The 72,089-nt window shown below is 48.2% G+C and overlaps 1 protein-coding gene across 1 annotated transcript; it reads left to right on the top strand.

Annotated features, from left to right (window-relative positions):
• The first annotated feature begins 14,915 nt into the window (after nucleotides 1-14,915).
• LOC141065367 (vomeronasal type-2 receptor 26-like) lies at nucleotides 14,916-67,341 on the top strand. The gene is made up of 5 exons (XM_073557810.1): nucleotides 14,916-15,244; nucleotides 29,828-30,119; nucleotides 49,489-49,698; nucleotides 65,738-65,861; nucleotides 65,968-67,341. The coding sequence occupies exons 1-5, from the start codon at nucleotides 14,922-14,924 to the stop codon at nucleotides 66,882-66,884; spliced, it is 1,866 nt and encodes a 621-aa protein (XP_073413911.1). The 5' UTR covers nucleotides 14,916-14,921; the 3' UTR covers nucleotides 66,885-67,341.
• The last annotated feature ends 4,748 nt before the right edge of the window (nucleotides 67,342-72,089 follow it).

Genomic DNA, 72,089 nt, shown 5'->3' with positions numbered 1-72,089 from the left:
TCAGCTCTGTCCTATTTATTGCTTTTAGTTGCAGTACTCCTCCCAAAGCTCTGTCCCCTTTTGTACACACGGTGACAGAATTCCTGGCAGAACGGCTATCCATTGGGCAACCAGACCCCCTGGTCATAGCCGCCCCTATCATACCTCCCAAGTTTTGAAGAAGGGAAAGAGGGACAAAGACTGCGGCGCAACTAGTCACACCCATGTCCATGCCCAACCGCACCCATTTAGCACTGCTGATCACACTGACTGGTACTGAGGGCACAGTGGCTGGCACTAAGGAAGAGAGAAAACAGAGGGAGAGAGAAAAAAGAAAACAGAGAGAAAGAAAGGAGAGCGAGAGAGAAAGAAAGAACAGGGAGCGAAGAAGAAAGAACAGAGAGAAAGAAAGAGGGGAAGGAAAGAAAGAAAGAACAGAGAGAGAGAGAAAGAAAGAAGTAAAGAAAAAAAAGAAAGAACAGAGAGAAAGAAAGAGAGGAAAGAAAAAGAAAGAAAGAGGGGAAAGAAAGAACAGAGAGAGAGAGAAAGAAAAAAGAAAGAGAGAGAGGGAAAGAAAATTAGGGAAAGACAGAACAGAGAATGAGAAAGAAAGAACAGAGAAAGAAAGAAAAAGATAGAAAGAAATAAAGAAAGACTCTATAAAGATACTATAGCAGCCCGGCTCCCATTGTAGCGCCCACCTGAGCCTCCCGGTGCAAGACATATCATGATCCGCTCACATGGCCGGCATCCCCGATTCCAAGGCGATCCTGCTGTCTGCGCTGTCAGAGGAGGACACGGTGATGGATCTGAAGCATTCCTAGTTCCGTCACAATCTCCTCATGAAATTACCTCATTTCCGATCAGCTTCCAGCACATCACTTCTGATGGAACGTCATGTGCGAGCTTTAAAATGCTCCTCGGGGCTCCACCGTGTATGTGCTGTCCCATTTAAGGTTATTATTGTATGCTTATGTAGTTGTGTTATGTTACCTTTCTTTGTATTCAGTTTTGCATTTGGTCTGCTGCCACCTGCTGTCCTTTTTCTGTATAGCAGACTGCAGACAATTAATGATAGTACATGCCTCCCACTTCCAGGTCAAGTGACTCCTTCTCCTCCTGCCGGTGGCCATTACTAGTTTCATCTTCACCAGGGAGAGACACGCTTACCAGGCTGTGGAAGGCATGAGTTTTTTTACCATAATTTCACTTGCGAATCCGTTGCTCACCTTGCTGCATCTTGCTGTACCACCTGGTTGTTATACCTGCATTTCTGGAGAAGTACTGCATTACCAATCATACGCTGTATGTCCAGATTTCCAATAAACAAGTCTGGACTTCACAATATCTGGTATCATCTCTCCGGATGTATGAACAGCAAAACAGCAACAATGGTCCTGTCTGCTCTGCATCGAGGAAACGGAAGGTAGGAATCTCTCCCAACCCCAATCAACTACACCTCCATTTGCCTCATGTGGGGACAGAACAGTGTACTCCTGTGTCCGTGGGAACAGCACACTTTGTATGCTTCGTACACACTTGGCTCCGCTCCGTACATTCCGTACACACATGGCTTCACTCCGTACACACGACTCCGCTCTGTATACCCCACACACACGTGGCTCCACTCCGTACACCAAGTACACGCACGGCTCCAGTCCGTACACCTCGTACACGCGCGGCTCCGCTCCGTAAACACGTGGCTCTGCTCCGCACACCTCGTACACACGGCTCCACTCCGTACATCTCTTCCCTCACGGCTGCACTCCGTACACCTCTTACACATCCGGCTCTGCTCCGTACACCTCGCACACACACGGCCCCGCTCCGTACACCTTGTACACACACGGCTCCGCTCCGCACACCCCGTACACACGCGGCTCCGCTCCGTACACCTCGTACACACACGGCTCCGCTCCGTATACCTCGTACACATGGCTCCGCTCCGTACACCTCATACACACGCGGCTCCGCTCCGTACACCTCGTACACGCGGCTCCGCTCTGTACACCTTGTACACGCGGCTCCGCTCTGTACACCTCGTACACGAGGCTCCGCTCTGTACACCTCGTACACGCGGCTCCGCTCTGTACACCTCGTACACACACAGCTCTGCTCCGTACACCTCATACACGCGGCTCCCCTCCGTACACCTCGTACACGCGGCTCCACTCCGTACACCTCGTATACGTGGCTCCGGTCCGTACACCTCGTATACGCGGCTCCGGTCCGTACACCTCGTACACACACGGCTCCGCTCCGTACACCTCGTACACACACGGCTCCGCTCCGTACACCTCGTACACGCGGATCTGCTCCGTACACCTCGTACACGCGGCTCTACTCCGTACACCTCGTACACGCGGCTCTGCTCCGTACACCTCGTACACACGGCTCCGCTCCGTACACCTCGTACACATCCGGCTCCGCTCCGTACACCTCATACACACATGGCTCCGCTCCGTACACACATGGCTCCGCTCCGTACACACACGGCTCCGCTCCGTACACCTCGTACACACGGCTCCGCTCCGTACATCTCGTACACACACGGCTCCGCTCCGTACATCTCGTACACACACGGCTCCGCTCCGTACATCTCGTACACACACGGCTCCGCTCCGTACACCTCATACACGCGGCTCCGTTCCGTACACCTCGTACACGCGGCTCCGCTCCGTACACCTCGTACACACGGCTCTGCTCCGTACACCTCATACACACACGGCTCCGCTCCGTACACCTCGTACACACACGGCTCCGCTCCGTACACCTCGTACATACACGGCTCCGCTCCGTACACCTCGTACACACAAGGCTCCGCTCTGTACACCTTGTACACGCGGCTCTGCTCCGTACACCTCGTACACTCGCCCCTGCTACATACACATCAAACACTCGGCTCTGCTCCGTACACCTCGTACACTCGGCTCTGCTCCGTACACCTCGTACACACACGGCTCCGCTCTGTACATCTCGTACACACAGGGCTCCGCTCCGTACACCTCATACACACACGGCTGCGCTCCGTACACCTTGTACACGCGGCTCTGCTCCGTACACCTCGTACACGCGGCTCTGCTCCGTACACCTCGTACATGCGGCTCTGCTCCGTACACCTCGTACGCATCCGGCTCTGCTCCGTACACCTCGTACACGCGGCTCTGCTCCGTACACCTCGTACACCTCCGGCTCTGCTCCGTACACCTCGTACACCTCCGGCTCTGCTCCGTACACCTCATACACACGGCTCTGCTCCGTACATCTCGTACACACACCGCTCCGCTCCGTACACTTCGTACACACACGACTCCTGTTATGAATGAGTCACCGGAGGAGGAAAAAACAAAAATACAAGCTAAGTCCAGAAAACCGGAGAGGTTGGTAGCTAGCGGATTGCAGACCCCTGATCCTATTCACAACAACTAACAGTAGCCGTGGGGGGTTCCTACGGTGCCCTAGACCCCTCGATCACAGCCGGAGAACTAAATAGGCCTAAAGAAAGAAAGGGGAAATCAAAACAGCCCCAGAGCAGACCCCAAAGAAATAGACAGCCCCCAACATGTATTGACAGTGAAAACAGATGAAAACACAGACAGAAAGACAGGCTGAGCAAACGATGGGGCCCTCACTAACTAGATAGGACAGGAAAGAAAAGCAACTGTCTGCAATCATGCAAAAACCCTGCCAAAAATAATGTCAAACACGTTTGATAGAAAAGGCCCTGAAGTCATTAGACTTCAAAATCACTATATCAGCACTCAAGTATATTCTGAAAACAGAGCAAAGAGATCAACTGATCAGAGACAAAAATGGAGTTCAGCCAGTCCCAACCAGGGCTGGCTGAACACAAACACTAAGTAAACCAGACAAAATCTCATGGAACAATAGCAGCGCAAAAACTTAGCTTTAGTAGACAGGACTAAACTGGAGGCCAGAGCTCAGAGCAGAGAGGATCACCAGCAGCACAGCAGGGCATCGGCGGCCTTATATCCACTCAGAGATTCCGGATGTCCAATCACACTCCACCTGTTCAGATGACAGGTTTTTCCCATCCAAATCAATCTCACTACCTCCTTTCACCAGCAGAGGGAGTTCATCGGACATCAAAGGTGAAGGAGAAAATAAGCTCATAAGAGACTCCACTCCGTACACCTCGTACACAGCTCTGCTACATCTACCTTGTAAACCCCTACAGACCCCACCCATACTTCCCTCATACAGCACCATGACAACCAGCACAGCAGAGTCCAGCAGACACCAAGAGGCAGGGCTGTGGACACAGGACCTGTGATGAGGTCACGGGAGGGGCGGAGTCAGGGGTCTGGACAAAGGCCCCTGATCATGTGACCCCCTGACTCCTCCCCTCCTGTGACCTCATGACAGGTCCTGTGTACAGAGAAGAGAGCAGCCAAGACGCTGTGAGTGGCTGGGGGGGGAGGTCTCATGCTAGGGCGAGGATGATGTGCGTGGGGGGCGTGGTGGCTTATCTCCCTGCAGTGCGGGACAGAAAAATCCCGGGAGAGTTGGAAACTATAACCGCCGTGCACTCAGAGGGCCAGCGGCAGGAACAACAGCCAGGCCAGTGGCCGCATCAGCTGGTAAGCGACCAGATGAGCAGGCGCTGCCGCCTGCGGCCCACATGACAGCGGCCCTGCGGGAAAATGCCCGGTTGGGCATATTACCAATCCGGGCCTGATGGGGGTGCAGGATGGGAGCACATGACAGGATTGGGGCGCAGGATGGGAGCACATGACAGGATTGGGGCACAGGATGGGAGCACATGACAGGATTGGGGCAAAGGATGGGAGCACATGACAGGATTGGGGCACAGGATGGGAGCACATGACAGGATTGGGGCGCAGGATTGGGGCGCAGGATGGGAGCACATGACAGGATTGGGGCACAGGATGGGAGCACATGACAGGATTGGGGCGCAGGATGGGAGCACATGACAGGATTGGGGCGCAGGATGGGAGCATATGACAGAATTGGGGTGTAGGATGGGAGCACATGACAGGATTGGGGCGCAGGATGGGAGCACATGACAGGATTGGGGCGCAGGATGGAAGCACATGACAGGATTGGGGCGCAGGATCGGAGCACATGACAGGATTGGGGCACAGGATGGGAGCACATGACAGAATTGGGGCGCAGGATGGGAGCACATGACAGGATTGGGGCGCAGGATGGGAGCACATGACAGGATTGGGGTGCAGGATTGGAGCGCAGGATGGGAGCACAGGACAGGATTGGGGCACAGGATGGGTGCACATGACAGGATTGGGGCGCAGGATGGGAGCACATGACAGGATTGGGGCGCAGGATGGGAGCACATGACAGGATTGGGGCGCAGGATGGGAGCACATGACAGGATTGGGGCGCAGGATGGGAGCACATGACAGGATTGGGGCGCAGGATGGGAGCACATGACAGGATTGGGGCGCAGGATGGAAGCACATGACAGGATTGGGGTGCAGGATGGAAGCACATGACAGGATTGGGGAGTAGGATGGGAGCACATGACAGGATTGGGGCGCAGGATGGGAGCACATGACAGGATTGGGGCGCAGGATGGAAGCACATGACAGGATTGGGGCGCAGGATCGGAGCACATGACAGGATTGGGGCACAGGATGGGAGCACATGACAGAATTGGGGCGCAGGATGGGAGCACATGACAGGATTGGAGCACAGGATGGGAGCACATGACAGGATTGGGGCGCAGGATGGGAGCACATGACAGGATTGGGGCGCAGGATGGGAGCACATGACAGGATTGGGGCGCAGGATGGAAGCACATGACAGGATTGGGGTGCAGGATGGAAGCACATGACAGGATTGGGGCGCAGGATGGGAGCACATGACAGGATTGGGGCGCAGGATGGGAGCACATGACAGGATTGGGGCACAGGATGGGAGCACATGACAGGATTGGGGCGAAGGATGGGAGCACATGACAGGATTGGGGCACAGGATGGGAGCACATGACAGGATTGGGGCGCAGGATGGGAGCACATGACAGAATTGGGGCGCAGGATGGGAGCACATGACAGGATTGGGGTGCAGGATGGGAGCACATGACAGGATTGGGGTGCAGGATGGGAGCACATGACAGGATTGGGGCACAGGATGGGAGCAGATGACAGGATTGGGGCGAAGGATGGGAGCACATGACAGGATTGGGGCGCAGGATGGGAGCACATGACAGGATTGGGGTGCAGGATTGGAACGCAGGATGGGAGCACAGGACAGGATTGGGGCACAGGATGGGAGCACATGACAGGATTGGGGCGCAGGATGGGAGCACATGACAGGATTGGGGCGCAGGATGGTAGCACATGACAGGATTGGGGCGCAGGATGGGAGCACATGACAGGATTGGGGCGCAGGATGGGAGCACATGACAGGATTGGGGCGCAGGGTGGGAGCACATGACAGGATTGGGGCGCAGGATGGGAGCACATGACAGGATTGGGGCGCAGGATGGGAGCACATGACAGGATTGGGGCGCAGGATGGGAGCACATGACAGGATTGGGGCGCAGGATGGGAGCACATGACAGGATTGGGGCACAGGATGGAAGCACATGACAGGATTGGGGCGCAGGATGGGAGCACATGACAGGATTGGGGCGCAGGATGGGAGCACATGACAGGATTGGGGCGCAGGATGGGAGCACATGACAGGATTGGGGAGAAGGATGGGAGCACATGACAGGATTGGAGCGCAGGATGGGAGCACATGACAGGATTGGGGTGCAGGATTGGGGCACAGGATGGGAGCACAGGACAGGATTGGGGCACAGGATGGGAGCACATGACAGGATTGGGGTGCAGGATGGAAGCACATGACAGGATTGGGGCGCAGGATGGGAGCACATAACAGGATTGGGGCGCACGATGGGAGCACATGACAGGATTGGGGCGCAGGATGGGAGCACATGACAGGATTGGGGCGCAGGATGGGAGCACATGACAGGATTGGGGAGCAGGATGGAACCACATGACAGGATTGGGGCGCAGGATGGGAGCACATGACAGGATTGGGGCGCAGGATGGGAGCACATGACAGGATTGGGGAGCAGGATGGGTGCACATGACAGGATTGGGGCGCAGGATGGGAGCGCATGACAGGATTGGGGCGCAGGATGGGAGCACATGACAGGATTGGGGCGCAGGATGGGAGCACATGACAGGATTGGGGCGCAGGATGGGAGCACATGACAGGATTGGGGCACAGGATGGGAGCACATGACAGGATTGGGGCGAAGGATGGGAGCACATGACAGGATTGGAGCGCAGGATGGGAGCACATGACAGGATTGGGGTGCAGGATTGGGGCACAGGATGGGAGCACAGGACAGGATTGGGGCACAGGATGGGAGCACATGACAGGATTGGGGCGCAGGATGGGAGCACATAACAGGATTGGGGGGCACGATGGGAGCACATGACAGGATTGGGGCGCAGGATGGGAGCACATGACAGGATTGAGGAGCAGGATGGAACCACATGACAGGATTGGGGCGCAGGATGGGAGCACATGACAGGATTGGGGCGCAGGATGGGAGCACATGACAGGATTGGAGCGCAGGATGGGAGCACATGACAGGATTGGGGCGCAGGATGGGAGCACAGGACAGGATTGGGGCACAGGATGGGTGCACATGACAGGATTGGGGCCCAGGATGGGAGCACATGACAGGATTGGGGTGCAGGATGGGAGCACATGACAGGATTGGGGCGCACGATGGGAGCACATGACAGGATTGGGGCACAGGATGGAAGCACATGACAGGATTGGGGAGCAGGATGGGAGCACATGACAGGATTGGGGCGCAGGATGGGAGCACATGACAGGATTGGGGCGCAGGATGGGAGCACATGACAGGATTGGGGCGCAGGTTGGGAGCACATGACAGGATTGGGGCGCAGGATGGGAGCACATGACAGGATTGGGGTGCAGGATAGGAGCACATGACAGGATTGGGGCCCAGGATGGGAGCACATGACAGGATTGGGGCGCAGGATGGGAGCACATGACAGGATTGGGGCGCAGGTTGGGAGCACATGACAGGATTGGGGCACAGGATGGAAGCACATGACAGGATTGGGGCGCAGGATGGGAGCACATGTCAGGATTGGGGCGCAGGATGGGAGCACATGACAGGATTGGGGCGCAGGATGGAACCACATGACAGGATTGGGGCGCAGGATGGGTGCACATGACAGGATTGGGGCGCAGGATGGGAGCACATGACAGGATTGGGGCGCAGGATGGGAGCACATGACAGGATTGGGGCGCAGGATGGGAGCACATGACAGGATTGGGGCGCAGGATGGGAGCACATGACAGGATTGGGGCGCAGGATGGGAGCACATGACAGGATTGGGGCGCAGGATGGGAGCACATGACAGGATTGGGGCGCAGGATGGGAGCACATGACAGGATTGGGGCGCAGGATGGGAGCACATGACAGGATTGGGGCGCAGGATGGGAGCACATGACAGGATTGGGGCGCAGGATGGGAGCACATGGCAGGATTGGGGCGCAGGATGGGAGCACATGACAGGATTGGGGCGCAGGATGGGAGTACATGACAGGATTGGGGCGCAGGATGGAAGCACATGACAGGATTGGGGCGCAGGATGGGAGCACATGACAGGATTGGGGCGCAGGATGGGAGCACATGACAGGATTGGGGCACAGGATGGGAGCACATGACAGGATTGGGGCGAAGGATGGGAGCACATGACAGGATTGGAGCACAGGATGGGAGCACATGACAGGATTGGGGTGCAGGATTGGGGCACAGGATGGGAGCACAGGACAGGATTGGGGCACAGGATGGGAGCACATAACAGGATTGGGGCGCACGATGGGAGCACATGACAGGATTGGGGCGCAGGATGGGAGCACATGACAGGATTGGGGTGCAGGATGGGAGCACATGACAGGATTGGGGCGCAGGATGGAACCACATGACAGGATTGGGGCGCAGGATGGGAGCACATGACAGGATTGGGGCACAGGATGGGAACACATGACAGGATTGGGGCGCAGGATGGGAGCACATGACAGGATTGGGGCGCAGGATGGGAGCACAGGACAGGATTGGGGCACAGGATGGGTGCACATGACAGGATTGGGGCCCAGGATGGGAGCACATGACAGGATTGGGGTGCAGGATGGGAGCACATGACAGGATTGGGGCGCACGATGGGAGCACATGACAGGATTGGGGCACAGGATGGAAGCACATGACAGGATTGGGGCGCAGGATGGGAGGACATGACAGGATTGGGGCGCAGGATGGGAGCACATGACAGGATTGGGGCGCAGGATGGGAGCACATGACAGGATTGGGGCGCAGGATGGGAGCACACGACAGGATTGGGGCGCAGGATGGGAGCACATGACAGGATTGGGGTGCAGGATGGGAGCACATGACAGGATTGGGGCCCAGGATGGGAGCACATGACAGGATTGGGGCGCAGGATGGGAGCACATGACAGGATTGGGGCGCAGGATGGGAGCACATGACAGGATTGGGGCACAGGATGGAAGCACATGACAGGATTGGGGCGCAGGATGGGAGCACATGTCAGGATTGGGGCGCAGGATGGGAGCACATGACAGGATTGGGGCACAGGATGTGAGCACATGACAGGATTGGGGCGAAGGATGGGAGCACATGACAGGATTGGAGCGCAGGATGGGAGCACATGACAGGATTGGGGTGCAGGATTGGGGCACAGGATGGGAGCACAGGACAGGATTGGGGCACAGGATGGGAGCACATGACAGGAATGGGGCGCAGGATGGGAGCACATGACCGGATTGGGGCGCAGGATGGGAGCACATGACAGGATTGGGGCGCAGGATGGGAGCACATGACAGGATTGGTGCGCAGGATGGGAGCACATGACAGGATTGGGGCGCAGGATGGGAGCACATGACAGGATTGGGGCGCAGGATGGAACCACATGACAGGATTGGGGCGCAGGATGGGAGCACATGACAGGATTGGGGCGCAGGATGGGAGCACATGACCGGATTGGGGCGCAGGATGGGAGCACATGACAGGATTGGGGCGCAGGATGGGAGCACATGACAGGATTGGGGCGCAGGATGGGAGCACATGACAGGATTGGGGCGCAGGATGGGAGCACATGACAGGATTGGGGCGCAGGATGGGAGCACATGACAGGATTGGGGCGCAGGATGGGAGCGCATGACAGGATTGGGGCGCAGGATGGGAGCACATGACAGGATTGGGGCGCAGGATGGAACCACATGACAGGATTGGGGCGCAGGATGGCAGCACATGACAGGATTAGGGCGCAGGATGGGAGCACATGACCGGATTGGGGCGCAGGATGGGAGCACATGACAGGATTGGGGCGCAGGATGGGAGCACATGACAGGATTGGGGCGCAGGATGGGAGCACATGACAGGATTGGGGCGCAGGATGGGAGCACATGACAGGATTGGGGCGCAGGATGGGAGCACATGACAGGATTGGGGCGCAGGATGGGAGCACATGACAGGATTGGGGCGCAGGATGGGAGCACATGACAGGATTGGGGCGCAGGATGGGAGCACATGACAGGATTGGGATGCAGGATGGGAGCACGTGACAGGATTGGGGAGCAGGATGGGAGCACATGACATGATTGGGGCGCGGGATGGGAGCACATGACAGGATTGGGGCGCAGGATGGGAGCACATGACAGGATTGGGGCGCAGGATGGGAGCACATGACAGGATTGGGGCGCAGGATGGGAGCACATTACAGGATTGGGGCGCACGATGGGAGCACATGACAGGATTGGGGCACAGGATGGAAGCACATGACAGGATTGGGGCGCAGGATGGGAGCACATGACAGGATTGGGGCGCAGGATGGGAGCACATGACAGGATTGGGGCGCAGGATGGGAGCACATGACAGGATTGGGGCGCAGGATGGAACCACATGACAGGATTGGGGTGCAGGATGGCAGCACATGACAGGTTTGGGGCGCAGGATGGGAGCACATGACAGGATTGGGGCGCAGGATGGGAGCACATGACAGGATTGGGGCGCAGGATGGGAGCACATGACAGGATTGGGGTGCAGGATGGGAGCACGTGACAGGATTGGGGCGCAGGATGGGAGCACGTGACAGGATTGGGGCGCAGGATGGGAGCACATGACAGGATTGGGGCGCAGGATGGGAGCACATGGCAGGATTGGGGCGCAGGATGGGAGCACATGGCAGGATTGGGGCGCAGGATGGGAGCACATGACAGGATTGGGGCACAGGATGGGAGCACATGACAGGATTGGGGCGCAGGATGGGAGCACATGACAGGATTGGGGCGCAGGATGGGAGCACATGACAGGATTGGGGCGCAGGATGGGAGCACATGACAGGATTGGGGCGCAGGATGGGAGCACATGACAGGATTGGGGCACAGGATGGGAGCACATGACAGGATTGGGGCGAAGGATGGGAGCACATGACAGGATTGGAGCACAGGATGGGAGCACATGACAGGATTGGGGTGCAGGATTGGGGCACAGGATGGGAGCACAGGACAGGATTGGGGCACAGGATGGGAGCACATGACAGGATTGGGGCGCAGGATGGGAGCACATAACAGGATTGGGGCGCACGATGGGAGCACATGACAGGATTGGGGCGCACGATGGGAGCACATGACAGGATTGGGGCGCAGGATGGGAGCACATGACAGGATTGGGGCGCAGGATGGGAGCACATGACAGGATTGGGGCGCAGGATGGAACCACATGACAGGATTGGGGCGCAGGATGGGAGCACATGACAGGATTGGGGCACAGGATGGGAGCACATGACAGGATTGGGGCGCAGGATGGGAGCACATGACAGGATTGGAGCGCAGGATGGGAGCACATGACAGGATTGGGGCGCAGGATGGGAGCACAGGACAGGATTGGGGCACAGGATGGGTGCACATGACAGGATTGGGGCCCAGGATGGGAGCACATGACAGGATTGGGGTGCAGGATGGGAGCACATGACAGGATTGGGGCGCACGATGGGAGCACATGACAGGATTGGGGGGCAGGATGGGAGCACATGACAGGATTGGGGCGCAGGATGGGAGCACATGACAGGATTGGGGCGCAGGATGGGAGCACATGACAGGATTGGGGCGCAGGATGGGAGCACATGACAGGATTGGGGCGCAGGATGGGAGCACATGACAGGATTGGGGCGCAGGATGGGAGCACATGACAGGATTGGGGTGCAGGATAGGAGCACATGACAGGATTGGGGCCCAGGATGGGAGCACATGACAGGATTGGGGCGCAGGATGGGAGCAAATGACAGGATTGGGGCGCAGGATGGGAGCACATGACAGGATTGGGGCACAGGATGGAAGCACATGACAGGATTGGGGCGCAGGATGGGAGCACATGTCAGGATTGGGGCGCAGGATGGGAGCACATGACAGGATTGGGGCACAGGATGTGAGCACATGACAGGATTGGGGCGAAGGATGGGAGCACATGACAGGATTGGAGCGCAGGATGGGAGCACATGACAGGATTGGGGTGCAGGATTGGGGCACAGGATGGGAGCACAGGACAGGATTGGGGCACAGGATGGGAGCACATGACAGGATTGGGGCGCAGGATGGGAGCACATGACCGGATTGGGGCGCAGGATGGGAGCACATGACAGGATTGGGGCGCAGGATGGGAGCACATGACAGGATTGGGGCGCAGGATGGGAGCACATGACAGGATTGGGGCGCAGGATGGGAGCACATGACAGGATTGGGGCGCAGGATGGGAGCACATGACCGGATTGGGGCGCAGGATGGGAGCACATGACCGGATTGGGGCGCAGGATGGGAGCACATGACAGGATTGGGGCGCAGGATGGGAGCACATGACAGGATTGGGGCGCAGGATGGGAGCACATGACAGGATTGGGGCGCAGGATGGGAGCACATGACAGGATTGGGGCACAGGATGGGAGCACATGACAGGATTGGGGTGCAGGATGGGAGCACATGACAGGATTGGGGCGCAGGATGGAACCACATGACAGGATTGGGGCGCAGGATGGGAGCACATGACAGGATTAGGGCGCAGGATGGGAGCACATGACCGGATTGGGGCGCAGGATGGGAGCACATGACAGGATTGGGGCGCAGGATGGGAGCACATGACAGGATTGGGGCGCAGGATGGGAGCACATGACAGGATTGGGGCGCAGGATGGGAGCACATGACAGGATTGGGGCGCAGGATGGGAGCACATGACAGGATTGGGGCGCAGGATGGGAGCACATGACAGGATTGGGGTGCAGGATGGGAGCACGTGACAGGATTGGGGAGCAGGATGGGAGCACATGACATGATTGGGGCGCGGGATGGGAGCACATGACAGGATTGGGGCGCAGGATGGGAGCACATGACAGGATTGGGGCGCAGGATGGGAGCACATGACAGGATTGGGGCGCAGGATGGGAGCACATGACAGGATTGGGGCGCACGATGGGAGCACATGACAGGATTGGGGCACAGGATGGAAGCACATGACAGGATTGGGGCGCAGGATGGGAGCACATGACAGGATTGGGGCGCAGGATGGGAGCACATGACAGGATTGGGGCGCAGGATGGGAGCACATGACAGGATTGGGGCGCAGGATGGAACCACATGACAGGATTGGGGCGCAGGATGGCAGCACATGACAGGTTTGGGGCGCAGGATGGGAGCACATGACAGGATTGGGGTGCAGGATGGGAGCACATGACAGGATTGGGGCGCAGGATGGGAGCACGTGACAGGATTGGGGTGCAGGATGGGAGCACGTGACAGGATTGGGGCGCAGGATGGGAGCACATGACAGGATTGGGGTGCGGGATGGGAGCACATGACAGGATTGGGGCGCGGGATGGGAGCACATGACAGGATTGGGGCGCAGGATGGGAGCACATGACAGGATTGGGGCGCAGGATGGGAGCACATGACAGGATGGGGGCGCAGGATGGAAGCAGCACATACCAGAATGGAGACCATACACCAATATAAATGCTCGCCTCCCGGGCGTTGAGCGGGTTCAATAGCGAGTTCTTAATATAGTCCAGGACGGACTTTACCTCTAGTTTTCTTGAGATTTCACTGGAACGTTAGGGAAATATTTGATTTGGAACTAGGAATAGAAGTATATATTCTTAGGATTGTGAATCACTGGGCTGAACCGCCAGCGAGCCCGTGCTTTGCACTCATTTAGGGTAATGATACCAGCTTCTGTCAGGGTGTAACGTCGACCGGTTCAGACGGGCGCGCCAGCAGGTACATTTACATAGAGAATATAACAGAAAAAGGTCTCTTGGGTGCCGAGCTGCTCAGCACAGTGGGTACAGCCTTCTGGAGAAATATTTGATGGGTTCTCTTGGTGTGGATACCAAAACCAAGTAGGAATCATTTCATCCCTTTTTAAAACTAGTTGCAGAGCGTGGACTGTGAAATTGGTTCTTTTCCCGTCCGTGACTCTGCTGTATCTGGAACCACACCCTCGATGAATGATTTACAAAATGGCCTATAGAGTGTCCAGTGGTCGGACATGACGGAAAGGATAGAATCAGTTTGTTTGGTCAGTTTGCATCTTGCTAATTGTTAAACTTAAACTATTAACACTTCTATTTTTCAAAGCTTTCTAATTTTGCAGAACATTTTCAACACCTGACTAAAAATTTAGATAATTCTGTATTTCTCTGTTACTTTTAGAAATAAATTAGATAGGAGCTAATTACTTCTCTCTGGAAGCAACTCTTAATTTAAGACCAGGATGAACAGCTGAGCCTCAACCTAAATCCAGACCACACGGAGATGTAGGGTGCTGCGGTGTATAAAAGGAGAGCAGATGTGATCTCTGATATCCGTCCTCCACCATGCTACATGACCACGAGCTCTGCGGCCGCCTGTTCCTGCTTTGTGTTGCATTGGGCTGCATCGCCTTATCTGGGAGAGCCATGCACAGACCTCTGCTCTCAGCGCACGCCAGGACAGCGCTGATTCTTGTACTGATTCTGAGTGTGAAGCCATGTAGATCCCAGAGTCCACCATCAGCCTGTCATCTGGACCTGGTTAACACTATTGAGGACTATGAATATTTTCAGGATGGAGACATCATCATTGGAGGAGTTTTCACTGTCAATTATTTCATGACTGCAATTGACAAATATGAGATGATTCGTAATTATATCTGTTTGAGGTAAGAATAAATGTCTCGGGGTCGGTGATGAGGAGCTCTCAGGTCCTAGTCTTCAATATCGTCTGGATCCTGGCTTTACGGTATGGTCGTATGGTCAGATTTTACATCCCCGCTCACCCGATGCTTCTCTATGGAGCTTACCCGGTCATGTCATCATCCACGTCAGGATTTCTCTCCTTAGTGAGTTCTCTACAATGATGGATGCTGTCCACTGTGGAGAAGGAATAGCGGGTGGAAACAGCTGCTATCTGCTCGTAGATCTCAGTCCAACCAGATAATGTGTTAGGCTGGAGTCACACTAACGATTTTAAAATCGGTCCATTTTGATGCAGGAGAGTTGGACAAGTGTCATGCGAGTGTCATGCATTTTTTTATGCAAGTACAATCCGATTTTTCACACCTGGCATTATTATTATTATTATTATTATTATTATTTATTGTTATAGCGCCATTTATTCCATGGCGCTTTACATGTGAGGGGGGAATACATAAAAACAAGTACAATAATCTTAAACAGTATAAGTCATAACTGGTACAGGAGGAGAGAGGACCCTGCCCGCGAGGGCTCACAATCTTCAAGGGATGGGTGATAATACAGTAGGCGGGGGTAGAGCTGGTCGTGCAGCGGTTTGGTCGATCGGTGGTTACTGCAGGTTATAGGCTTGTCGGAAGAGGTGGGTCTTCAGGCTCTTTTTGAAGGTTTCGATGGTAGGTGAGAGTCTGATATGTTGTGGTAGAGAGTTCCAGAGTAGGGGTGATGCGCGAGAGAAATCTTGTATGCGATTGTGGGAAGAGGAGATAAAAGGGGAGTAGAGAAGGAGATCTTGTGAGGATCGGAGGTTGCGTGCAGGAAAGTACCGGGAGACGAGGTCACAGATGTATGGAGGAGACAAGTTGTGGATGGCTTTGTATGTCATGGTTAGGGTTTTGTAATGAAGTCTCTGGGCAATTGGGAGCCAGTGAAGGGATTGACAGAGGGGAGAAGCTGGGGAATAGCGGGGGGACAGGTGGATTAGTCGGGCAGCAGAGTTTAGAATAGATTGGAGGGGTGCGAGAGTGTTTGAGGGGAGGCCGCAGAGCATGAGGTTGCAGTAGTCAAGGCGAGAGATGATGAGGGCATGGACTAGGGTTTTTGCAGATTCTTGGGTAAGGAATGAACGGATGCGTGAAATATTTTTGAGTTGAAGTCGGCAGGAAGTGGAAAGGGTTTGGATATGTGGTTTGAAGGAGAGATCAGCATCAAGGATTACTCCGAGGCAGCGAGCATGTGGGACTGGGGAGAGTGGGCAGTCATTTACTGTAATTGATAGGTTCGTAGGGGGGGTCACGTGAGATGGGGGAAAGATGATGAATTCTGTTTTGTCCATGTTGAGTTTCAGATATCTAGTGGAGAAGAAGGATGAAATAGTGGACAGACATTGAGGGATTCTGGTTAGTAGGGAGGTGATATCTGGTCCAGAGATGTAGATCTGTGTGTCATCAGCATAAAGATGATACTGAAAGCCATGAGATTCTATGAGCTGTCCCAGGCCAAAGGTGTAAATAGAGAACAGCAGGGGCCCTAGGACTGAACCTTGTGGGACTCCGACAGATAGGGGGCGAGGTGAGGAGGTGGTGTGTGAGTGGGAGACGCTGAATGTCCGGTCTGTTAGGTATGATGAGATCCAGGATAGGGCCAAGTCTGTGATGCCGAGGGATGAGAGGGTCTGTAATAATAGGGAATGGTCCACTGTGTCAAAGGCAGCCGACAGGTCCAGGAGGAGGAGGACAGAGTAGTGTCGCTTGCTCTTGGCAGTTAAGAGGTCATTGGTGACCTTAGTAAGGGCAGTTTCAGTGGAGTGGTGTGACCGGAAGCCAGATTGTAAGCGGTCGAAGAGGGAGCAAGAAGAGAGATGGGAGGACAGTTCAAGGTAGACGTGTTGTTCCAGTAGCTTGGAGGCGTATGGGAGAAGTGATATAGGGCGATAGCTAGATACAGAGGATGGGCATCCGATGCAATGCGATTTTAACATGAGCTTTTACATACAGCAATTCTCTGTCATTAACACATCGATTTCAAAGGAAATATTCTTCAAAACATACATATATATATATGGGCAAATACAATTAGTATAGTGTGTGCGCAACTTACCGGATACGTATTTAATGAATAAAAGATTATTTTTCGGAAAAAAATGGCGTGGGGTCCCGCACAATTTTCATAACCAGCAGAGGAAAATACAATGGCTGGGGGCCAATATTTATAGCCCGTGAAGGGGGTAATATCCTTGGAGCTTCCCAGGCTATTAATATCAGCTCACAGCCAAAAGTTTTTTACCATAACCAAGTTCCCCGCATCATGTTCCCACATGCTTTATGCATCCATTAGCCCTCTGTGTCTGTACTGTTACACACTTAACACCATGGCTGGTCCATACAATCAGGGCAACTGTTACCACCCACCTTTCGTGTCTCCCTCTTTCCTCATAGACTGTAAGCTTGCGAGCAGGGCCCTCATTCCTCTTGGTATCTGTTATGATCTATGTGATTATTGTTATGCTGCAATGTCTATTGTCTGTACAAATCCCCTCTGAAATGTAAAGTGCTGCGGAATATGTCGGCGCTATAGAAATAAAATTATTATTATTATTATTATCTGTATACTTAGCCTTTACTGGCTATTAAAATGGGGATCCCCCCAAAAGAAAATGACGTGGGGTCCCAAATGACCGGCAGAATTTCACTGCGGTGAACTCGCCTCTGCACCGAGCAACTTTCCCACAGTGATAGAGGGGATCTCACCGAGGTCACCGCGTTTCAGCCCGTCTGGGAACCCAGCCTCAGTGACGTCACCGCTAGTCACTCAGGTTGTGCTCTCAGCAGCTCATTCATCATTGGTTCTCAGCCTTGGATGGTCACATCTTGGCACTGTCCAAGTTGAAAACTATTTCTCTCCCAGACATGGATTATGGCGTGGGACAGAACAACATATAGTTATGGTATAGTTATGGTATATTGTTGTTTTTACTGTGACTATGGGATTAGTGTCTCATTGACACCTCTCCATTACTAAGCCATGGGCTTGATGTCACCAGACAATACAAAGGTAACATCAACCTCCCCCAACTATCACCCCACTTGCCACCGCTACAGGGCAGTGGAAAGAGAGGCTAAGTGCCAGAATTGGTGTATCTTAGAGGTGTGCCTTTTCTGGGGTGACTGAGAGCTGATGTTTTTAGCCTGGGAGGTGCCAGTATCCATGGCCCCTTCCTATGCTATTAATATCAGCCCACAGCTGTCTGCATAGCCTTTGCTGGTTGTTAATTATAGGGAGACCCCATGTCACTTTTTTAGGGTCCCCCATTTTAATAGCCAGTAAAGGCTAATTATAGAGCTGTGAGCTGATATTAATAGCCTGGGATGCTCCATGAGTATTACCCCCTTCCCAGGCTATAAACATCAACCCCCAGCTGTTGGCTTTCCCGCTGCTGGTTATGAAAATTGTGCGGGAGTCTACAATATTTTTATCTGTAAAATAATCTTTTATTAATTAAATACATGTACAGTAAGCTGCACACACACTGTACTAATTGCATTTGTCACTGACATCTGTATATCTACCTATTCTATGTGTATTTACTGTGTGTAATCCATCTCTTCTATCCTGTCGGCTTCTGCAGTGATTTTACAGTACACGGCAGATGAATTGCCGACTTTTCTTCTATCTCTCTATGCAATATAAATACATATATATATATATATATATGTGTGTGTATGTGTTACTGACATCTAGATATCTATGTATTTTATGTGTATCTAGGGTGGGCCATTTATATGGATACACCTGGGTGGGCCATGAATATGGATACACCTAAATAAAATGGGAATGGTTGGTGATATCAACTTCCAGTTTGTGGCACATTAGTATATGGGAGGGGGGAAACTTTTCATGATGGGTGGTGACTATGGCAGCCATTTTGGATGCAACTTTATAAATGGCCCACCCAGGTGTATCCATATAAATGGCCCACCCTGTATATCTATTCTGTTCTCACCTGTCAGTGTGATTTTACTGTACCCGCATATGAATTGCTGGCTTTTCAAATGCGATCGGTGGATAAAAATCGGACTGCACTCGCATGGGCGGTCACCTGCAGGTCACAGAGCGCCTGTGCACTCTGATTTTTGTGATTAATGTCATCGTCGATCGCACCAAACAGAGCAGGCCCTGGTGACACTGTGGTTGCCAGGCACCAGTCTATGATCGGTGGTCTTACAGCATCGATCCTAGGCTGTACATCAGTGTTTCAGGCAATCTGATTGCCTGAATCACTGAGAAACACTGCGATTGGCTGTTCCGGATTGAACAGGCAATCACTGCAATCATAGTTGCAGGGGGGGGCGCCGCCACCCCTGGGACAAAGTCGCCATGTTCCCTGCTGTGACATCGGCGGCCGTGCCTGCCGATGCCCCATCAGGTCGGCACCAGCCGCAGCCTCTTCTTACCGGCGCTCCTCCACCTGCACGCTCTCTCGTCCTCGCTCCCGCTCTGCTGCGGTCCCGTGCGCCGACCTTAGGCCGCGGGCGTGCGCCCGACCGCTCTCTTTACCTGGTGGTGGGCTTCGCTGAGGGGCAGGGCTTCGTGACCACTTCCTGGCAATGAGGTATTTCAGGCGTCCTCCCTATGGGGAAGACGCCTGTTGATTGTGTGGTATCCCTGCACAGTTCTGGCCCCCATTAGTTTCACTATAGTTCTCTAGTTTTGTGGTTCCCTCAGTTCCTGTTTGCTTCCTCCCTGTCTGTTCCGCTTCGTCCTGTCCGAGCATTCCACTCAGTCTTCCTCCTGCCTATCGTCTGTATACGTGCCTCCTGGCCTGTCTCCTTCCCTTTCCTGGGTCCCTTGTCCTCAGTCCGTTCTTTGCTATACCTGCCCCTTGGGCTTCCACCTCTGCCTTCCCTCCCCATTTGTGCTGTTCTCCTGCCGCCCTCACGAGTATTTGCTGCCTGGTTCCTTCCTCCTCCGGTACCTCCTGCTCAGGTACCCTTTGCTCTGTCCGGCATCGCTTCAAGCCTTACTTGTCCTTCGAGCCGTCCCTCTTGGTACCGGCTGTCGCGGTTCTGACCCCTGCGGTCCTGCCCCTAACGATCCCTGTATAGGGGTCGGTTATCACCTGGCGCGCTCAGCCCAGGGGCACCAGATCCGCGATCCAGAGGGTCCACTCTCTGACGTTGTCTGCTCCTGAGTGTCACACCTGCTGTGAATCCTTAAGGATATAAAGTTATTCTCGGGCTTACTGTGCGCTGCTTGACCAGAATGAAATCACCACAATATGAGCAATTTGTCCATTTAAATGGACAAATTGCTCATATTGTGGTGATTTCATTCTGGTCAAGCAGCGCACAGTAAGCCCGAGAATAACTTTATATCCTTAAGGATTTGCATTGGAGGTCACGCAGTGGACCTTCGGGCGTGCAGCAAGCTGACGGCGAGTTTATATGCTTATACCTCTCCTGGAAAGGGTGAGTAGACTTTTTTCACATCTATTTCATTTATCACCAGATAAGACCCTATTGCGCTCTTTTGTTTCCTAGTTTTATTATATTACACCTGCTGTGAGAAACAGTAGGGACAATCATGCAATCACCGCACAATTATCTGCAGAGGTCGCATTATTGACATGACGTACATGTACTGCATCAGTCGGGAAGTCCTTCCTGATCATGAAGTACATGTTCTACAAATGTCGGGAAGGGGCTAAAAGGGTTTTCCCATGAATAAACCATATATTAATTAATATGTCTTGGAATAATAATAATTTCCATAACTGGATGTGTTAAAAAAATGTTCCTGTGCAGAGATAATCTTATAAATGCGCCTCTGCTATGTGCTGGCTAATTTGTTGAGCAGAGCTGCTCATGTTCATGGTCACACATAACACAGCTCCTGGCCAGGGTAGCATAAGTCACTTAAAATAACTGAGCAAACAGAGCCTCCCTTGCTCTCGTCTTCTGAAGAGAGATGCTGTTATCAATCTTGCAAAATCACCAGCCCACAGCTTATAAGGCAGGTCTTCTAATGATGGCTGTCTCTTGCTGCTGTAGCTGGGTGGGGTTCATGTTATCTCTGTCTGCACATATAGTCATAGTGGTATAGACCCCAGAACAAACCACTGATATCTGAATGTTTTACAAGAGAAATTGTGCTGGGCTTTGTAGTTCTACAAATACTACAGCTCCGCTACTCATCAGCACTGTCACTCAAGGAGCAGAGCCCAACCTTCATAAACCAAGAAGGTAGGAAACTGTAATGCGATTGCACTGTCCCGAGCGTCTCAAGACACAACCTGAGAATACCCCTTTAACATAGGACGGGAATCAATAGCGTAGCTAGCAGGTGGGCAGAGTGGGCAGAGGGGGCAGTCGCCCCGGGCCCCTTGCTCTGAGGGGGCCCACCCACACCCAGAGCTTCTGCCACTATTAACTATGTCAGCATGTGCAGTTCACTGATGTAGCTAAGCTCCACTGTTGTTGCAGGGAGACTATAGCTTTAAGCTTCCTCCAGCAAACTGCAGACAGGCCCACACTGCTCCCTGAGTGTCTGCAGGAGAGAGGTCACCTGAGGGTCCACCTTTCTCCTCCACTGAAAAGCTCCATAGCAACTGCAAGGTTTGCACTATGAACTCTTCTGAAGGAGAAGCCAGGACCCACCGGAGGATTCTCCAGTTCTCTGGTGGGCCAGTCCAACCCTGACCACAGAGCACCAGCTTCTTCACCTGGACAGGAGCAGGACAAGACGGTGCTGTGAGTAAGAACTCGGGGGCCCTGAGGGGTCTGTGCACGGAGGAGGGGGAAGGACGCTGCTCACCTCCTGACAAGTCCTAGATGGTTTATTTTCTTGTATCTGAGGCACAGTAGGTTTATGGCGGCTTCTTGAACTTTTATACAGCTCAGAAGGTGTCTCTGTCAGTGCAAATCAGTTGCCATCAATCTCATTGTGCCTCAGAGCGACTGACATGAGTGGTCAGTATCATATATATGGTATATACGGTATATAAATGTAAAAATATATAGTAGTAAAAAAAATGAAGGCAGCGCACTATTGACAAAATTAAAAAATATTGTTTTAAAAGCCTCTTGGGGCTCAGCAACGTTTCGGTTCACTGAGAACCTTTTTCCAGGAGAACCAAAACTCAGTTTTTTTTCATTTTGTCTAAATGGTGTGCTACTTTCATTTTTGCTGCTATATTGAAGATCGGTAAATGCCTGGAATGTTTGGCAGCCGTATATTTCATATATCTCTACATATATATGTATATATACAGTATATATACACACGCTGTCACGCGGCGGCTGCCGCGCACTCCTCCCATTGCCTCCTCCCGACCGCAGCTTACCCGCTCACCGGTGGCCTCCTCGCCTCGGCGCCGGCTGCCTCGGGCTTCTCCGCGGTCCCTCCCGGCTCCTCTCCTCCGTCCGGCGATCGCGTCCGTCCGGTCTTCTGGACCGCGCCGGGTGCGCGCTCCCGCCCCTCCTCCTCGGCGGGCGCGCGCACACACTATGCCCGGGCACACGCGCGCCTCCTCCTCCTCCTCCTGAGGACGCGCGCCTTCCTCTCCTGCACTAGGAGGTCACGACCCAGAAAGGCCTACTACTTCCCCTATATCAGGCCGCCTCTTCCTGCTGGCGGTGCCTGATTATCACTGCGCTTCGTTAGTGATTCTGGCCCGCTCTCTATGTACGCCCCTGCGTCCTGTTCGCCCGTTGCTCATCCGCCTTTTCCATTGTCCTCTCTCCTAGGCTCGGGAGGTCCGTGGTCGTGTCCCGTCCAGTTCTGTTCCCGCACCAGTGTCCTTCTGTTCGTACCTGCTGTTCCCGCCTGTCCTGTGTCTCCAAGCCGTGCCCGTCTGTCCTGTGTCTCCAAGCCGTGCCCGTCTGTCCTGTGTCTCCAAGCCGTGCCCGCCTGTCCTGTGTCTCCAAGCCGTGCCCGCCAGTCCTGTGTCTCCAAGTCGGGTCTACCTGTCTGTCTGTCGATACATCCCCTGGGTACCAGCTGCCGTGGTAATAGTTACCCGCGGGCTTGCCCCAAACACTCCCTGTATAGGGGGTGGTCCACCTGGTCAGCTCGCCCCCGGGAGGTTCGTTGCCACGGTCTAGCGGGTCCACCCCAGGAGTACCTCACACACGCACCCTGTGACTTGGTCCTGTAGCCGGGGTGAGGGTCCTGTCATCTCATATTGTAAATCCAGGGTGGCCAGCATGAAAAGCCAATTACGGTATATAACTTTTTATTAAAAAAAAAAATCCCCACAAAGTTGAGGATGAATATATATGATAAAGAGCCATATAGACCCCTGAACTTATACTCAGTCTGGACAAGACCCCCCCCCCACGGGCAGAAAAGGGAATAAAAGAGAAGATGTACCAGGGGGGCACAGTTTCATCATTACATGAGTAATATTTTACCTCCCCCTCTTCTAATTCCCTCTTTCTTTCCAGTTCCCTCTTTGGGGTCTTGACCAGAAAAGAGTATTTCTTTTAGGGTCACCTGGGTACATTCAGGGAGCTGTACCCATACGCTGGCCTCTATACACACCCACTGGCTGCTTATATTTTCTTCTATTTAGTTCTTTGTCATATATATCAGGACTGTGCAGGTTGGAGCCCACAGACAGGGACCGACGGAGACCAGAATCCAAGGCGTGGGAGCTACAGCAGGGGTCATTATACAGTGTTAGAGCTAATTCGGGGGTCATTATCCAGCGGATGAGCTAATGCGAGAGTCAGTATACAGCATGAGAGCTAATGCAGGGGTCATTATACAGTGCAATGTACTGTAAGATATGTATGTTAAGTAACATTTGATCTTGCTGGAACCTTCCAGAATCCTCCATTCTATGAGAAATCTCCCATTTCACTCTACTGAGGACATTGTAGACTGTCAGCTCCTGCAATTCCCCCTTCCCCCTCCTTAACAGCTCTGTGCCTGCATTTGGTAACAGGACACCGTCCATTTCCTGTTACAAGTATTTGGCCCCTCTCCACAGAAAGGAATGTTGATTAGTTAAGGGAAAGCATTTCTTTGTTGAGACATGCGGCTGAAATAAAACAATGAGAGATATTAAAAGAAGCTCTAGCATGCACCTCCCTCGTGGCAGAGAAATAGTAATCACATCTCTGCGTAGGCAACGAAGCCAGCTTTCTAACACATATTTTTCACGACTCTAACCCCTCCAGAAACTGAGATATGGATTGCTCCCAAATGGAGTGTCTTAATTATGGCATGTTTGATGTTGATTTATTGTATTTGATAAACTACAACCAATGAGACCCTCGGCATGTCTATACGAGCTTCCCTTGTTAAGATATGGTTATTATAAGTTTTTTAGCTATATAGCAACTTGGAGAAAGAGGGGATGAACTTCTCCAGACTGCCCCTTTCGTGATGTAACCGACCCTAGGCTATAAGATACCCCTCCCTTGCAATTCTTCAGTTAAGCTGGAGATTTGATGCTGACAAGACCTGCAGATGTCTGGGGATGTGTGGCTCCACCTTCTTTCCTCACTTGGGTTACTTAAAGAACCATAAGCAACTGTAAGTGTACCTTCTGTTTTCATCCCTATTATTTTGATATTTGCCTTGTACATATTTACTGTCTCAACTTTGTAACAACTTTTATCTACGTAATCACTGCCCACCTTTTGGGAATAAATGATAAAATTATAAGTCTGCCTTCATGCTCTAAGAAAAGAACTATGCCCCTTTTTTAGATAATCGCTACTAATTTGGGGGTTTGCCATGGACCCTCTTAATTAACTGTTTGATGAAGTGAATCGTGGCTGGTGGCAGCGTGGTGTGTTCGGTTGGTTGGGCTAGTTGGCAGTACGGAAGGTTCTTAGATGCTGAATGAGTGGCCATGGCCAAAGCATTGATAATTCCCTCACTGCAGTAGTCTAATTGCCCGTGCACAACAAGCAGCCCATCCGGCGACTAATTATCCTAGGTGCAGTTCCCTGACTGAACTGAGGGTAACGCGGGCGCCGGAGAGCTGCAAGTTCCAAAGTGGAACTGAGAAGGTGGGATATCCATATATCCCCGCAGTTCTTGGAAGGTTGTTAGCAGCGGTGGGGCATCCAAAATAACCCCCTTGCGATAAATTGTTAGAGCAAGATTAGCTGGCTATACTTTTTTGTCACATGGTTCCAGTGGCGGGATAACTAAGATAAGCCCCCACTGTTCCTGTGATAGCCGTGTGCCGGCAGTGCGTCGCATCCCTCCGTCCGCTGACATACCCATGTCAGTGGTGGGATCGTGATGTATTGGTGGCACAGGGTGCAGCTTTCGTCACATACAGTATGGGAGCTAGTGTGGGGCCAGTATAGAGCGTGAGCGCTAAAGTGGGGGCCATTATACAGTACAGTTTAAAGGCTGTGGGGGCCATCATACAGTATGGGGGCCTATATACAGTGTGGGAGCTACTGTGAGGGCGCAAGAAACATTCTGCTATGTAAAGGGCACAATGGTGGCATTATTATGTGAGGCAGTTAGAGGATCCCTGCGCTTGTACCACACAGCAGGTGCAGTAATAGGGACACATACGGCAGCAGCGGCTCAGTATTGGGGTATCAGGTGCAGTAATAGGGACACATACAGCAGCAGCGGCTCAGTATTGGGGTATCAGGTGCAGTAATAGGGACATATACGGCAGCAGCGACTCAGTATTGGGGTATCAGGTGCAGTAATAGGGACACATACGGCAGCAGCGGCTCAGTATTGAGGTATCAGGAGCAGTAATAGGGACACATACAGCATCAGCAGCTCAGTATTGGGGTATCAGGAGCAGTAATAGGGACACATATGGCAGCAGAGGCTCAGTATTGGGGTATCAGGTGCAGTAATAGGCACACATACGGCAGCAGCGGCTCAGTATTGGGGTATCAGGTGCAGTAGTAGGAGCACATAAGGCAGCAGCGGCTCAGCATTGGGGTATCAGGAGCAGTAATAGGGACACATATGGCAGCAGCGGCTCAGTATTGGGGTATCAGGTGCAGTAATAGGGACACATATGGCAGCAGAGGCTCAATATTGGGGTATCAGGTGCAGTAATAGGGACACATATGGCAGCAGAGGCTCAGTATTGGGGTATCAGGTGCAGTAATAGGGACACATACAGTAGCAGCGGCTCAGTATTGGGGTATCAGGTGCAGTAATAGTGACACATATGGCAGCAGAGGCTCAGTATTGGGGTATGAGGAGCAGTAATAGGGACACATATGGCAGCAGAGGCTCAGTATTGGGGTATCAGGTGCAGTAATAGGGACACGTACGGCAGCAGTGGCTCAGTATTGGGGTATCAGGTGCAGTAATAGGGACACATATGGCAGCAGAGGCTCAGTATTGGGGTATCAGGTGCAGTAATAGGGACACATACAGTAGCAGCGGCTCAGTATTGGGGTATCAGGTGCAGTAATAGTGACACATATGGCAGCAGAGGCTCAGTATTGGGGTATGAGGAGCAGTAATAGGGACACATATGGCAGCAGAGGCTCAGTATTGGGGTATCAGGTGCAGTAATAGGGACACGTACGGCAGCAGTGGCTCAGTATTGGGGTATCAGGTGCAGTAATAGGGACACATACGGCAGCAGCGGCTCAATATTGGGGTATCAGGTGCAGTAATAGGGACACATATGGCAGCAGCGGCTCAGTATTGGGGTATCAGGTGCAGTAATAGTGACACATATGGCAGCAGAGGCTCAGTATTGGGGTATGAGGAGCAGTAATAGGGACACATATGGCAGCAGAGGCTCAGTATTGGGGTATCAGTTGCAGTAATAGGGACACATACGGCAGCAGCGGCTCAATATTGGGGTATCAGGAGCAGTAATAGGGACACATACGGCAGCAGCGGCTCAGTATTGGGGTATCAGGTGCAGTAATAGGGACACATACGGCAGTAGCGGCTCAGTATTGGGGTATCAGGTGCAGTAATAGGGACACATACGGCAGCAGCGGCTCAGTATTGGGTGAGTAGTTTGTGCAGGTTGGAGATAGATGGGTACTAAGCTGGAAATGTGAGAAGTCAAATGTGTCTTTGTTGTATTCTCTGCAGATGAGTCCTGGCTGGAGAAGTAGACATGTCGGTCTGAGTAAGATGTAAAAGTGAGCGATTATCAGAAAGAACGTGGCCTGTTATCATCTGTAACTGTATAGTAAACTCTTGTATATGCTGCAGGACTGGTATCTACCACGATGAGGTCACCATATGGCGGTAATATCAGTATTGTTTTTTGTATAGAGATTTTTTCAATTACAGCGCGGTCATCTGCTGAGGTTCCCCTATACTCACGACTAGAGTGTACCAACCGGAGTTGTAATCAGGGTTACCGGTTAAGGGCCCACTCAAATTTTTTTGCCCCCCCTAAGCTGAACCCCTAGCTACGCCTCTGACGGGAATGCAGTATTTTTAGGACCCTGAAGGCCTGTTTCTATTTCCAGTTATTGTTTTACTAAATCTGGTTCATACATATCTATCCCCTTCTATTTTTCTAGTCGTCTCCTGTGTGACTTCAGTAGGTGTGGACCCACTGCACCACTGGCCGATCTTACGCTGAAAGGACATGACTAATTGACAACCTGGTCTTCACTAGTACCGCTGATGGTGAGGATGGGCTGGGCCATTAGAGTAGCCACCAGTTGCCACTCCAGGACAATTTCCAGCCTTGCAGCAGCTGACCAAAGGGTTAGGGGCACAAAATGAAGTACAGAGGGCATAAACAGAGATGTGGTCGTACAGTCCGAGGTCAGGGCCGGCAGCACAGTATCCCAATATGAAGCCAGGGTTGGAAGCGGAGAGTTCAGTCAAAACAAGTAAACTAGCCGGGTCAGTAACAGGAGAGTCAAAACAAACATGCACCCAGACGGATTACAAGAAAGGAACTGACACTAGGAACCTAAATTCAGTAAATCCAGGCAATATGGAAAGGAGCTGAGTAATGTAGATCCTGATAGGACAGGGAAGCAGAACTTCGTGGGACACAGCAGGTTAAATTGCTGCAAAGTCTGGCCGCGCCTCTTTAGCCAGACAACATGAGGATGCAGCAGTGTTAGGAATGCCGCAAGTGGCAGTTCAGTGTGATGGTCTGCCACATGGAGGAGCAGAGCGGTGAACACAGTGAGTGGGATGGTGTTGAGAAGATGTGTGAGTTACTGGCGTGACACTCTGTTGTCAGAAAAACTGGTAAAACATATGTTCATCTGGTGGAAGGAATGGCCCTTAAGCAATAAATCTTCTTTTACTGTAATTCAGAGGTGTACTCTTAACGTTTCCATGTGGTGGCACATAGCTTGTGGTATATGTTGCACTGAAGCAACAGATTGTCATGTGAGCCTCTATCTTCCCTTGTGAAGGTGGCACAGGTCGAGGTGTGTCACTGCGGCACCTCTAACTATTTCTAACTTCCAATTCATAAGAGCCACACGGTCCCGTAGTGTCGCTGAGACTCTGTATGAGAAACCTGTCCCAGCCTTAAACAATTCCTTATCCTTCAGTAGTGTCTGTGTGGGGAGGTTGGCCTGACCGATGAATCTGCTTTCAGTGAGAGGCAGAGGGAATAGCTCAGTGTAGGAATAGAAGCACTGAGATGAAGAAGAGTAGGGTGCCGTACTGAGTGTGACCATTAGAGGGCAGTGGGGAGCACAGAAGAGAGTAGTTATGTAACTGCCACAGGTCAAGGTCACTCTCATTGGTCAAAGTTGACTGTCAGGTGACAGTGGGCGGGGCTACGTAGACCTGGTAGTATAAAGGCTGTGGGAAGGTTCCAGAAGGGTCAGTCATCCAGGGTAGCTCACTGGATAGGAGGTTCTGCTGCGCAGGGAAAGGCAGTGGAGACGGTCACGGGGGGGTGACCCAAAAGCACAGTGGCATCAAACGGAGACAGTCTGAGCGAATTAAGGGACAGTGTACTCTGAACGGTGAAGCGCTGTGGTGGAAGTGCCTAGGGCAGCCACAGTGAGGAGAACCGCAGAGGACACCACGACGGTGACACAGAGCAAGTAAAGGTACCCGGGTCTGTGTGAAAAGAAATTGTCAAAAGTCCTGCCATGAACTGTGGAAGTCGTCAGGAGGGTGGTGAATAAACACAGACCTGTTGAATGTAAGCTCCTGTTTCAGTCTCCCGTCTGTTTGCGTCAAGAAGTGGGTCACCCCCCCCAGTTCTGTGGGATCAGCACACCTCTCCCGCCTATCAGCAGCAGCACCACCGCATCTTCACCTCATCTCCCTCAGCCCTGCCCTAACCCTACACCTGTATGCTTGACTAGGAAAAGGAACTGCTTCTTGCGCCCCCTTAAATCCTCCCACCATGAGCTAGCCCAATTAACTCTGTCCGCAGCCTAACTAACTGTTGTAGGCCAAAAAGTAGATTAAATAACATATAATAGAGGTCAATGCATTATATTAACACAAGATCTTCAGAAGGGGCGCCGACCGCGTTCCAATCCTTACTTGACCAAAAATTGATCTGTGCTTAATTTCTGTGAAGTGTTGTGTGACATTGCTCCATGCATCACATCTATAGCTCACATCATCCTTTCTCCTCTCCACAGACCCGTGCCCCTGTATTATAGGTATCTTCTCACTTTCCGTTTTGCCATTGAGGAAATTAATCAAGATCAGACAGTTTTACCCAATGTCTCTCTGGGATATCACGTCTACGACTCGTGCGCTGATAACAAGAAAGCTGTGAAAAGTGTCCTACAGATTCTATCAGGACCCAGGATGACCATCCCAAATTACTCCTGCACCGGACCGAGGAACATAGCTGGTTTTATCGGAGATCAGGGCTCCTCAACTACAGTGTCCATGGCTCAGATCCTGGCATTGTACCGACACGCACAAGTAGGTGAAGTCCCTGTGTCCTCAGTCTCAATGGATGCCTCTTTAGGTTTCATGTAACGTGGCGCAGGGCGGTAGCTGTGGGCGAGATACTTGCCTTTCACGCTCAGGCTGTGTGCCCACGTAAGCGTTTTTTGCGCGTTTTTGAAGCGTTTGTCCTGGTCAAAACGCTTCAAAAACGCATACAAGAAACAAACTGTGTGCAAACTGTAAAGCGCTGCAGAATATGTCAGCGCTATATTAAAGTAAAGATTATTATTGTTATATTATTATTATCCCACTCATTTTAAATGAATTCCGCACTTTTTGTGCCCATTGATGTGTTTTTTACCTCTAAAAAAATCGCTTAGCGGTTAAAAACGCAGCATGCTCATTAATATTGCGGAAAAGTCCGCTTTTTTAGCTATTTCCTATGAGACAGAAGACGCGCGGAAAAAAACGCATCAAAAACGCGCGTTTTCTGGGAAGGAGTCTGGTTTTGAAGCAGAAATTTTCTGCTTACGTGGGCACATAGCCTCAGTGTGTTACATGAAGATGGGGGTCCTGGCTGGGTGTGTGGACTTTGTCTACAGGGGTACTACACCCTTACAGGCCACGTGATGTCGGTGATTTTGGATGGCCAGGGCCAGATGGTGAAAAGTTCAATGAGAGAGACCAATAGTTAATAATAAACAGTTTTTTACTGAACAGTAATTTGGTGGAAATTGTGCACAATATATAGCTCGCGCATAATTTCACAAACATCTCTTTCACAACTTGGAGTAGCTTCACACATGGTCTCTGTTAGGCGTCAGGTTCCTGCCACTGCACAGCAGGAATCCCGAGCCTTGCATTCGGCAGTCTCCCATTCCTCTCCGGCGGCAGAGGCTGCTCAGCAGACGCGTTGATCCAGGCGCTCTGCTCAGACCAGCTCTGTAGGTTTGGTTGCTGCTGCCACCTCTGGTCCAGCTATAGCAATGCATGCTGGTCAGCAGCGAGCTACTCCAGGGACTAAGTCCTCCTTTTGATCCACTGAGCATGCCCGTGGGACGATCTCTCGTTGGAGATTGGAGGTCACATGCTCAGGTCCTTCTCCAGCTCAGATTGGACCATCAGGAAGGTCCCGGAAGGACGCTGCTATAAAAGAGTCACATGGCCGCGCGGTCATGCGCTAGTATAGACTCTAATGTTCATGTGTGTATGATGATGGATGCATGTATCTGGTGACTGACTCATTCGAAACCCCTACCCTTGGTTGTGTCTGTGGTTAGAGTTGAGTTAGCGCCACTGGGTGGCTGTCCTCATGCCACTGTGCTCCAGCTACGCTGCACACACTAGCGTTTGATGGTGTTGCCCATTGCAGGGCACTATCGTACCATGTGTCCAGTTATAGCCACCGCCTGTGCGGCGCCGTGCGCAAGGTTAGCGCTTTCCTCCCTAGTCCGGGTGGTTAGTGGCGTTCGCTAGAGTGATGCTGTGCGCACATAGTGCACTTTATCTAGTTATTTTCCTCCTCCTGGCACCGCAGCTTCGGTGCCGAGCACTAATGTGTCTAGAGGGACTCTGACCCAATGTCTCAGGGTAGAGTCCTGTGACTATACACTAGCACTCACACTGCCGGGCTCTGAGAGCATAAACAGGCCACGGCATTTATATTTGGTGGCCGTGCAGCTCTGTGAGGTAACACAGTCCGCCTCGGTACACACAGGGTGGAGTTAACCCCATGTGTTCCTCTATTGTACCGCCATATAATGTCCGCCATTACCGAGCAGCAGTTACCATCTCTGCACGGTGGACCCTGGGCTGCGAACACACCTAAACCCCTTCTTTATTATTTGGTGTGTTCCGCCAGCCCGTAACATTATACTAGCGCCAGGGTCTGGCTAGTAATGGCGGATGAACAGCGACTGCTGCAGTACATCCAGCAGCTGCAGGGCGGGTTGGCGGCTCTCGAGCGTTCAGCAACAGCTGCGGATGTTACTGCGGTTGCTGTTCAGGCAGCCACGGAGGCTGTCTCCCGTGTGACCACTGCCATCCCTGACCCGACTTTGTCCCGTCTCCCGCTGCCTGAGAAGTTCTCGGGCGATAGTGCTTCTTGTAGGGGTTTCGTGAGCCAGTGCTCTATACAGCTGGAGCTGCTGGCAGCACGATTCCCCTCCGAATGGGCTAAGGTGGGATTTATTATTTCCCTCTTGTCGGGCAGGGCTTTGGAGTGGGCCACACCGCTGTGGGAGCGGGGTGATCATCTGGTGCAGAGTGCCTCGCAGTTCTTGGGCACTCTGAAGCAGGTCTTCCTGGGACCGCGAGTCATCCATGGCACTGCGCTTCGGCTGCTGGCATTGTCACAGGGCTCGTCCATGGTCAGCCACTTTGCCACCCAGTTCCGGACGCTGGCCTCGGAGTTAGAGTGGCCAGATAAGGTCCTCATACCAGCATTCTGGAGAGGTTTGGCTGACGATGTGAAGGACGCTCTGGCCACCAGGGAGATTCCCACTACACTGGAGAAGCTTATCACCGTCTCCACCCGTATAGACCTTCGCTTTGCCGAGCGAAGGTTGGAGCGGTCCCAGTGTAGGCAGAGGTTTAGGTTGGCACCCAGTTTTGCTAAACCTCTGGAACCTCCCGATCGGGCGTTCGAGCATCAGAGGGCTTCCCGTGAGGGATCCAGGCCCCAGTCTGCTCCTGTGATCTGTCATGGATGTCGGCAGTGCGGTCACCTTGCCAACCAGTGCCCACAGCGGCTGGGAAAACGCTTTCACCTTGTGGCCGTAGGAGGTGGCTCACTAGAATCCGCGGCGTTTTCCTTCAAGTTGTCCTTTAAGAGGACACTTGAGTTTGGTCATTCCACTCTGGCGGTGGAGGTTTGCGTGGATTCTGGAGCGGAGGGCAATTTTATGTCATCTGCCTTCGCTCAACGGCACACAATACCACTGGTTATGATGTCTAAGCCAGTCACCGTCAGAGTTGTGAACGGTGTGACTCTGCCCTCACAGATTACCCACCAAACCGCTCCACTGATACTCTCGGTGTCTCTATCTTATCAGGAGATGATATCCCTCCTCGTCATGCCCGAGGATATCGACCAGGTCCTTCTAGGGGTTCCCTGGTTGTGGTATCACTCTCCCCATATAGAGTGGTCCTCGGGGAGAATTCTTGGTTGGAGTAAGTCATGTTAGGGTAGATGTCTGAGGGAGTGCGTCCAGGTTGCCTCCATCGAGGTCCCCGCAGATCTTTCCTCGCTCCCCAAACACTATCGAGAGTATGCAGACGTGTTCTCCAAAAAGGCGGCAGAGACCCTTCCACCGCATCGCCCCTATGACTGTCCTATTGACCTCTTGCCGGGTGCTGAGCCTCCCCGGGGTCGAGTCTACCCCTTATCTCTCCCGGAGACAGAGGCCATGTCTCAATACATCAGGGAGAATCTGGCAAGAGGATTCATTAGGAAGTCAGTGTCACCAGCAGGGGCGGGATTCTTCTTCGTCCAGAAGAAGAATGGAGAACTGCGTCCCTGCATCGATTACAGGGGTCTTAACGCTATTACCGTTAAGAACAAGTATACTCTGCCCCTGATATCAGAATTGTTCGATAGACTACGGGGAGCGAAAGTGTTTACTTAACTTGATCTGCGTGAGTCTTACAACCTGATTCGCATCCGTGAGGGGAAGGAATGGAAGACAACCTTTAACACCAGGGGCGGGCACTATGAATACCTGGTGATGCCATTCGGGCTCTGTAATGCTCCTGCCATCTTCCAAGACTTTGTGAACGACATCTTCTGGGGTATGCTCACCTCCTCAGTGTTGTAGTCTATCTGGATGATATCCTCATCTACTCTCCAGATATTGACTCCCACCAGAGAGATGTTTGCAAAGTTTTCAACCTCCTACAGGCGAACTCCCTCTATGCCAAGTTGGAGAAGTGTGTTTGAGCAGGAGTCCTTGCCTTTCCTGGGCTATATCATATCTGCCCAGGGATTGGCCATGGATCCTGCCAAACTACAGGCGGTGATGGATTGGCAGGAGCCCCATTCGCTCAAAGCGGTGCAACGCTTTATGGGGTTCATAAATTATCGCCAATTCATTCCCCACTTCTCGACTTTGGTAGCCCCCTTGGTGGCCCTCACCAAGAAGGGTGCAAATCCCAAGATGTGGTCAGAACCTGTCTCCAAGGCCTTCTCCATTAAAACCCATTTCGGTAGCGCTCCCATTCTACATCGGGGCGATGTAGATAAACCCTTCATTCTGAAGGTGGATGCCACTTCCGTCGGTGCTGGAGCGGTCCTGTTCCAGAAGGACTTGCAAGGTCGGAAGCACCCATGCTTCTTCTTCTCCAAGACCTTAACACCGGTGGAGAGGAATTATTCCATCGGGGACAGGGAGTTGCTAGTGATGAAGTTGGCCTTCTCAGAGTGGAGACACCTCCTGGAGGGGGCTTGCCACTGGATAGCCCGCCAGGGCAGTGGGGTATTCTGTACCGGACCGGTATCTCAGAGGGAAGTGTCACAGTAGCGGTGACCCGGTCCATGGCCCTGGGCGTCCATGTAAAAGGGGTTAAGAGTGGCTGGTTAAAGTTTATAAGTGGATGATACGTGACGCCACCTGTGGTGCTGGGCAATGAAGGGGTTAAGCCGACGCTGCAGGCAGATCCTCTGGGACAGATGGTATAAGGCAGCAAGATGTAATATCTCCCCACAGGTAGAGCTGTAGTCCCAGGGCAGTGGTAATAGGTGTTGAGGAAGAGGGTGTAGTGTCTGGCATAGAGATGTAGCAGTGCTGGAGGGTTTGCAGGAAGAATGCAATGACACAACAGGGTGCAGTTTCCGTTACCGTCACTGTGCTTTGTAAGTGCAGTCCAGGGTCCAGATTACAGATGGAACAGAGGCTGGCCAGCTTGGAAGCAACTTAGGAATCTCTCTATGCAGATGGGTTGTGTAGTCTCCTTTCTAGCGCTTCCTGAGGTACTTGCAGTACTGTGTTACCCTGAAGTTCCACTTGCTTGTTCTCTTTTAGAACTCCCTCGTATGGCAGACAGCTGTAGCCTCCTTCTTCTGGCTCACATGTTGCTGTTGTGCCTTCGAGTCTTATGTGGGAACAAAGCATTTACAGCTTCCTATTCCTCGGGTTTCTGCTGCAGGAACATCAGTATCCATACAACCTTGGAGACCGGACTCCAGACCATGCGCTACAGCTAAAAGTGAGCCTGAACTCTGCTCAATCCTCCAGCTCGTCTCCTCATGTCCACACACGTTTCCCTCCTCACACAAACTAACTAATTTCCCCTTCCTGGCCTCCAGAGAGCAGCTCCTCCCCCAGTTTTGGTTCAGAGCTCCCTCTGCTGGCCTGGAGTGGGAACTGTGCTGTGTGTTGTATTTAACTGATAGAGAGACCCTTTTTTGCTTCCAAGCATGACATCACACTCCCTAGGAGGAAGGTAATGCCACTGTGGCAACCATACTCCTGGGGGCACCACACCACCCTTTCCAGGCGTTCACTGACCACAAGAACCTGGTGTATTTGCAGACGGCCCAGCGGCTAAATTCTCGCCAGGCCAGATGGTCCTTGTTCTTCTCCCGGTTCCAATTTACCCTCCATTTCCTATCCGGTGAGAAGAATGTCAGGGCCGATGCTCTCTCCCGCTCCGTGGTGTCATCGGAGGAGGAGCCTCGGCTTATCGTCCCGTCCGAGAGCCTGAGGACCGTGGCTCTGGTCGTGCTTGAGTCAGTACCTCCAGGCAAGACATTTGTCCCTGCTCACCTACGACTGGAGGTCCTCTCTTGGGCTCATTCGTCCAGGGTGGGTGGACATTTCAGGACAAAACGGACCTCTGACCTTCTGGCGAGAACGCACTGGTGGCCGCATATGGCCAGTGACGTCAGGGACTATTTTCAGGCGTGCATCTCTTGCGCCAAGAATAGGTCCTCTCAGCAGCGGCCCACTGGGCTACTTTACCCTCTGCCGGTAGCGGACAGGCCCTGGGAGATGGTAGGTATGGACTTTGTGGTGGGACTGCCCAAGTCCAGTGGCAGCACGGTCATTTGGGTTGTCACCGACCACTTCTCCAAGAGGGTGCACCTGGTACCTCTCTCCCGGTTACCTTCTGCACGGGACCTGGCAGCGTTGTTTATTAAGCATGTTTTCCGCCTGCACAGCATGCCGGATAAAATTGTCAGTGACCAGGGTCCTCAGTTTGCATCTCTGTTCTGGAGAGAGCTCTGTACCCTGCTCAGCATTGAGCTAAATCTCTCCTCGGCCTATCATCCCGAGAGGAACGGGCTGGTAGAGAGAGCCAACCAGACCCTGGTCACATATCTACGACATTTTGTCTCGGCCAGGCAGGATGACTGGGCATCCTTGCTATCATGGGTGGAGTTCAGTTTGAACAACGCTGTGGCCGACTCCACCGGTCAGACCCCATTCCTCCTAAATTACGGCCAGCATCCGCGCGTCCCTGTGCCCATGCCCGTGTCATCCACCGACTCTAGGGTGGCAGACTGGGCGGTGGAGGCACGTGACATTTGGGATCGCCCTCAGGATGCTATCCGGGCCTCCAAGGAGAGAATGAGGATCTCCGCTGACGCACACCGGCGCCCTGCTCCGACCTTTGCCCCTTGGACTTAGTATGGCTCTCCGCCCGAAACATCAGGCTGGAAAAGTAATTTTTTGTTTTGCTTTTTCTGCTGGCAGAATGTGGAAGTCTGAAATACCATAAACTAGAACAATATGGCTAAAAGTGGTGAAAGCATTTCTACTACAGGAATTGTTTCTGGTTCAAGGGGAAAAAAATGTGATGTGTAGAGTGATCCTTTCCATCTGTACAGCTTTGGAGCTCCAAATGGAGATAGTCTCCTAGGTTCCTCTGCGCAAATAGCATTTGTCAATATATTAGAGAGTATATAGCCAAAACCCAGATAGACACCAGATAGACAGGGCTCCACAACCTCGTAGTGTTAAGCCCCCATACACAATAGATTGATGATGGCTAAATGATGGCTATGCTGAACATTCGTCTGACAGCTAACTTTCCCGAGTCCTCCATACACAGGAACGGTTGTCAACCAAGCTCTATATAGAAGATCTCCGGCAGCAGATTATCTAATTGAGAACAAATGGATTGTCAGTCCAGATCTTCACCTCCTACAACATCATCTGTTGGGGAGAGTTGGGAGGTCCCAAGCACATTACTCAATGGATTCAACAGATATTAGTCTAATGTGTATGGGGCCTTTAGACAGCAGCTTCCGCTCCATTGGAGGAACTTGGAAGGGCTGAATTTTGTATAAGGGATATGATCATTCATGGCAGGCTACAACAGATATGAGCATCATTTCTGGTGTATGATTGAGAGCAGCTATATAAATAGTGGGGAGGATGGTGGTGTGGAGGCAATCAAGTGGTGTCTTCAGATATGGCCGGCATTACAAGCCAGTAGAGAGGAGAAAATCTGAAGACATTCTCATTTGACATATTTGCTTCAATTTGGTCAGGAACTTTTATTATTTGATGCAAATCAAATTTGTCCTGATTATAGGTAAAAAAAAAAAGAGGTTTATAATGCTCGGAGGTTTCCCTACCTCACAGTACAAAATACAGATGGGCTTGTGAATAAAATGTCATGCTCACCTCAATTGTAGCTGCCGATTTATCACAGTCCTGTGCTCACTCCCAAAGCTCTGCCTCAGGTCTTCTCTTCATACTTCGCTAGTGCCATCTAGGCCTCGACTCACATCATGATATCACAATGTCATGACAAAGGTCTGATCAGTGACATAAGTGCCAGAAAACAGTAAAATGAACAGAGCCAGATCTAAGGAAACAAGTGGTGGACCGGAGTGGAGCTGGGTGACAGGAACAGGTGATGAGCAATGGGTTTCTGAGTATTTAGTGCCTTCAAGATTTCAGGAGCAATGAGAACATTGGGAATAGTATTAGAATTTAGAACTACATTGTGGAATCCAGTACTCTGAGGAGATGACAATATACAATATTAGATACCTCCTCTGGTATCAGATCTGTGATTTACCAATTGGTGGAGATAAACAGATATGCCAAAACTTGAATTCATCAGATTGGCTCAAATTTGGCTTGGAAATTAGATTTGTCCTGAATTATCCTCAATTGGTGTTACAAAAAAAAACATTTATTAACCTTCAAGATCTCCTGACCCCAAAGCATTATATACAGATAAGCCAGGAAGGGGCTAAAAAGTAAAAGGAATGTCATACCTACCCTGTCACCTGTCTCTGCTGCAGCAGCTGCCTGCCTGTCCTCTACTGGCTTCATGCACCCACTCCACTCGTCTCCTCTTTACTCTGTGCTTCTGCAATTGCCGTCATGTCGTGGGGTTTACAACGTCATATCATCATAACATGTGACGAGGCATAACCGGGACCAGAAGTACTAGAAAAGTATGAAGAAGAGAAGTCTGGCTCTGGAGCGGAGCAGATGCCTGATGAAGCCAGTAGGGAGCAGGGACAGGTAAGAGGGGTGAGATGAATATATGAGTCCTGGCAAATGGTTTTACGCTAATCAAACTCCCAAAATTCATGAATCCAGAAAACTTGGGAAATTTTAAACTAATCTGATATGTTTAGAATTGACTTGTTCATCTTTACCAGTTATTGTAAGTAAAAGCTGCTCTTCTGCGTCTTCGGTTCTTGTAAGGAGTGGGGGTGACAGTGGAGGGCTCGATGAGTTAAATTATAGGTTGAATTCTCACATTAGACGATACAGTTATTATTGTATTTGTTCTGTGCAAATAAAATAGAGAAAATGATAAATTATGTGCAGAACTCCAAGTCTTCTCCATGATACACTCATACTATATTATCACCATATTTTGTAGATCAGCTATGGGGCGACCAGTTCTGTTCTGAATGACCGAAATCACTACCCGTCTTTTTATCGAACAATTGAAAGCTTCTGGAGCAGTTACATGATTCTGTCCAAGATGGTCAGGTTCCTCCAATGGACGTGGGTTGGGATTGTATTAACAGATGATGAGAGCGGTAATGAGGAGATTCAGGTCTTAACCCAATATCTGACCATGTATGGAGTCTGTGTGGCCTACACTATAAAAGTAAAATTCACAAACCTAATTGTTCTAGATGACATTGAAAGAAAAGATATGGAGGAGATCAGAAATTCGTTAGCCCAGGTTATAATTGTTTGTGGGACATATTCTACATATCTTGCAGATCGGTTGCAGGCAATAAAGGATGTTCTCCATGATAAGACTCTGGTCTTCAGTCCTTCATTTGCCGTGTTAAGATTTATTATGGAGCATCATGGAGAAACATTTAATGGGAGTTTGGCTCTTGAACCTTTTGCGCTGCCTCTTCCAGATATGAGAAGCTTCTACCAAAGTTTCCAGACCATAAGTCATCCAGAAGACATGTTACTGGCTCACATCTGGTTGGTAAATCTGCGCTGTTTAACGAGGCATTTTCAGTTTAATACTTACCATCAATTAATGTACAAGAAATCTCTGCACAATTGTACGGGGACAGAGCGAGTCACAGATTTTTATAGCTTTCAGAGCAGAGGACTATCTGACCGAGTGTATAAAGCTGTGTGGTTACTGGCTCAGGCCCTGAACGCGTCTATGGCCAGACGGTCTACTGAAAAGACTCCTCTTCCCCAAAGATACGCACAGGTATTTAAAGAACTTTGAATGTTTTGTTTTTGGTCTTTTTTGTATAATTTGTTAGCAGAATAGCTCAGTCCACAAATACATCAGTTATATATGGAAATGGGAACAACATTAAATCTCCACCCACGACGACAGAAGAAACTGTGTAAGGGAAAGCTGTTGGTAACGCTACCTGTGTGCAAGCAGTGCTAGTGCAGGATGGGGCAGGATAAAACATTATGGAGGATGCCCATAACAGTGAATAATCTAAGCTAGAAAATATGACTTTTATCGATATGTAAGTTAGGTCCACAAGTGCACTGGTGGGCATATCAGTGCACTTGCAGTCTATAGATCTTCATTTTTCAGTGCCAGCGCCATCTGCGTTTTTATCTGATGCTAGAGAGCAAAGGCTCCACAGGTACAGTTAATAAAGAATGAAGCCTTGGATAGACGACAACTTTCACGTTTGAGAATATGTCTTTAATTGCTGCAGAATTCAAATGGGAACAACATATAATGGAGAATTTCTAGCATCTATCATAGATAGGGAGAATGTGCCGATAATCTGCGTTGCTGGTGTGGCGCCCCTGAGGCTCGGTCGCCACAGAGGTATTGTACCTTCTCCTAAGGTGTGGTGCCCCACCATCCAGGTAAGGCCACACTCCAACACCTGCATCCCACACACAGGATAGTTCAGCGGGGACACCTAGCTGCTCCAGGCTGGGGGTAGCAGAGCACCCTTCGTGGAACCCTGCTTCGTAACACGAGATGTGCTGGGAGGTGGGTGGAGTTAGTATAAAAAGAAGGGGAAAGATAGAGTTGGAGGTCAGTTGAAGTCAGTGGAGTTGAGGGAAGACCGGGAGTGAGTCCCCCGAAGGGAAGCCACTCAGAGAGGAGTGGAAGATCCCTGGGAGAAGGGATGGAGGAAGGAGTGCTGCAGCTGACTCAGTGACCTGAGCCAGCTGACACGGGAAAGGAAGAAGAAGAGAGAGACTCAGAACTGTAATCTGCATTTCCATAAGAGAGAGAAGGACAAGTACGGAACGAAGTGGAGAGAGAACAGAGAGGAGGAGTGGGTTGGATAGGAACCCTGCCTATAGGTTCTCTGCGCAAGGCCGGGGCCCGGTCCCCGAGGTTGTATGGACACTTATGGTTCTGCAGCAGACACCGGTGGAGTAGTTGTCTGTACATGCACTACTCCCATCAAAGACTTGGGACACAACAGCAAAACGGATAGAGAGCCGGGATTCAGGAGAAGGGAGTCCCTGAAGTAGGCTACAGCTGTCTGTCATACAAGTGAGGTTCTAGGAACATCTGACAGGAGGAACTCCATGGAACCATGGTACTGGAGATCTTCACATTAAAAGGCGCAATAGAGGAGTCGTTCAGGAAAGGCACATGTGGAGGGGTGCTGGCGGGGAGAGCCCTATCTTGCCTGGAGGTTGGCTGGGCCTCTGTCAGGGAGGACACGGTACCGAAGCGGGCACCAGTGTACACTACGAACTGTGAGTAAAGCTTTGAAACTGCAAGCCCTGGTGTCCTCCATTAATTCCCGCGTCAGCACCGCTACACCTGGGTATTAACACCGACACCATCCGGTGCCCCTACTTCTCCATCACGCCTATACACTGCCCTTGGGCTACAGCTCCACCTGTGGGGAGCTATACCATCTTGGCTGCACCACACCATCAGTCCCAGTGGATCTGCAAGCAGCGTTGGCTTAACACCTTACTTGCCAAACACCACGGGTGGCGTCACGAACTTTACTATCCATATAAACTATACTATCAGCATCACCGCCATTGATATTGGGGCCCAGGGCCACGGACCAGGTCACTGCTGCTGTGACACATTCCCCTGACACCGGCCCGGTACCCCCGCTGCCCTGGGTGTGAGGGCGACCCACTGGTATCCCTTATAATAGATCCAAGTACAGGCAGAAAGTATTTGCAAGGTTTTTTTTTATTCAATCAACACCTTTTGAAATGCTACAAACTTCTTCATCAGGACAAGAAAACCATCTCGTAAAGGCCGAAGTTCTCCAGGACCTTAATCAGTAATCTGGATAAATATGGATGACTACCATGAGATCACTATCTAAAAGTCCAAACAAGAAACTTCTACCGCTTAGCTCAGAAATGTGGCTCAGCAGATCAGGAGCTCTGCCTCCATATGTAGAGGATGAGATCTGCACATTCTTCAGAAGGATAGTAAATGCTGAGGAAAATTCTGATTCAGATTAATAACTTTTCATTGGGAAATGCTCAAAGGGTCGTGTCATGTTCCTATCTTCAGGATGGCATCGCTCGTCGCTGCCGACTTCCAGGGGATAGACTGTTCGGGCGATATGGATGAGCTAATGGCCTGAACGGTGAGCTCTCAGATGCTACGAGTCGTGGGAGAATTGAGGGGTTCTGAGGATGCCCGATCCAGCAATGTCACCACGGTCGCCACCTTCAGAGCAGCAATTGCAAGTTGTGTAGTGAGCAGCTTGCCAGCATATGCTCCTTGCGATGAACTGAGCCCTTCAGAATTAAAAATCCACCATTCCTAAGGCTGGTTTCACATTTGCGTTTTTTAGCGCTGGAAAAAAACGCATACGTGCGCATGCGATTTTTCCCCTATATTTAACATGGGTGCGCATACCTGCGCACTTGTAAGCGCATGTATGCGATTTTCATGCGCTGCGTTTTTTTGGGGTGTGCGTTGGTATTTTCCAGACGCTGCATGTTGCATTTTTTGGCCCTTGAAAAAATCGCATGCGCACGTATGCGCACGTTTTGCGCTAAAAATGGCCATTATAGCCTATGGATGCGCATACGTGCGCACTGGCATGCGCAGGTATGCGCTTTTTTAGCGCAGCGTTTTTTGGGTGGTGTCCACTTTTTATCCTAGTTAGAATCTTCTAAAGTCCAAAAAAAAAAGGCTATATAAAGGAGGTGCCTGCCAAAACTCTGCCACTACTACACTAGACAGATTGAAGAGCAGACATTCAACCAAGAACCCATTATATCAGCGAAGAATGTGAGTATATTACATTATATGCCTGTCCTTTTAAATTATGTATGTACTAATGATTTTTATTATTTTTACATGCAGTATGTCTTCAGAATCGGAGTATTCCCCATCGCGGCAGGAATTGGCGCAAGCAGACCGTGAGGTGATTATTTTCGTGCATCTGGTAAGTATATCTGCTGCTTCTCCAAATCTCTTACGTTTTTTTCAACTTTCAGACATCGTCATCATCATCTGCGGACGGGAATAGTGAGGGCGAACAGCAGGAGCAGCGAAGCCAAGTCCCGGTGGTGATACGTAATGTAAGTATCAAATGATTTGTAATGTTTTTTTTTTTTTTTTATCTTCTATTTTTACTCTTTTTTTTTTTTCTTTTTTTGTAACTTTTTAGTCAATTTAAATTTGATTATTCTAATGAATGTGTTTTGTCTAGGTTCCACAACGGGATGAAGACGTCTACCTGGATAATGAGCAGCTCATCAGCCTGGTCCAGGAGCGTTCGCCGTTGTGGGACAGCCGTGACCGGCTGTACAAGGACAATGTGGTGACACGGCGGCTATGGAATGAGGTGGCCGCAGCGTTGATGGATGGCTGGGACAGCGCCACAGCATCCGCCAAAAAGGCGTTTAGTGAGTATTTCCCTGCTCTGTATTGTGCCGCAGTGACTGTTGTCCTTGACGGCACTGTTGGGTTTCGTGCTAGGCGTATTCTAGCAGGAAACCCAACAGTGTCATCGGGGTCTACAGTGACTGCTTTGAGTATTGTATTGCTACATTGTGCCGCAGTGACTGTTGTCCTTGACGGCACTGTTGGGTTTCGTGCTAGGCGTATTCTAGCAGGAAACCCAACAGTGTCATCGTGGTCTACAGTGACTGCTTTGAGTATTGTATTGCTACATTGTGCCGCAGTGACTGTTGTCCTTGACGGCACTGTTGGGTTTCGTGCTAGGCGTATTCTAGCAGGAAACCCAACAGTGTCATCGTGGTCTACAGTGACTGCTTTGAGTATTGTATTGCTACATTGTGCCGCAGTGACTGTTGTCCTTGACGGCACTGTTGGGTTTCGTGCTAGGCGTATTCTAGCAGGAAACCCAACAGTGTCATCGTGGTCTACAGTGACTGCTTTGAGTATTGTATTGCTACATTGTGCCGCAGTGACTGTTGTCCTTGACGGCACTGTTGGGTTTCGTGCTAGGCGTATTCTAGCAGGAAACCCAACAGTGTCATCGTGGTCTACAGTGACTGCTTTGAGTATTGTATTGCTACATTGTGCCGCAGTGACTGTTGTCCTTGACGGCACTGTTGGGTTTCGTGCTAGGTGTATTCTAGCAGGAAACCCAACAGTGTCATCGGGGTGTACAGTGACTGCTTTGAGTATTGTATTGCTAAATTGTGAAGCAGTGACTGTTGTACTTGACGGCACTGTTTTTTTTTATCAACAGTGGACAAAGTCCGAACACGTTGGCGTTCGATCAAGGACCGCTTCAACAGTGATGTTCGTGCTGAGGGCCAGGTTCGCAGTGGATCTGCGTCAAGGACCAGAACTAGATACCGTCACTATCACGCGTTGCAGTTCCTAAGACCGGTCCTTGCCACAAGATCGTAAGTATTATACATTTTGGGTTTTTATTTTTATTAATCTGTGTTTTTCTAATCCACAGCTGATGCTTCTTGTAAAGGCATGGTAGTAATGATTTTCCTTTCTTCCACAGCACCTGGAGCAGCACCCTGCAACCTGGCCCTGGAGCGGTCCTTCGTCGGACGTCCTCTGACCCGTCCCAGCCATCCGACAGCCAGGAAGCACCTTGCAGGTCCCACACACACACAGCTGGTGACCAGGAAGCTGGGCCATCAGGTGTTCCCCTGTCCCAGGTCTCTGCCACTGGTTATGCGGGCACTACCCGCCAGCGGCAGAGGGCCTTGGACAGGAATGTCTTGCCCGAGTTTATGCATTTGAGCGAGACATTTAATTCCAGCCTCAAGTCACTGTCCGACAGAGTTGAAAGCGGTTTTGCACTGATGGAACGTGGTTTTAACCACTTTGAACACCGCTTCAATTCTGTAGAACAGCGCCTTGACCGTCTGGAGGCCGACCTCAACAGACCAGCACACCATTTTTTTAGTAAGATTGAAAAGGGCATGGCGGAACACCTTAGTCCTGATCAACAGCTGAATGTGCTGCAGGCCTGCAACAATGCTTTCTTGCAGGCTATGCAGCATAATCGGTACGGTCAGCAGTCAGTGGTGTCCTTTCCACCTGTGCCACCATTGACTCGCTTCACCTCACTACCGACTTGTGCTGCATACCACTGCACGGACACCTCTCTTCAAAGGCTGGACACCCACCGTTACACCACCACAAGTCTGAGTGCAGCTGGTCACTTCACTGACACCACCATGGCAAGCGCTGCTCCTGTCTGGAGCACCACCGCCAATCCCATGCATGCGTGGAGCTCAGCCACCACTAGGCAAACATGGAACAGCCCTGCCGCTACAACAACATGTAGTAGCCCTGCCACCACCACTCTGCAAACCTGGGCCATCACTGCCGCCACCAGTCCTCCTGCAAGGACGAGCACTGACCAAGAAGAGCAGCATCAGCCACCTCAGCAGCAGCAGCCAACTCAGCAGCCGCCACCTCAGCAGCAGCAGCCACCTCAGCAGCAGCCGCCACCTCAGCAGCAGCAGCAACCACCTCAGCAGCAGCCGCCACCTCAGCAGCAGCAGCAACCACCTCAGCAGCAGCAACCACCTCAGCAGCAGCCGCCACCTCAGCAGCAGCCGCAACCTCTGCAGCAGCAGCCGCCACCTCAGCAGCAGCAGCCATACCAGCAGACGGGGGACCTACATTCCATATTTGCCCCTACATCAAGGCGAAATCAATCAAGGCGGGCATTGGGCCAAAGTCGGTCCAGGCACACAAGCCTACGGCGACATGCCATTACAACTAATGTAACTGAACAGATTTCCTCTCCTACAAGTGTTCCAAGTTTAATTCCCTTAACTGGACTACCTTCCCCCACAAGTTTTGTTGCCCCTTCCCCTCAAACACCGTCTTCAACTGCAAGTGTTGCATATTCCCTGCACACCCCCAAATTGAAACCATCTGCCCCCAAACGCCGTAAAAAATAATTTTTAAATTTTTTTTTTGTGATAAAAAATAAATTTACATTTGTGGTTCACCATTAATAAGTTTCATTAATGTTGTTTGCGCCGCTCACACACACTGATGGGTAAATACATGTTAAAAACCAAACCAAGGGCTAGTATAGTCATATGTGAAATAACATGGACTAGTATAGTCATTCAAAGGCCTAGTGTAATAACTCTAGTTTTACCAAATAGAATCTGGTTTCATGAAAAACAAATTGTTGAAACTTGTCTAAAAAATAAAGTTTCTTTCTAGTTTCACCACTTTGTTTTTGGTGAAACAAGATGCTAGTTGTTTAAAATGCTAGTTGTTAAAAATCGAGTTATTACAGTAGGCCTTGGTATGACTATACTAGGCCGTGGTATTTCACATATACTACTAGCCCCAAGGCCTAGTATACTCATATTTGAAATACCACGGCCTAGTATAGTCATTCCAAGGCCTAGTGTAATAACTCTAGTTTTACAAAATAGAATCTGGTTTCATGAAAAACAAACTGTTGAAACTTGTCTAAAAAATAAGTTTCTTTCTAGTTTCACCAGTTTGTTTTTGGTGAAACAAGATGCTAGTTTTTAAAAATCGAGTTATTACAGTAGGCCTTGGTATGACTATACTAGGCCGTGGTATTTCACATATACTACTAGCCCCAAGGCCTAGTATACTCATATTTGAAATACCACGGCCTAGTATAGTCATTCCAAGGCCTAGTGTAATAACTCTAGTTTTACAAAATAGAATCTGGTTTCATGAAAAACAAACTGTTGAAACTTGTCTAAAAAATAAGTTTCTTTCTAGTTTCACCAGTTTGTTTTTGGTGAAACAAGATGCTAGTTGTTAAAAATCGAGTTATTACAGTAGGCCTTGGTATGACTATACTAGGCCGTGGTATTTCACATATACTACTAGCCCCAAGGCCTAGTATACTCATATTTGAAATACCACGGCCTAGTATAGTCATTCCAAGGCCTAGTGTAATAACTCTAGTTTTACAAAATAGAATCTGGTTTCATGAAAAACAAACTGTTGAAACTTGTCTAAAAAATAAGTTTCTTTCTAGTTTCACCAGTTTGTTTTTGGTGAAACAAGATGCTAGTTGTTAAAAATCGAGTTATTACAGTAGGCCTTGGTATGACTATACTAGGCCGTGGTATTTCACATATTACTATACTACTAGCCCCAAGGCCTAGTATACTCATATTTGAAATACCACGGCCTAGTATAGTCATTCAAAGGCCTAGTGTAATAACTTTTAATGGAGCAGATTACATTCATCCACTCAATGCTGACTTGTATTCCCCATGGACTTTCATTGGGGTTGGGTTTTGAGTGTTGTGTTTTGAGAAAATCACATACTTTGTTTTAAACTATTTGCACAATTTTTTATTGAAAAAAAATGGTTTCCTGATTCATGGCCTGCAGCTTTGCTCATTCCAATATATTTAACGCAGACTAGCAATGCTGCATTTTAACTCGTATGTGTATTTACCTGCCCAGGTGTGTGAACATAACAAAATTCAGTTATACATGGGAAGTTTTTTAATTAATCGGAGTTTAAAAAATATAGTGCACTCAGTAATGGTATCAAATAAGGATTTTTATTACCATAAACAACAACATTACACCATTTCATCTTGCCAGTGCACCCGTCCTACATCAGAAATAAAGTAGGCCGCAAATTTGTCCCTCATTTGGCCAACTTCAACGGATGACCTGAGAGTGTGCTGAGTGAATTCAGGCAATGGGTTAGGAGCATCATCGTCCAGTTCAAAGGTCGGGTGCTCTTTAGCCATCACAAAGTTATGTAGAACCACACAGGCCTTCACCACCTCATCGACTGTTTCAAGTTTAAGATTAATGGCCGTGCCCAGAATTCGCCATCTGGAAACAAGAATCCCAAAAGCACACTCGACAGTTCTTCTGGCCCTGGTCAGCCTGTAATTAAAAATTTTTTTGGTGTGGTCCAAGTCCCGGCTGGAGTAGGGTTTCAGTAAGTTTCCGCACATTTGAAAAGCCTCATCGCCAACCATTACAAAGGGCAGTGGCGGAGCTTCGGTGTGAGGAAGAGGCCGTGGCATAGGGAAATTAAATTGGTTGCCATACAACCTCCGGCCCATGTCTGAGTTTTTAAAAGCCTGCGAGTCATTACCACGGCCAAATGCTCCAATGTCCACTGCTACAAACATACATCCGGCATCCGCAATTGCAATGAGTACTATTGAAAAGTACTTTTTGTAATTATAGTACTCAGATCCCGTTCTTTGGGGTTTGATGATCCGTATGTGTTTCCCATCAACAGCTCCCAAACAGTTGGGAAAATTGCATACTGTCCAGAATTTGTCAGCAATTTCCATCCACTTTTCAGCGGTGGGCAGGGGCATAAATTCTGGGCAAAGAACATTCCAGAGAGCCCGGCAGGTGTCAGCAACAATTCCAGACAAGGTAGAGATTCCAATACGGTACTGGAAGTGTAGTGAGGATAGGGTTTCTCCAGTCGCCAGGAATCTGTGAACAGACAAAGAAGTAAAATTAATATTTATGTATATTATTTTTAAAAACTATAAAAAAAATATTAGTACATTCACGAAAACTAATTACCCAAGGTTTTGAATACTAAATTTACAAAAAAAAACATCAGACCACACCCCTTTGTTTTTAAAACATACCGTAATGTCACCAGTAGCCGTTCCTCAGGAGGAATCGCACGACGGAGCTGTGTGTCCTGTCTCCGGATGGATTGTTGGACACGAGCAAGCAAATCCATGAAACTTTCGTGGGACATCCGGATATAATCAGTAAATTTCTCCGGGTTTGCACGTAGCTCGCTGTAGAGGGTGTGGTATGCCCCACGGCTCTCCCGGAGTTCAACAATCGGATGTATCCACAAACGCCGCCGTCTTCGCTGCCTCTCTCTCTTCCTTTGTTCATGGCAAGCAACTGCATACGCCTGAGCCATCGCGATGTCCAAATCCAAGTTGAAGTGAAAACTCTTCCAGCGCAGATCCATGGTCACGAGAAGAATCAAGCAAATGTGAAGAATACTGTAGACAGGGTGTATATATATTAACATACCACACCCACAATGAAGTCCCATTGGTCTTGTGTGTTGTTGAATGGTTGTTTTTTCTTTTTTGTGGGGTTTTTCCAAAATCTGTAAAAAAACGCAAACGCACAAAAAACGCATACAAACGCGCAAAAACGCTGCGTTTTTTTCCTGCATGCGCATTAAAATGCTGGAAAAAAACGCAGCGTTTGTATGCATTTGTATGCGTTTTTTTAATGCGTTTTTTTGCGGGAAAAACGCGCTGCAAAAAAAAGCAAGTGTGAAACTAGCCTAAGACTGGCAAAAACTTTTAATATGTGGTAAATTGGTGTTTTTCAAAGCACTTTGCAATATTACCCATACATCCCCTTTAAGGCAGCCTTTCGAGGTTCCTTGGGGATTGGATTGTTGGATTGGGAAGCTTGAATCGAGTTTAGAAGAGAGTGCCCTAGATAGAGAACCCCGTGACTACCTTTCTAACAGTGATTTCCCAGCTCTGGCGTTCGGACGTGCTGTGTTCTCCTGTGTTTTATGGGTTGTATCTTTGATGTCTTCCAGCTCCATCACTATCTGGGAAGTCAAAGAGACGTTTATGGAAATCCTTACTTTTATAGTAATGGAGATTTCATTGACCGACATTCCGCTGTGAACTGGATTGCTTTCAGTAATGGGACTCGGAAATTTCGATATATTGGTCACACAGAAGCCAAGCCCCATGAATTTATCATCGACGTGAAGAGGGTACTGTGGAAGACCGGCGGCAATCAGGTAACGACTTGCGCGTCATGACGTAAAACTCTTCATCCCGATGAGAAATTTTGTGGGATTTCGATGATCTGTGCCAGGTTTCATCACAGATAACAGTCATATCTTATATGCTTCCAAAAAGCTGATAATCTGCCGCAGACAACAGGGAAAATACGGGGGATGTGCGGAGCGCCCTGCAATGACACGTGTATTGGGAGTCAGGAGATTGGTGTTTGCAACCCCCTATCCTGGATGAGGAGTTTATTTATTTTACTCATTGATATAGCGCCATTAATTCCACAGCGCTTTACAGACATTATTGGCGCTGTCCCCATTTAGTCTCACAATTTGGAATGTGGGACGAAACCGGAGAACCCAGAGGAAACCCACACAAAAACAGGTAGAACATACAAACTCCTTGCAGATGTTGTCCTTGGTGGGATTTGAACCCAGAACTCCAGCGCTGCAAGGCTTCAGTGCTAACCCCTGAGCCTACATGCCGCCCTAGGAGTTGATTAGGTTTTGCTGAATTGTTTCTAACATAGTAACATAGTTTTGAAGGCTGAAGGAAGACCTTATGTCCATCTAGTTCAGCCTATTTTTAGTGCAGCTGTTCTGCATTGTTGATCCTGGGGAAGGCAAAAAACCCACAGAGTAGAAGACAATTTTCTCCATAGGGAAAAAAATTCCTTCCCCTAAGCTGGGTCAGCCATCTACCTATAATATTCTGTTATTCGTAACCTTCTATACTGTTAGTCACAAGAAAAGCCTCCATTCCTTTCTTAAATTCATTCAGTGAGTTGGCCATCACCACTTCCTCAGGAAGAGAATTCCAGAGCCTCACTGCTCTTACCGTGAAGAACCCTCTTCTATGCTGGTGCAGAAATTGTCTTTCCTCCAAATGAAGAGAATGCCCCCTTGTTCTTGTCACAGTCCTTGGCACAAACAGTTCATTGGAGAGATCTCTGTGTTGCCCTCTGATATACTTGTACATATATATTAAGTCTCCCCTAAGTCTTCTCTTTTCTAGAGTAAATAGACCTAATTTTGATAACCTTTCTGGGTATTGTAGTGAACCAACTCCATTTATCACTTTAGTAGCCGCCTTTCAACCCTTTCTGATTTTCTTGTCTTGTAAAAATGCTATTATCTTGCAGATATGGGGTTAATCTACAGGTTACTGGTATGGTTGCTGTACTTACAGCTGATTTCATCCCAGCAGCCTTCAGCTTTCCGTCACAGAGGCTCCGTCCAGCATGGCTTCATTCACCATTCAGTACATAGTGAGCCGTGACTGTAATGGCGCCCCCAGGACTATCTGACAGCGAGCAGTGCAGTGCATCAGTCATTAAGAAACTTGTCCCTTAAGGTGTCTGTACATCGTATGTTGATGCTGTATGGACAACCACCTCACACAACTCCTCCACATACATACTGCAGGTGGTCGGCATCTAGGAAATAGAGACCACAATATTGTACAGTGTCACTTGTGTTTCGCTCGGGGGGGACTTGTCAGGGAGTCACAAAAACACTGAACTTTAGGAAGGCAAAGTCTGACCAGCTTAGAGATGCCCTTAATCTGGTGACTGGGACAATGTCCTCAGAAATAAGAATACAGATAATAAAACGGGAAATGTGAAAGAACATCCTAAATAGGCGCTGTAGGCGGTTTATACCTTGTGGGAATAAAAGGACCAGAAATAGGAAAAACACAATGTGGCTAAACACAGAAGTAAGAGGGGCGATTACCAGTAACAAGAAAGCATTTACACTACTAAAGCAGGACGGCCCCGCTGAGGATCTAACAACTATAGGGGGAAAATACTTTATCTAAAAATAATTATAACTCTGGAACGCTGCCATGGATCCCGGTGATTCTGACATTGTTTTCTCGTGACATATTGTACTTCATGTTAGCGGTAAAATTTCATTCATATAACTTGCGTTTATTTGTGAAAAAAATGGAAATTTGGCGAAAATTATGAAAATTTTGCAATTTTCCAACTTTGAATTTTTATGCCCTTAAATCATAGAGATACGGCACACAAAAAACTTGATAAGTAACACTTCCCACATGTTTACTTTACATCAGCAGAATTTTGGAACCAAAATTTTTTTTGTTAGGAAGTTATAAGGGTCAAAAGTTGACCAGCGATTTCTCATTTTTACAACACCATTTTATTTTTATGGACCACATCACATTTGAAGCCACTTTGAGGAGTCTATATGATAGAAAATACCCAAAAGTGACACCATTCTAAAAACTGCACCCCTTAAGGTGCTCAAAACCACATTCAAGAAGTTTATTAACCCTTCAGGTGCGTCACAGGAATTTTTTGAATATTTAAAAAAAAAAATGAACATTTAACTTTTTTTCACAAAAAAAATACTTCAAGTTCAATTTTTTTTATTTTACCAAGGGTAACAGGAGAAATTGGACTGCAAAAGTTATTGTGAAATTTGTCCTGAGTACGCTGATACCTGATATGTGGGGGGGAACCACTGTTTCGGCGCATGGCAGAGCTCAGTAGGGAAGGAGCGCCGTTTGACTTTTTCAATGCAAAATTGGCTGGAATTCTAATCGGACGCCATGTCGCGTTTGGAGAGCCCCTGATGTGTCCAAACAGTGGAAACCCCCCACAAGTGACCCCATTTTGGAAACTAGACCCCCCAAGGAACTTATCTAGATATGTGGTGAGAACTTTGAACCCACAAGGGCTTCACAGAAGTTTATAACGGACAGCGGTATAATTAAAAAATCATATTTTTTCCACAAAAATGATCTTTTCACCCTCAATTTTTATTTTCCCAAGGGTAACAGGACCCTAAAAGTTATTGTGCAATTTGTCCTGGGCGCATGGCAGAGCTCAGAAGGGAAGCAGCGCCATTTGACATTTTTGGCTGGAATTGAGATCGGACACCATGTCGCGTTTGGAGAGCCCCTGATGTACCAAAACAGTGAAAACCCCCCACAAATGACACCATTTTGGAAAATAGACCCCCCAAGGAAGTTATCTAGGTGTGTGGTGAGAACTTTGAACCCCCCAGTGCTTCACAGAAGTTTATAACGCTCGGGCGTGAAAATAAAAAAATCGTATTTTTCCACAAACATGATCTTTTAGTCCCCATTTTTCTTATTTTCCTAAGGGTAACAGGAGAAATTGGACCCCAAAAGTTGTTTTGCAATTTGTCCTGAGTACTCTGATACCCCATATGTGGGGGTAAAACACTGTTTGGGCGCATGGCAGAGCTTGGAAGGGAAGCAGCGCCATTTGACTTTTTCAACGCAGAATTGGCTGGAATTGAGATCAGACGCAATGTTGCGTTTGGAGAGCCCCTGATGTGCCCAAACAGTGGAAACCCCCAATTCTAACTGCAACCCGAAGCCCAACACACCCCTAACCCTAATCTCAGCCCTAACCCTAGCCCTAACCCTAACCCTAGCCCTAATGGGAAAATGGAAATACATACATTTTTTTTATTTTATTATTTTTCCCTAACTAAGGGGGTGATAGCGGGTGGTTTGATTTACTATTTATGGCGGTTTTTATGTTTGGCGGCTGTCACACGCTAAAAGACGCTTTTTATTGTAAAAATAGTTTTTGCATCACCACATATTGAGAGCTATAATTTTTCCGTATTTTGACCCACTGAGTCATGTGAGGTCTTATTTTTTGCGGGACGAGTTGACGTTTTTATTGGTACCATTTTCGGGCATGTGACATCTTTTGATCGCTTTTTATTCTGTTTTATGGGACGCAGAATGAACAAAAACCAGCTTTCCATGAATTTCTTTTGGGGAATGCGTTTTCACTGTTCCGCGTGCGGTAAAATTGATAAAGCGGTTTTATTCTTCGGGTCAGTACGGTTACAGCGATACCTCATTTAGGTCGTTTTTTTATGTTTTGGCGCTTTTATGCAATGAAAACTATTTTATATAAAAAATAATTATTTTTGCATCGCTTTATTCTGCGAGCTATAACTTTTTTATTTTTAGTCTGATGATGCTGTGTGGTGGCTCATTTTTTGCGGGACAAGATGGCGTTTTCAGTGGTACCATGGATATTTATATGTGGCTTTTTGATCGCGCGTTATTGCACTTTTTGTTCGGCGGCATGATAATAAATCATTATTTTTTGCTTTGTTTTTTATTTTTATTTTTTAAGGGGTTCGCTAAAGGGGTTAACTAATGGGACAGTTTTATAGGGCGGGTCGTTGCGGACGCGGCAATACCAAATATGCGAACTTTTATTGTTTTTTGTTTTTTTTTATTTCCAAAAAATGAATTTATTGGGGGAATATTTTTTTTTTTTCTAATTTATTTGGCGATTTTTTTTTTAAATTATTTTAACACTTTTTTTTTTTTTTAACTTTATTACATTGTCCCAGGTGGGACATCACTGTCCTGTGACAGATCGCTGATCTGTCACATCACAGATCACTGTGACAGATCAGCGATCTGTCACAGGCACTGCTGCAGACTTCCTCATGCCTGCGCTTTAAAGGCGCCCCCCGCAGCAGCGCTGCTGTGGGGGGCTCAGGGAAGCACGGAGGGAGCCCCCTCCCTGCCGATGCTTCCCTTTAACCCCCGGTGCACTGCGATCGTGTTTGATCGCGGTGTGCAAGGGGTTAACGTGTCGAGGGCGGTCCGTGACCGCCCCTGACACATTGTGCCAGGTGTCAGCTGTGATAATCAACTGACACCCGGCCGCGATCAGCGGCGCTCACCATGTGGGCGCCGCTGATCGCTATGACGTACTATCCCGTCCCTGTGAATTAAGTCCCAGGGCACATGGATGGGATAGTATGTCTCATGGCAGAAAGGGGTTAAGGGTCACTAATCTAACCCAAGAAGAGGTGCAAATCCGGCTAAATAAGATTACAATAGATAAATCTCCGGGTCCGGATGGCATACACCCACGAGTACTAAGAGAACTAAGTAATGTAATAGACAAACCATTATTTCTTATATTTAGAGACTCTATAGCGTCGGGGTCTGTTACACAGGACTGGCGCATAGCAAGTGTGGTACCAATATTCAGAAAGGCTCTAAAAGTGACCTGGAAATTATAGGACAGTGAGTCTAACCTCAATTGTTGGTGAGATATGTGAAGGGTTTCTGAGGGATGTTATTCTGGATTATCTCACTGAGAATAACTGTGTGACTCCATATCAGCATGGGTTTATGAGGACTCGCTCCGGTCACACCAATCTAATGAGCTTTTATGAAGAGGTAAGCTATAGACTGGACCAAGGCGAGTCATTGGACGCGGTATATCTGGATTTTTCCTAAGCGTTTGATACCGCGCCACACAAGAGGTTGGTACACAAAATGAGAATGCCGGGTCTGGGGGAAAATGTGTGTAAATGGGTAAGTAACTTACTCAGTGATAGAAAGCAGAGGGGGGTTATAAATGGTATATTCTCTAACTGGGTCGCTGTGACCAGTGGGGACCGCAGGGGTCGGTGTTGGGACCTCTTCTCTTCGACATATTTATTAACGATCTGTTAGAAGGTTTGCACAGTAAAATATCGATATTTGCAGATGATGCAAAACTATGTAATACAAAAACTTGGCACTCAAAAGAAAAATTGATTTGACAGTTCCTTTATTGTAAGAGGCATCCAGTTAAATATACTTATTTTACTTCTTTAAACGTTTTCGGTCATACAATTGACCTTCATCAGAAACAGAATTTTTTCACAGTTGGTTTTAACTGAGAGGAACTGTAATGGAAAATTCCATATATTATTAAAGAACTGCTGTCGTAAGTAGGCACTCTTCTGTACTGGGTATATTCATTAATAATGTGGAGAAACAGACGTCTGGGAAGCAGCAGCTACTGAGGATGAAAGGACACTGAGGATGATAAAAAAGAGTATAAATGTGTGTACTGAGATAGGCTGAGGATATGCAGGTAATGTGAACTGAATTACCCATTCATGTAGGAAATCACCAGACCCACGGGTTTGACACCTTGGGTTATACAGGGTACTGAATAGTGCCTACTTATGACAGCAGTTCTTTAATAATAATATATGGAACTTCCCATTACAGCTCCTCTCAGGTACCTGTCTTGGCACTCATTCCATCCAGTCGGCTATTACTTTTCATGTGGTTTTTCACATCCAGTAGCACCAGCCGACCACGAATCTCACTGTATCCTTTATTGACCAGTGTCACACTTGTTGTTTGTTTTCTACCTCCTAGGGCACGTCTTTTACATATGTTCCTTACATACCATCACAGCACGGACTCTCTATCACCGCCCATGGAACCTGTGGAGTTTCACTAAGCTCACTTGAACCTTGTCTCAGGATTCGCTATTTCAGTATTTATCTAGTCATCGACCTTTTGTCTAAACTTTACATGATGTTCATACGGTCATTATCCGCATCCTGTTGCTCAGATATTTGTTAGATACTTATTTGTTCACTAACCATACTGTCTTGTCTTCTTGTAAACTCATTCTAGTTAAAACCAACTGTGAAAAAATTCTGTTTCTGATGAAGGTCAATTGTATGACCGAAAACGTTTAAAGAAGTAAAATAAGTATATTTAACTGGATGCCTTTTACAATAAAGGAACTGTCAAATCAATTTTTCCTTTGAGTGCCAAGTTTTTGTACTACATTGTTAGTTGGCTGGATACCCGACTTGTGCACCTCCCTCCACACTGAGTGCCGTGTTTTTTCTATTTTACAAAACTATGTAAAGCAGTCAATACAAGAGAAGATAGTATTCTGCTACAGATGGATCTGGATAAGTTGGGAACTTGGGCCGAAAGGTGGCAGATGCAGTTTAACAATGATAAATATACACATGGGAAGAAGGAATCAATATCACCATTACACACTGAACGGGAAACCACTGGGTAAATCTGACCTGGAGAAGGACTTGGGGATCCTAGTTAATGATAAACTTACCTGGAGCAGCCAGTGCCAGGCAGCGGCTGCCAAGGCAAACAGGATCATGGGGTGCATTAAAAGAGGCCTGGATACACATGATGAGGGCATTATACTGCCTCTGTACAAATCTCTGGTTAGACCGCACATGGAGGACTGTGTATAGTTTTGGGCACCGGTGCTCAGGAAGGATATAATGGAACTAGTGCGGGTACAAAGGAGGGCAACAAAATTAATAAAGGGGATGGGGGAACTACAATACCCAGAGAGATTAGCAAAATTAGGATTATTTAGTCTAGAAAATAGACAACTGAGGGGCAAACTAATAACCATGTATAAGTATATAAGGGGACAATACAAATATCTCTCCGAGGATCTGTTTATACCAAGGAAGGTGACGTCACAAGGGGGCATTCTCTGCGTCTGGAGGAGAGAAGGGTTTTCCACCAACATAGAAGAGGATTCTTTACTGTTAGGGCAGTGAGAATCTGGAATTCCCTGCCTGAGGAGGTGGTGATGGCGAACTCAGTCGAGGGGTTCAGGAGAGGATGTGGAGGATGTGGAGCGTATTAATATTGTATCTTATAGTTATTAGGTTCTTTAGAAGGACGTAGATCTGGGGATTTATTCTGATGGAATATAGGCTGAACTGGATGGACAAATGGCTTTTTTCGGCTTTGATAACTATGTTACTATGGTACATGAACACTTGACTTGGTCTAGGATTCACATATTTCCACCTGCCAGAGTTGAATGACTGACTCCTCTGTCCTCATTCAGACTCCTCTGGAGACATTGCAATGAGTTGCAGGTTGTATGGAAAAGCAATTGTTTGTAAATCATTGATATGGCGAGTGTGAAAGCGCTTGTGAGTGATTTGAGTCTAAGTGTGATTTGGCTTTAGTGTGTGACTTGTGTTTCAGTGACTTTGGACTCAGGGAGTTTTGACAGGAGTAATTCGTACTGAATCACTGTTTGTTTTAACTTCTCTATATACTTCTTATTTTTTCTGTTTCATGCAATCCCCATTAGTAATATGTGCTCCATTGTTGACAAGTCCATCCAGTGCACATCTTGTCGCATGTATGCAATCCTTGACCAGCTGTTTGAGGGTGCACACTGCTGAGCATATGTGCTCTACATTGGAAGCCCAGGTACTGGATCAAAATGAACAGTTGGCAACATTGAAATCCATAGACAATACAGAAAGGAGTTTGCTGCTCAGTGAGCAGGTGCTCGCTGGGGTAGATATGAGGGAGGATTGCAGTATGGTGGTTCAGGGCAGTGAGGCAGCTAGCTGGGTGACAGAAGGTGGCGTAGAGGGAAGAGTGCCAGGGAGGCTCGTCCTCATCTGGCAGAGGAGGGAGATTCTAGAGGATTAACACCACTGCAGGAAGACATGTGCTCTGAAAGCCAGAAGAGTGTCTGAGGGGCTGATTTGCATGTCTTAAAGTTATGAAAAAATATGAATATTCTTCCCCTAATAGCTCTGAAGTTGAAAATACGTGTCCCATCAATATCGGATCTATACAAAGCCCAATATTCATAGCTTTCCACCGATGCCCAAGTGTGTAGTTGCAGATGTCCAGTTTCCTCTGCAGAGAACAAGAGTTACCTCTAAAGGTGCGAGATTTTCTCTTCCCTTCGTCTTGAAACTACAAATCTCAGTCTTATGACTTCTTCCCACAAATGGCACACCATACGATCAATGTGATTCTACTTCCAAAAGGGTTTTAGATTGAAAGCTCTTTCTCCTTGTGGAGATTCTGTGTGAGGGGGGTGAATGCTCCCTCCCTGGAGATGCCTTATGGATTTATATTTTTCTATGACAGTATAATTATGTTCTAAATGGTAAAACACTCAGTAAAACTGTCACTGAAAAAAAACTGGGTTATATGGGTGGATGGAAAACTCAACTTTAGTGGCCAGCGCCAGGAAGCTGTTGCTAATACAAATCAATGGAACGCTCTGCCACATGATGTTGTAATGTTTAATTCACTACTAAAATTCAAGACGGGCCTGGATGACTTTCTTGAAAAATATAATATTACGGGTTATGGGCATTAGATTCAGTGATGAGTCATTGTATTGTAAGGGTTCCAATGGATTGTAATGAATAACAAAATGCTCACACAAGAATTGAATTTACTAAATTGATTTACTATATAAAGTGATAACATTAAAATATAAAACTATAAATACATATGCATTAATCAGAAACAGGCGTTATTCATACATTACATTATTCAGATAGTCTCATCTCAGTGTCCTCTCTGGTCTGTCACATCTCTTTCTCTGTGTCTCTCTTTCTGATAATCAGTACCCTCCTTTTATATGTAAGAACTTCTCTAAAGCCTTTGATGTCCCAAAGTAAGTGTGAGACTTAAACAGTATCTATCCTTGGATGCCAGTGAGACGACCCCCTGAGATCAAATAGATGAGATTTCACCAGTTGACAATCCATAGGAAATGTTTACACACCCAATCTAATTATGGCAAGGAAGGTCTTTTGTTGGTAGATAAGTGTAAGCCAGTTATTTGCTCTGCTTGGACAATTTGACCATCTGGTTGAAACAAGTTTCAATGACCTTCTAGGAAGGTTCAAAGAGCTGAATATTTATGCTATATATATAGTATAACTGATTGAAACTATATCAATAGTTGGTATTAATTAATTGAAGTGCGGAAACCATTAAAAATAAATCATAGTATACATTCCACCCCTTGGTTTCAATCACTTTAATTAATTAACCTGCCACTAAACTATACCATTTATCATTATTTGCATTGCTCATTTATATATATATTTATTTATTTGCTACCAATAGAAAACCGCTTGGTAAAAAATAACATCCTGGGCTTAAAATGGAACAAAAACAACATTGGACCAACAGGTAATGAAATATCAAATGTCTGTAGAATTCTTCTTTCTTCGGGTCTTCTTGACCGCAATTTTTAAATGGGTCTCTGTTGCAGGGAAGCATGGGGATTATTATGCCCTCATCACTTTGGGGTGACTTCACTACTTTCCCTGGTTAGCAAAAGAACAGACTCTAAAGAGCAATCTGTCCCTGCCCTTCATGACATTAAACCCTCGGTGCAGGTGTCCAATGACTGAGCATAAGAGTCCTTTCATCTTCTATTGCTGCAGCTGTTCAGGGCCTCACTTTATATGCCATTTGCATCAGCTGGCAGTCATGAGGATTCACCCTGGTTGACGGTTCAGCATCATCTGGGCTCAGTCTCAGCGCTCAATTGGACATCTTCAGTCTACACACAAGACACAGCCTGCACTGAGGTAAAGTGAAGTTCACAATCATTCTTGAAAGTTCCAAAGTCTTGGCAGAGCTAACTCAGTCCAAAGCAAGAGTCCAAAATAACTCAGTCCTGTTGGCTTGTTTTCCACCCCTTGATCAAATGAATCAAACAAAATTATTGTAAGTTTGTTGGTCCAAATTGTGCCCAGAATGACCTTTGACATTTTCTACTGTAGCAAATATTTCTACTCTAGATAATAATACTACATAAAATATATATCAGATTTGTATGGACTTATACACTGATCAAACACATCAAATTCATGTCAATCACATTTGCATAAGAACCATGATCATAATTACCAGTACAATCATGTTCATGGAGATCACAAAATAATGTTACTACTAATCAGAATCAGTACAATTACATGTTAAGGAAAACCGAACCCAAACCAATTTGCTATTAACCCAATTCTAGCAAATTATTATTTTTACATAATATACACATTACATCAAAACACACTCTGGCTAAACCTAATGCACTCATTCAGTAAACAGGAGAGATTCTCATTTATATATAGACAAACACACACTTTGGGTGCCCACACATTTGCATTGCATGACTCAGGTGTAGGTGAACAAAGCTATATCAAGACATTAACAAACTAGCATTCATTGAAATCATTTAACATACAGTATATATTCTTCAAAACCCAATTTGCACGGGAGCTCCCAAAAAATAAAAAATGTTAAAACTCAAAAATAAGTCATAAAATATAATCTTATATTAGGTAGATGGACTCCTTTTTCACTACTGCAGGAATGGACTATTTACTGTGCACTGTATTTACATGCTAATTAAGTGGCCAAGGATTCTTCTTTCACTCCTGCAAACAAATAAAAGGTAATTACACCCCCCACCCCCCAATCCAACATGTAGTGGACTGAAAAGAGAAAAAAAACAATTCCTTTAAAAACCAAGAATGCTAAACACAGTACAATTAAAGTTCAGAAAGCAAGCTCATAAAAAATAAAAATATACCAAACAAAAAGTAAAAATAAAAAAATACCACGTGGATTTTTCTTTGGCTGTGAACCAATTTTAATCAAGGGATATCCATGACAAATACACAAAGCACATACAGTGACAAAGACAAACACTTAGTACAAATAAGTCATCTATTTATCTTGTCAACCCCCCAGTATATTATCAGTCATCTAACTTTAGGTCAGTCTTAAATCCATTGTCTGTACTGTCACACCCTCTTTGCCTTGTATGTTTCTCTCATGGCTCCCACATACAGAATCATCTTATATCTGCTGTGGTCTTTTGCCTTTTAAAACATCAAGGTCTATTACAAACCCTCAGGTGAGGAATGCACATTTATGCATCACCAAGACCAAACCCAATTCATCATATATCAGCCAGCGCATACGTCACAGTATGCTCACAGGAGTATCATTAGACATCAAAAAATGGTAAAACTGTTCAAACAACAATTTTCAGGGATGTTCCACAACTTTTACAATTAGTCCATGAGGGAATCTTGGCAGGGGGTGTAGTATGCCATGGTATTGGAAGAGTGCAAGGGGCGGTTACAGTGGGGGCTTTGCATGCCTCCATCAGGTGTCCCACCTCTATCTTTCCAACCCCCTATCTCATTTGTCGCCACCCTCTTGGGTCTGGCGAGTTGCAATTTACCTTTTCTCCTCAGATCTTGCCATCTCCTCAACAGGTCACTTGTAGAGATCCCATCTATCTCCTGGAATGGAACCCCACTAGCTATCAGGTCACAAAACAACTCGGTCCTGCTCTTTCTAATTTGGGTATCCTCCTCTTCTCTCCTTTCTTGATCTACTCTCTCTACTGTACTATTGTTTGATACTTTTGCTCTCTCTAGAGCAGATAGCTGGGAGATTAGATTGCATGCTGTGTAGACATTAGTGGAATTTCCCATAAGTGCACTGAACATAGTGAATAATGGAGCCTTGTATGACGCTGGGGCACCTTCTATGAACTTATTCTTCATCAATACTGTCAATATTGCAGCATCTGGTCCCTTCCAATCCTCAACAACAGCAAAATGATCATTCAGATCTGGCAAAGGATTGCGAGTTATACCTCCTATACCTGCGATTTCTCTCAATCTCTGAACTCCATCTGCAAGAGTCTCCCATCGTGTCTGTGGTATTAATTCCATGGGAGAGTCATACACTTGTGCCACAGAATCCCTCACCAAATGCAGCAAAGAGAAAGTCTCTGCAGTGTCCCTTGCACGCCTCATTTTTAGACGCACCATAGGATCAATACAAATACTACAAAGTCCTATTGCCTCAAGACGGTTCAAGATTATACTATTGGCTCCCTGATCCCATAATCTGAGAATCCATGCTAACAAAGGTTCTCCTGCTTGCTGCTTGTACCTGGTAGCTAATTCTGTTAATTCTCCTGCTGTATAATTCCTAGTTACTTCGGTCATTGAAGCTTCTGCTCCTGTAGCTGCGTTTCCTGCATCCATCCTATCTCCACTACGCTGTGTGACTTCTCTCCTAGTTTTAGTAGTCACAATCGGTCTGGCTTGCTTTTCTTCCCCATTTGTCTCGCTGTCAGAACCTTCCCATTCTATCAAATCTGACCATTTCTCATGTGCAATCATGGTCCTAATCTGTGCAGTACGAATATCTGACACTGGCCGCTGTCTCCTCCTGCGCCTATTCTTATTCACATTTTTCATTACATAAGCTTCAAAATTCCTTTGCATATTGTCATGCTGTTTCATTTGGTCTCTCAAGGCTGATTGCAAGCTAATCCTTTGCTCTAAAACTGTATGCAGCTCTAAACACAAATTATCTATCTCCTCCTGTAAGCTTTGAGACACTTGCACACAGGTCCATCCAACGGCTGCTGCAGCTTTCTGCTCTTTTGCATCATACCTTGAGAGATCAAATTTGCCAGCCACATCCTGAGGATTTGATAAGCGCTGTCCCTCCATATATTTGTTACATTCCTGTGCCATTGGGGTCCACTTTCCTGGTAACACCCATTCTGGCAAAGATCTGACACTACTCTCAACTGCTTTCCTACTCTTAACAAACTGATTCAATTTTGCAAACATTTTTATTCAAAATACTGCTGACACCAATTTGTATTGTAAGGGTTCCAATGGATTGTGATGAATAAGAAAATGCTCACACAAGAATTGAATTTACTAAATTGATTTACTTAATAAATGATAAGATTAAAATATAAAACTATAAATACATATGCATTAATCAGAAACAGGCATTATTCATACATTACATTATTCAGATAGTCTCATCTCAGTGTCCTCTCTGGTCTGTCACATCTCTTTCTCTGTGTGTCTCTCTCTCTGCTAATCAGTACCCTCCTTTTATATGTAAAAAATTTCTCTAAAGCCTTTGATGTCCCAAAGTAAGTGTGAGACTTAAACAGTATCTATCCTTGGATGCCAGTGAGACAACCCCCTGAGGCCAAATAGATGAGATTTCACCAGTTGACAATCCATGGGGAAAGTTAACACACCCAATCTAATTATGGCAACGAAGGTCCTTTGTTGGGAGATAAGTGTAAGCCAGTTATTTGCTCTGCTTGGACAATTTGACCATCTGGTTGAAACAAGTTTCAATGACCTTCTAGGAAGGTTCAAAGAGCTTAATATTTATACAATATATATAGTATAACTGATTGAAACTATATCAATAGTTGGTATTAATTAATTGGAGTGTTGAAACCATTAAAAATAAATCATAGTATACAGTCATTAATCCAGGGAATTAGCCTGATTGCCATATGCAGAGTCGGGAAGGAATTTTCCCCTAATATGGAGCAATTAATGTGTGCCACATGGGGTTTTGCCTTGCTCTGGATCAACATGTTAGGCTATAGGTTATACTTGATGGACTTTTTGACAGTTAGAGTGATCAATGAGTGGAACAGGCTGCCACAAGAGGAGGTGAGTTCTCCTTCAATGGAAGTCTGCACACAGATGCTGGACAGATATCTGTCTGAGTTGGTTTAGTGAGTCCTGCATTGAGCAGGGGGTTGGACACGATGACCCTGGAGGTCCCTTCCAACTCAAACATTCTAGGACTCTATGACTAAAGTCTACCATCACCCTTAAAAAAATATGAAACAATCTTCTCCAAATTCCTCTATCCCCCTCCAGGCTACTTTGTTCTGTCAAGACTTTTCTCTCCTCCATACACTCTGCCTCCTACAAATTCCTGTGTCCTCCTCCAGACTCCTCAGTCCCATTCAGTCTCTTCTCCTCTCTAGACTCCTTAGTCTTCTTCAAGAACATCTCTTTGTTCCAGATGGCAGTGTCCTCTCTAGACTTTTTACCTTCTAGACTCTTCTGTCTTCTTCATATTTTTCTTCCCACTCTAGCCTCCTTTCACCCATCCAGACCTCTTTGTGCCCTCAGAACTCATATCCATTCCAGACTCTGTCTCTTCCATCACTTCATATCCTATAGTGGATTGTCATTTCTCCAACAGAGCAGGATACTGTCTTTATTAAGCTTTAATTGGGCTATGTGCTCACGTTGCAGAAATGCGGCGGAATTTTCCACAGCATTTCCGCAACTCCCTGCCGCGGGTAAAATGCATGCGGAATTTGCATGCGCTTTCCCGCAAAACACTAGCATTTTGCAAGCGTTTTTAGCTTGTAGAATGCTAGCGCTTTTCCAAGCAATTTGAAGCATCGCTTGGAAAAGTGATTGACAGGTTGGTCACACACAAGCATAGTGCTAGACAAGGGTGACCAAATTTTTACTATTGATGGTGACTATGTAGCATCAATAATAAAAGATAGGATGTTAAAAATAATAAAAAAAATTATGGTTATTCTCACCTTCTGACGGCCCCCGATGTCCTTAGCGGCACTCCCGGTACGTTCCGTTCCCAGGCGTGCTTTGCGCGAAGGAACTTTGTGACGTCACGGTCACGTTACCGCGACGTCATCTCAGGTGATTCGCGCAATGCATCCCTGGGAACGGAACTTGCCGGCAGCGCCGCTGAGGAGGGCGGGGGCTGTCAGAAGGTGAGAAGAACCATAATTTTAATTTTAATTCTATTTTTACAGGGCTATGGTACCCAGGGCATGGGGGACAGTCTCCTCTCCTCCAGACCCTGGGTACCATCTGCACATGAAGCGCTCACTTTATGCATGGTGGGCATCGCCACATGCGTATAGTGAGCTTTTCAATGCCATGCTTTGGCGGCGGAATCGCCGCAATTCCGCAAAATTAATGGACATGCTGCGGATTTTACCGTGATGCGATTCCCCAGCAGTAAAATCTGCAGCATGGGCACACCAATTGCGGAATCCCATAGGATTGCATGAGAGTGCGTTTTTAAGCGTTTTTTAAGTGTTTCTGCTGCGGCAAAAACGAGGCGGAAACGCATATAAAACGCAACGTGGGCACACAGCCTTAATGTTATTTTTGGCCACTGCCAGGTGTCGTATCCCACTGATGTGGGGTATATACTGAAGCAGGGGTGGACATACCACTGGTGCAACATCTGCAGCCACACAGAGGCCCAAGAGGTAAGGGGGCCAGCATCCACCTCCACAGCAACAGGCAGCTTGTGTCACACACACAAAAAGGGGCCCATATACTGCTCTTGCACAGGGGTCCTCTTCTGTCTGTGTCAGGTACTATACTAAGGATAGATTATTGACATCATACGACCAGAAAACCTGTTTAATTTGTACCTTCTTACTCTCTTTTTGGTCCACCATCGATGAAGGGCTTTTTTCCCCCTGATGGCTTATTGTGCAGTTAACTGTCATCCTTCCAAATAATGTAGAAAACAGCGTCATTCTTCATGTCCATTCAAAAGCAATTGAATATAAAACACGTTTAATGTCTTCAGGTCCCCGAGTCTCTATGTTCAGATCATTGTTTACCAGGAACCCGGAAAGTCTCCAATTCCAAGATCTTTTCCTGCTGCTATGATTGTGTCCAGTGCTCCCCAGGAGAAATCTCCAACACAACAGGTATGAAGACACTAGAAATGATTATTGTGGAGTAAGGATTCACCGACGACACATCAGATCCCTAATATTCATTATTGATTGTGATTGGTATTCTTCTGATTTCCAGACAGTGAAGCCTGCTTGAAATGTTCAGACCTTGATTGGCCCAATGAGAAGAAGGATCGTTGTGTTCCGAAGCTGCAGGAATTTCTCTCCTATACAAATGACACAATCGTCCAGGTTATTTCCTTCGTTTCTACTACATTTTCTTTCCTTGCATTCACAATTATTATAATTTTTATTTTGTACCAAGACTCGGCCATCGTGAAGGCCAATAACAGGAGCTTGAGCTTCCTTCTCTTGGTCTGCATCATGCTGAGCTTCCTCTGTATCTTCTTGTTCCTTGGACGTCCAGGGGATCTCACGTGCGTGCTACGCCAGGTCTCATTTGGAATCCTCTTCTCAGTGGCTGTTTCTTCCATCTTGGCCAAAACTTTCATGGTTTGCATTGCATTCAAAGCCACCAAGCCTGGTAGTTCCTGGAAACGCTGGATTGGGAGCAAGTGGTCCAATGCTCTGGTGATATTCTGCTCCTCCATCCAAGTAATGATCTGTATGGGTTGGTTGATTCTAGCACCTCCATTCTCAGAGCTGGACACACTCTCCTACCAGGGAAAGATCACTGTGCAGTGCAACGAAGGTTCTGTTATTGGTTTCTACTCCGTCCTTGGTTATATGGGGGTATTAGCTGCTGTTAGTTTTCTCACAGCTTTTTTAGCTCGCACATTACCGGACAGTTTTAATGAAGCAAAGTACATCACCTTCAGCATGCTGGTGTTCTGCAGCGTCTGGATCGCCATGATCCCAGCTCATCTGAGCACCAAAGGGAAATACACGGTGGCTGTAGAGATCTTCGCCATACTGACCTCCAGTGCTGGACTTTTAGGTTGTATTTTCTTCCCAAAATGCTACATTATTCTATGGAGACCAGAGTTCAACTCAAGAACACATTTACTGGGGAGAAGCAGTAATGTTCATTTTTAATGCCTGATCCCATGAATTATAATTTTTTTATAAGACTAGATGATGTTAGGACAAACTGATCTGTGACTCGCAGGGTCATTTATTCTTCTAGATTTAGAACTTTTCTACAATGTCATTAAACATGGTTGCTGTAAACTTCTGACATTTTCTTTCCTTGAACATGAGTGGTCAGTCTTCATCCATCAGCGTTTGGTATTATATTGTATATTGACTGATATTCGAGGTTCTCACCAGATGTGACTGCCATGTACTGAGGACTGCTCTCCCCAACTTATTCATATATGTAGTGTGGTCAATGGGGCATCAACAGTACTGTGCCGGTGCCTGGACTGCCTCCTGCCTGGCTTTATTCCTACTGCTGAACTTATAGATAACATCAGATGGAAGCCGTGTAGTGTGAACCACCTAATGAATGTGGATCAGAACACCAGTGATCTCCAGATACAAGCTCCGTGCATTTATTCCCTGCGACGTAATCGATATGAGACCTCTGATATCTGTCTGCGTATAACCATCAGATAATAGCAGAGGCAATCATTCTACGTTAAAAGCTGGTATGTTACATTTACTATGATCAGGTTTATTTAAAAAAAAATGGGAGAAATCTGGAAGAAATAAATAAGCACAAGCTACTGTAATTGATTCTGAACAGATCAAATTGTTTTACAATTCCGCAAAATTCACAGATTTGTAGCAAATCCGAACTAATTATTTACCGATAAGAGGTTAAATAAAAAGTCACTCTCACATAGCCGCAGTCCTTCCCTTGCTCCTTGACCATCGTGTGCTGGTTCCTATGCCCCTGTCCCTCGACTATCGTCTGCTGGCTCATAGACCCCTGTTCCTCGACCATCGTCTGCTGGTTACTAGGCCCCTGTTTCTCGACTATCGCCTGCTGGCTTATAGACCCCTGTTCCTCGACCATCGTCTGCTGGTTCCTAGGCCCCTGTCCCTCGACCATCGTCTGCTGGTTACTAGGTCCCTGTTTCTCGACTATCATCTGCTAGCTCATAGACGCCTGTTCCTCGACCATCGTCTGCTGGTTCCTAGGCCCCTGTTCCTCGACCATCGTCTGCTGGTTACTAGGCCCCTGTTTCTCGACTATCGTCTGCTGGCACATAGACCCCTGTTCCTTGACCATCGTCTGCTGGTTCCTAGGCCCCTGTCCCTCGACTATCGTCTGCTGGCTCATAGACCACTGTTACTCGACATCGTCTGCTGGCTCATAGACCACTGTTCCTCGACCATCGTCTGCGTAGATCATAAACCAAACAATTGCTAATTCCTTCCTTTGTTACCATGCTTGAGTAAATCATTGACACATTTTGATGGATGGGGTTGGCCACAGCTTTAGTTTATTATTTTCTCTTAGTGTAACCCAAAGTTTTTTAATCGTTAAACTCTGTAACACCAACATCCAAAACGGTATTCTCCACCGGAAGTCTGATGGGCAAGTCCATCTTCAGCTACTCCACTTTTTGATAGTTCACCACCATGATGGAGCTCATGTATGCTGACACCGAGCCCCGACCCCCACTTAAAAGAAACATAGCCTGTTCAATCTCATCCTGCACACCTGATAAGAATATGTCTAAACCCATGTCATTTAAATTAACTCCATCCTGACCCATCAGCTAACAGTAATCCCCTTCTAATTGTCTGTGCCTTAGAACACCACCAGCCGTTGAACAAACAAAACAAGAAATTTTTCGACCACCATAGTGTCCCTGGTCCTTTGCCATGTTATCTGTGATTTCCTACCATATTAAAATCTTCTCTGAAGAAACCGGAAATTTACTCTAGATCAGCACCCATTAAAGTGTGGAGCTTCACCATCTTCAAAAAACATAAATCATTGCCTCCCACATGTATTACCAGAATGATAGGAGAGCGGGCACTTCTGCTTTTTTCCATAACTTCAGGAAGCACTTGGGACCATAGACCACAAATCCATTTCCAGACTATGTCACGAAAACCTAGTCTTTCCTCCTGGTCTGCAAACAGCCCTCTGGGCCACCCAAAAGATGTAAAGTGCCCAAGGAACCACATGATAGGATGACGCTGACTTGCAAAATTTAACCACATCAATTCAAAAGATCAGGGTGACTATAACCTGCAAAGCAATCAGATTTCCATCTCCCGATTGTCATGACCTCCCCATTAGATAAACCTGCCCTAGACACTTCAGTGGCCGCACCTATATGAATAGAATGTGTACTAAATTCTTTGATGCACCAACTTCAGATAGAAAGCGCTTAAAGATAGCATGAATCTGAAAACACGTCAATGGTGACCCGTCATGATGCAAAAGGAAATTTCTTCCCGAACACTAGTTAGACACATAAGACATGACCAACAGAAAAGGGCAGACTGTGCGCTACCTGGTGCATGTGTCCTGAAGGCAGATAAAAAGGAGTCCCAAGTGTAAGACATCCATGCCACCGGTCCTATTTATATATGTATATGAAATGATAGTGATATAGAGTCCCTGCAGAGTGCCGTACAGTACCCGGCATAGAGTCACATACATTGTACAGGCACCGCCAACACTGCCCACCGGCAACACTGCCCCACTCCAACACTGCCCACTGCCAACATTGACACGTCCAACACTGCCCTCCGCCAACACTGCCTACTGCCAACACAGCCCACTGCCAACAATGCACACCGCCAACATTGCCCACTGCCAACATTGCCCACTGCCAACATTGCCGACCGCCAACACTGCACACTGCCAACACTGCTCACTGCTAACACTGCTCACTGCCAACACTGTCCACTGCCAACATTGCCCATCGCCAACACTGCACACTGCCAACACTGCTCACAGCCAACACTGCCCACCAACAACACTGCACACTGCCAACACTGCTCACAGCCAACACTGCCCACAGCCAACACTGCCCACCAACAACACTGCTCACTGCCAACACTGCTCACTGCCAACACTGCTCACTGCCAACACTGTCCACCGGCAACATTGCCAACTGCCAACACTGCTCACTGCCAACACTGCTCACTGCCAACATTGCCGACCGCCAACACTGCACACTGCCAACACTGCTCACTGCCAACACTGCTCACTGCCAACACTGCTCACTGCCAACACTGTCCACTGCCAACACTGCCCACCGGCAACATTGCCAACTGCCAACATTGCCCACCGCCAACACTGCACAGATTCTCCTTATAGCGCCCACATAGTGCGGAATATTGTCTAGGTACAAAGTCTACTCCATGTTACTAGCAATAATAGTCATTGTAAGGCTCCTCACAAGCAATGTGCCCCACATGGACCCACAATAGCGCTGTGTAAGGTTGGAGTCACATGAGCGGATCATTCTAATCCAGAAAAGTTGGTGGATTTTTTCTTACTTGTTATCTGTGTACAATTTGCTCTTGTACTCCGCAGCTATTAACCCTTTACAGGACCATTTACAGATTCCCATCTTACAGAATTTTCCAGCCTCATTGAATAACATTGGTCTGAGTGCCATGCCTTTTATTATTGGATAACACTTGTACAATTCATCCTCTCGTGTGAGCGAAGCCTTAGACTACATTCGCACACCCATGTCTCATGTCCGTGTATGTCCCTGTTTTCTTCAGACAGCACACTGGAACATGGACTTTCATTGAGCAATATCCGTCAGACTCCGAGCAGGTCCTGATCTCATCAGTACAAGTCTATGGAGACATGTGAGAATTGGATGAAACATGGAAGATCGACTTTATTCTTCACTTTTTTTTGAAAAAAGAGCATGGGCTGCACCTCCAAAACCATACATTGTTCTAAAGTCGCTGGGCAAAAATTTGTATAACTGACCATGAGGTTCTCAGTGTAGCATTCTGATCAGACTGTATGGAGCCGCTGCCACGTCACGGCGAACCGCTCATTGCGTCCTAACTTCTGCAGCCTTTAAGGAGCGGTGTCGTGCACTAACCTCCACCGCAGAGATAATGCACTGGCGGGGCAGGCGTCCCCATGACTCCAGACCACTCCGCCCCCAAGCACAAAACCAGAATAACAATGGCTGCCACACAGCACCCCTTTTTTTAGCATATTGCATATTCTGTCCCCTTTATTGGACTTGCACGTCTCCCATTTGGCACAGGTGATTTCATATTAGCAGGAGACTGCAGAGGGGTCCAGAATATTTTTGCTCTCACTGATGAGCTTGAGGAAGGTGAGTTTCAATGCTCCTTTCACTTGGTGTGGGTGGTGTGTGGCGGACATTGTTGCTGTGGTTTTGTGCTGGTGGGGCGGCACGATCTGGAGCCATGGGGACTCAGTCTTGTAGCTTGGGCGCTGTGAGACACCAGGCCGTCCACCCTGGTGCATTGACACTGTGGCGGTGGTTAGCGCACGACGCCACTCCTTTAAGGCGATAAGGACCTACTGAGAGGTTGGCCGTGCCGTGGCAGCGGCGTCATGCAGTATGGTCAGAATCTACTCTGAGAACCTTGTGTTCAGTTACATATTTTTGCCTGGTGGCATTAGATTAATGTATGGTTTTCCGGAGGTGCAGTCCCATGCTCGTATTTTTAGTATTATTCTTCACTTTTCCATTTGTTTTTAACTGCTAAGAGATAATAAGAAAAACCCAGACAGCTTCAGTGAAAAAAATGATGAGAAAAATCACGGAAATGTGGGGAAGAGGACTCCCATAGAGTGGAGGACCCCCATAGAGTGACTGGGCCGAAACCAAGGGGACCGCCATCGGGGTTCCAGAAGGAACGACACTGGGAGGGCAACAAAGGGAAACAGATGACTGAGGGTGACAGGGCAGCAGGGGGCGGGGCAAGGATAACAGGAGCAGGGAGCGCGCGGAGTTGTCAGTTGGCAGAGAGGCTGACAGGAGACAAGAAACCGTGTGGTAGAGAGAGAGACGGTGTAACGGGCGTGATGGTGTTGAGAGACCGTCAGGGTCCTGTGAGGGTTAAGCGACTTATTCAACCAGAAGTGACGCGTGATATACCCCTACCGCAGGTCGTTCTCTGCCCACGGTCGGCCACAACCGTGCCCGCTGTTCCTCGCTCTGTTGCGGCTGGTCCGCTACCCCAAGCTGCCGCTGGCACCTCACACCAACCCGCTGCAGCGGTCTGGACGCTTCCTCCCTGCCTTCGCTCACGGCTGTGGCCCTGCCATGACCGGCCTCAGTGGAGTCATCTCGCCATAGGTGGCAGTAGAGGCCTATGTCCCGT

The sequence above is a fragment of the Dendrobates tinctorius genome, unplaced genomic scaffold (genome assembly GCF_039654945.1).
Source record: "Dendrobates tinctorius isolate UK_male_01 unplaced genomic scaffold, ASM3965494v1 ptg000251l, whole genome shotgun sequence".
Lineage (NCBI taxonomy): Eukaryota > Metazoa > Chordata > Amphibia > Anura > Dendrobatidae > Dendrobates > Dendrobates tinctorius.
Note: the sequence above shows the minus strand (reverse complement) of the source record. Positions and strands in the feature narration are given on the sequence as shown.

What these genes read in the sequence shown, in the direction of transcription:
- LOC141065367 (XM_073557810.1), top strand. Translation starts at nt 14,922, where the DNA reads ATGCTACATGACCACGAGCTCTGCGGCCGCCTGTTCCTGCTTTGTGTT. An exon ending in CATTGTACCGACACGCACAA is followed by an intron (nt 30,120 to 49,488) that starts GTAGGTGAAGTC and finishes GATGTCTTCCAG; the next exon opens with CTCCATCACTATCTGGGAAG. An exon ending in AGAAATCTCCAACACAACAG is followed by an intron (nt 65,862 to 65,967) that starts GTATGAAGACAC and finishes TCTGATTTCCAG; the next exon opens with ACAGTGAAGCCTGCTTGAAA.